The 72,089-nt window shown below is 45.3% G+C and overlaps 5 non-coding genes across 5 annotated transcripts; 3 read left to right on the forward strand and 2 right to left on the reverse strand.

Annotated features, from left to right (window-relative positions):
- Positions 1–2,580: 2,580 nt before the first annotated feature.
- trnam-cau (transfer RNA methionine (anticodon CAU)) lies at positions 2,581–2,653 on the reverse strand. The gene has a single exon. It is a non-coding gene; the product is annotated as a tRNA-Met (tRNA).
- Positions 2,654–27,216: 24,563 nt separating this feature from the next.
- Positions 27,217–27,289, forward strand: trnav-cac (transfer RNA valine (anticodon CAC)). Its single transcript has one exon. It is a non-coding gene; the product is annotated as a tRNA-Val (tRNA).
- A 5,188-nt stretch (positions 27,290–32,477) lies between these two features.
- On the forward strand, positions 32,478–32,560 carry trnal-cag (transfer RNA leucine (anticodon CAG)). The gene has a single exon. It is a non-coding gene; the product is annotated as a tRNA-Leu (tRNA).
- Positions 32,561–38,727: 6,167 nt separating this feature from the next.
- Positions 38,728–38,800, forward strand: trnak-cuu (transfer RNA lysine (anticodon CUU)). The gene has a single exon. It is a non-coding gene; the product is annotated as a tRNA-Lys (tRNA).
- An 8,668-nt stretch (positions 38,801–47,468) lies between these two features.
- trnam-cau (transfer RNA methionine (anticodon CAU)) lies at positions 47,469–47,541 on the reverse strand. The gene has a single exon. It is a non-coding gene; the product is annotated as a tRNA-Met (tRNA).
- Between the last annotated feature and the right edge of the window lie 24,548 nt (positions 47,542–72,089).

The raw sequence follows: 72,089 nt of genomic DNA on the forward strand, positions 1-72,089 counted from the left end.
GAGAGTCAGCAAAGTGGGATGGTTTATGACCATGAGTAAAGATCAGTGGTGATTATGTACAGAACAATGCAGCAGAATCGTATACAGATAGAGCATGTTCCCTTCTCAAATGTTGGAGCTCTCAATAGGGGACAGTCAGAAGTCCATTGCCACAGGCAATCCGCAAAGGTCAGGTCTGATCTACCTGGATTCGCAGAGAGGACAGATTGTGTTGATTGCTTGTCATTAATGTGATCTGTAGACAGTTGTATTATAATAATAATATTGTTGAATGTAATGTTGAAGACAGCTGCAGTGCAACTCTGTTGTAAGTCAATCTATTAAACTTGCTATTTTGTAACCACTCGGGCTAAAATCAAGCGGAAGTTATTGTTGATGGATTAACAACCCATAGTTGCGACAGTAATGGGAGAAATCCGCGAACAAACATTCACTTTATATATAAACATCAAAGCCATAGTTTTTATTTTAACACGTTCTTTTTTTGCAATTCTAACCAATGTCCAAACAACGAAAGCCCACGTGTTTTTCAGAAGCTTCCCATCCTGTTATGTATTTTGAGCAGTTTCCTACATGTATAAACATCACACCCATAGTTTATATCTTCACACGTTCTTTTTTGCAGTTCTAATCGACGTCTCAACACCGAAAGTCTAAGTGTTTTTCAGAAGTTTCCCCTCCTGTTATGTATCTTGAGCAGTTTCCCACATCCTTTTCCTGTGATGTGATAATTCTGGGTGCAAGATGAATGTGATTGGATTTGCTGCAGTCCGCTGACAGCAGGCGATGGAAGCGAGCGCCATGCTGCCGCTGACAGGTGAAGGAAACTTCTGATGCTGCCTGACATCCGGTGGGGGTGGGCGGGGATTTGAAAGCCAACCCATTCCACCAATCTGGAAGCTATGAAGTGGTGCTTGAGAAACATTGATAGAAACAAACGCCCATTGGAGCAGCCAGGTCTCGTGGCGCAACGGTAGCGCGTCTGACTCCAGATGAGAAGGTTGCGTGTTCAAATCACGTCAGGGTCGCAGTTTTTTTCCCTTTGAGATGGTTTGTCTAATTCTGCAATTAATGTTTTCTTTGCGTCTTCACAATTAACAGAACCCTGCTCTCAAGTCTGTCTCTGGTTCCCCAGTGTCAGGTAGGGAAGCACCTGATGCCCTCATTCATTTAATGTAAAGAACAGAAGACAAACACACGTCTTCGTTCAAAAACCACCCTGCAGGTGGACACATAGTGAGATAAACACAGGGCAGGGGTGCAGACAGTATCCGGAAACATCGGGAAATAGACAAGAGAAATAGATTGAGCTCTTTGTTATCAGAAAATTGTCGAAACCTCCATGGTCAATGAAAGGGCTTTTTTTGATCGGTTTCCCGTTGCAACTTGCAATTCAGGAGAACTTGGTAGATGGTTGGTTCGGTTCCCTTGTCCCCCAACAGCGGAAAAGTTTTGTCGATCCCACCCCACGAACTCCTTTCAAAAGCCACTCTGTCCAAAGCCCATATATCCTTCCAGATTAAAAGGGAATAAAACTTGAAATGAGCGTCACTGAGAATCAGTTTTCTCTCACTCAAATTTATCTGTTTAATGAAGTAAAAGATGCAGCTTACAAAGAATAAGGGAGCAGCCACTGTCTCCCTTTTTGACACGAGAAGAAATTCGATCTGGATGTTCATGGAGACCAAGTTTCAAAATAACGTTTCCGCCCAGGATCAAACCAGAGACTTTTTGCGTGTAAAGCAAACGTGATAACCGCTACACTACAGAAACCGATGATATTTTACTGAACACAATGGGCAACTGAATGGTGTCCTCTCTCTGCTCGTATTTGGAATGTGTTGTTTCAAGTCCAGCAAGAGATGCAGACAGTGGCTGCTCCGTCTTTTCTTTAAAAACTCTCAGGGTAGTGGGTTTGAGCCCCACGTTGGGCGAGTACCGTTTTAAACTTTTATGCTGCTTCCACCATTGAGCCCCAGCTCTGACACTTCCCCCCGCCCCCTCCCTCCGTCTCACCGGGCAAGATGGGGCCGCGCCCGGGCTGAATTTCTCCAATTAGGTTTCCGCCCCAGTCGCAGCACGAAATGGTCCTTATCAACTCACAAATGATACCCTATGCGACGACCACCATGATAAACAATCCCTCCTCATCCTTCTCAAATACAATATCTCACCGTGCTGTTATGCTGTTAGACGAGTTTCCTCTCTCTGCTCTTATTTGCAATGTGTTGCTTTTCCGTCTGACGACACTGAGTTTCATCGTATTATGTTTGTCCACAAGAGGAGATCATTCGGCCATCGTGCTGTAATCTTTCTATGATTCAAGTCGAGTGCTCGTTGAGCATGTGAGAGATAGCAGGATCGATTCTTGCATTCTCCACTCATCTTTTGACTTGGGTCAATTGTCCAGAAACAAAAGTGGCGTCAGTTTTCAGCGAGTCCACGGTCCATGTGCTTCTTAAGCTTCACTGCGTGCTACTGTACAGAGAGGTCAAGGGGCAGCTAATCTTTTTGTGTGCTGCAGGAAGCAAAAATTCTTGATTTTGGTCTTGAGCAAAGATGGAAAAAAAAGCATAATGATGCCTTCTCTGAGGATTGAACTCAGGACCTTCAGATTATGAGACTGACGCGCTGCCTTCTGCGCTAAGAAGGCACTTGATGCAGAAATGCCCAGGCAGCAGTACCAAGTAGGACAGTTTGCAAGGTGTAAAATCATAAACCAATCCGCAGTTTGCAAAATCTCTCCATCCAGTTGGAAATCGAACCTACAATCTTCTGAATTTTGGTCAGACACATTCCCCATTGCTCGACTGGCCAAAGGTGTGTCGAGTAAGTCGGAGCTCAAACGCTCACAGCGCTGCGGTATGAGCAGGTACCGAGTCAGTCTCGGTCATGCCCACACGACTTCACGAGTCCAGGAGTGTCAAAAGGCACACGGTGAACAATCACCAAAGAGAGAGACCTTTGCTGCTTCCCTTCGATAGCTCAGCTGGTAGTGTGGAAAACTTGTGGAGATTAAAACTTGAAAGCAAAATCACTCTTAAATCGTTGGTTAAATTCTGGCTCAAAATAGTGAACGTGCTTTCGGAGTGAGCGGTATTGAGCTCAAGGCCGCTCTCTTAACTTTACAGACTGCTTGCTGCTTAAAATGTTGGCACTTTTCCTTTCTCAAACCTGAAAGCTGTTTTACTCGAGCATTTGCCTCTGCTCACCAGCAGGGAGTGCCTTTGAGCAACAACACGTCAAACCGCACTCACTTTCAGGCAAAAAAGACTTCTGTCAGTCTTTTGGACAGGTCTCTCGCTGCTCAAAGGAGTGCCGTTGAGCAGCAATTTAAAAAAAAATATTCGAAATATACTTTATTTCATAAATTTAATGATACATACAGTTCAGGGTTAAAGTTCGCAATTTCAATTCAAAACAATACAAAACATATCGCACACACGATGATCCCATTATTTCAATACAATACACAGTACATGTCTTGGAATACATTCTGTATAAATAAAGGTGGGATGGCTTTACACGGTGCTCTTTCCCATAGGGCCCTTGCGTAGACCGCAACGCGCCTCAGTGCGTCCCGCAGCACGTTCTCCTGGACCTTGGAGTGTGCCAGTCGGCAACACTCAGTCGTGGACAGCTCCTTCAGCTGGAATTCCAGCAGGTTTCGGGCGGACTGAAGGGCCTCCTTCACCGAGTTGATGGTCTTCCAGCAGCAGCTGACATCTGTCTCGGTGTGCCTCCCGGGGAACAGTCCATAGAGCACAGCGTCCTGTGTTACCGAGATGTTGGGGATCAGCCGGGACACACACCAACGCATCTCTCTCCAAACTTTCTGCGAAAAGGTCCAGTCCACCAGGAGACGGAGGACGGTCTCAGTCCCGTTGCAGCCTTGAATGCAGCTTGAGGTGGTGCTGAGGTACCGTACATGTTGGAAGGACTGCAGGGGAAGGGCCCTTCTCACCACCATCCAGCCCATATCCTGGTGCCTGTTGGTCAGTTCTGGCGACGAGACGTTCTGCCAAATGGGAACTGACCGATCGGATCCACCCTCTCCTTTTCCTGCACGACCCCCAGAACGTTCCACTGTCTCACGGCCTTGTGGTCGAAGTGGTTCTTCCTCAGGAACTTCTCCACCTGGGACAGTGGTGGGGGACGATCCAGCTGGACGGGACGTCCTGCGTCTGTTCGGCCACCATGACCAGACCCAGTTTTCTCAGTGTATTGGACAGGTAGAAACTCAGCACGTAGAGACATTTGGTGTTTTTGTACCGGGTCTCTACACCCATCCTGAGGCCGCCAAATGCAAAAGTGGCCATCAGGATCAGGGCAGCATTGGGGACGCTTCTGCCCCCTTTGCCTGGGGACTTGTACATGGTGTCCCTGTGGACACGTTCTACCTTGGACCTCCAGACGAAGTGGAAGATAGCTCGGGTGACTGTTGCGAAGGAACTGTGGGGAATGGGCCAGACGCTGGCCACGTAGAGCAACACCGCGAGTACTTCACACTTCATCATCAGGTGCCTGTTGGTTATGGAGAGAGAGCGTCCCACCAACATACCAAGCTTCTGTTTGGCTATGGCGACCCGCTCCTCCCATTTCTTGGTGGAGGCTTGGGGCCCCCCGAACCCGATCCCCAACATCATCAGGTAGCCCGACCTGACGGTTAAAGGGACAAAGGATCGGGTCTCCCACCTGCCATAGAATATGTCCTCACTCTTACTGCGGTTCACTGTGGCCCCCTCGAGGCCAGCTCGAAACGTTCGCAGATGCACATCAGTCTGTGGACCGACTGCTGATTGGAGCAAAAGACGGTGACGTCATCCATGTACAGGGTGGCCCAATCCCGAGAATCTGCACTGCACGGGATCGTCAACCCCTGATACCTGTGTCCTTCCTGATGGACGGGGTAAATGAACAAGACCACGGAGAGTCGACAGCCCGGCCTGACCCAAGAGCTGATTGGAAAACTCTCTGACTCCCGCCCATTGATTGAGAATGCTCTATGGATGTCCGCGTAGAAGCAGTCGGATCCAATCGCGGATTCCCTCCCCAAGCCCTGTTTTGAAGACCACGTCCATCATGTACGTGTGGAATATCCTGTCAAAGGCCTTCTCCGTGTACAGGCTGATGAGGCAGATGTTCACCGCCTTTCTTGCACGTAGGCGATCGTATACCTGGGCAGCTCAAGGCTATCTGAACTCTTCCTGCCGGGTACAGTGCAGGTCTGATCCGGGTGGATCACCCGCTCCAGAGCAGACTTGAGCCTGTTGGCGATGACCTTGGACAGAATCTTGCATTCGGCATTTAGCAAGGAAATGGGTCGCCAATTTCTTATTTCTTCCCTCTCCCTCTTCTGCTTGTAGATGAGGGTGATGATGCCTTTCGTCATGGACTCTGAAATGCTGCCTGCCAGAAGCAAACTCACCTACACATCCAGTAGGCCTGGGCCTATCCACTCCCACAGAGCCGAGTACAACTCAACCGGTAAAACATCATTCCCCGGATTTCTACTATTGTCGAAGGACCGGACGGCCTTTGTCAGCTTTACCAAGGTCAGTGGGCGATCCAGGCTCTGTCAATCGCTGTCCTCTTAGGCCTCCGTAATAGAGGACAGGAAGGGTTGGGAGGCCGTGCTGTCTCTGAGCTTTGCGTCATACAGTCCGGCTAAAAGGATTTACTGATCCTCAGTATGTCGGTCTGTGAAGACGTCACCGAGCCCTCTTCCTCCTTCAGACTGCTGATCACCAGAGGTCTCTCTGTGCAGCTTCTGGAAGAAGAAGTGCGAACACTTCTCGCCCTGCCCCACGGAGCGGACTCTGGACCGAAAGGTGATCTTCGAGGCCTCGGAGGCGAAGAGTGAGACTTTCTGGCCCTTCAACTCCCTGAGTTCCTCCCCGACATCGATTCCCATCGACTGCAGCTGGAGCAGATCCTGCACGCTTTAATGGAGCTGGGACAATTTCCTCTGTCTCTCTCTTGCCCCTTGAACTGGACGGGTCAAACCGTGAGATCAGAGGCTGAGGCTCTTTAACTGGATGGGTCACAACGTGAGATCTCAGGGTGAGGCCGCTTTAACTGGACAGGTCACACCGTGCGAGCTCACGGTGAGACAACTTGAACTGGATGGGTCAAACCGTGAGATCTCAGGGTGAGACCCTTTTAACTGGACGGGTCACACCATAAGATCTCAGGGTGAGACACCTTTAACTGGACGGGTCAAACCGTGAGATCTCAGGGTGAGACCCCTTTAACTGGACGGGTCACACCGTGAGATCACACGGTGAGACTGCTTTAACTGGACGGGTCAAACCGTGAGACCTCAGGGTGAGGCCGCGTTAACTGGACGGGTCTCACCGTGAGATCACAGGGTGAAGTCCCTTTAACTGGACGGATCACACCGTAAGATCACAGGGTGAGGCCCCTTTAACTGGACGGGTCACACGATGAGATTACAGGGTGAGGCCCCTTTAACTGGACGGGTGACACCGTGAGATCTCAGGGAAAGGCTCTGTGATTCCAGGTGGTATTTCCTGGCTCGGCTAATTTAAATATGTGAGGCGATGAGAGTGTTGGAGAAATGAAGGCTTGAGATGGCAGAAGCACAGGGTCTCAGCAGCAGTGGGACCAGGACTGTACTTTGTAACTGGTGCAGGGAAAAAGCAGTGGGAACGGAAATCACAAAATCACAAGAGACTTAGAGGTCCATGTATATAGATCATTAAAATGTCATGGACAGGTACAGAAAATAAGCATAAAAGTCTCATGAATGCTGGCCTTTATATCTGGAAGACCAGAATACAATGGGGTAGAAGTTATGCTACAACTATACAAAGCCCTGGTTAGACCACACTGAGAGTACAGTGTTCAGTTGTGGGTACCACACCTTCGGAAGGACATATTGGTCTTGGGAGTGCAGCGCAGATTTACGAGAATGTTACCTGGACACTGAGGAGGAAATTTGGATAGGACCTGTTTTTGGGCGGGAGGAGCACGATCCGCTGTTACCCCGTGCCCAATGGTCCCTGCGCAGGCAGGACGAGATTTTCGTCAGGCCTGAGGACTCACCTGCAATCTGCGTTGGAGATCAGCGTTGAACGAGGATTGCATGAAATTCGCACTTTCCACCAGCAGGGGGAAGCTCCAATCTCTAAAAGGCAGGCTGTCTGTTAGAAATCTATCAAAGGTAGCTGGTACCTGTTATTTGCTGAATATAACAGCCTGCTGTCTGCAAGGAGTATGAACGGAGATGAGACATCGCACACATATACCACGGATGCAGGTCCCATCCCTATTTTGACATACTGATGAGTTAATTTAAAATATCGAATAAAGGTTGCACACCACTCAATCCCACATCCTCCAATCTGCATGCCAGAACTCACCAATCTGCCGGTCTGAGAACACGGGCACCAAGGTTCTCTGCTGAATCTCTTGGTGCAAGAGGTGGACTGAAGGAGGGACATCCTATATCCACGGTAGGCAAGAGGTCCTCCAGACATACACCCAAAAGTTAGTGGGAGGCAGTCGGGGATGAGGTCAATGCCAGGTGCACAGTATCATGAACACGGATACAGTACAGGAAGAAGTTCAATGCTTTGACATGAGTGGTCAAGATGAGCGAGGTCAACTTTCAAGTGGCGCCTCCTACCAACTGCACCAATAGCCGCACCCATTGCTCCACGCAATACACACTCCATCACCCATACACCAACACACTCTTTCCATCAGTACTCAACCCTCTCGCCCTAACACATTACCAACATTGCAAGCCGCTCAGCCACAACTCACAGGCCACACACACTGGCAGCTATTCACCATCATAGGAACATCACCAGACACACATCCCGCTTTCTTGCAGGAGAAGCTGGCACATATCAGGAGGCAGCAAGTGGCGGTGGCATTTTGCCCCTCGAGCCTTTTCCATCATTCGATCAGATCAGTGTGGGCCTGTGACCTAACTCCATATATCCGCCTTAGCCCCATATCCCTTAATACCATTGGTTCACAGAAATCTATCAATCTCTGATTTAGAATTCTTGATTGAGCTAACATCAACTGCCGTTTTACAGAAGACCGTTCCAAACTTTTCCCACACTTTGTGCGTCGAAGCATTTCCTCACTTCACTCCTGCACGTCCTGGCTCTGAATGTTAGGCCAAGTCCCCGCGTCCTAGCTGAGGTATTAAATGAGTACTTTGCATCTGTCGTTACCAAGGAAGAAGAAAACTCACAGAAAAAAAGGAGGTCGTTGAGATATGGGACAGACTAAAAATTGATAGAGGAACTACTAGAAAGGCTGGCTGTACTTAAATAAATAAGTCACCCGGTCCGGCTGGGATGCATCCAAGATTGCTGAGGGAAGTAAGGGTGGAAATTGCAGAGGTTCTGGCCATAATCTTCCAATCATCCTTAGATATGGGGGTGGTACCCGAGGACCGGAGAATTGCAAATGTTACACCCTTGTTCAAAAAAGGGTGTAAGGATAAACCCGGCAACTACAGGCCAGTCGTTTAACCTCGGTGGTGGGGAAGCTTTTAGAAACGATAATATGGGACAAAATTAATTGTCACTTGGACAAGGGTGGATTAATAAAGGAAAGCAAGCACGAATTTGTTTAAAGCAAATCGTGTTTAACTAACTTGACTGAGTTTTTTGATGAGGTAACAGGAGGTTGATGAGGGGATTGCATTTGATGTGTACATGGACTTTTAAAAGATGTTTGATGAATTACCGCATAATAGGCTTGTCAGCAGAATTGAAGCCCATGGAATTAAAGGGGCAGTGGGAGCATGGATACGAAATTGGCTCAGTGACAGTAAACAGAGAATAGTCGTGAACGATTGTGTTTCTGACTGGAGGAAGTGTTCCCCAGGGGCCGGTGCTGGGACCACTGCTTTTCTTGATATATATTAACGACTTGGAATTGGGTGCACAGGGCACAATTTCAAAATTTGCAGATGGCTCAAAAATTGGAAGTGTGGTGAACAGTGAGGAGGATAGTGAAAGATTTCAAGAGGAGATAGGTAGGCTGGTAGAATGAGCGGACACATGACAGATGAAATTAACGCAGAGATGTGCGAAGTGACACATTTTGGCAGGAAGAGGAGAAGCAATATAAACTAAATGGTACAATTCTCAAGGGAATTCAGGAACACAGAGACCTGGGGGTATATGTGCACAAATCTTTGAAGGTGGCAGGATAGTTTGAGAAATCGGTTAAAAAAACATGTGGCGTCTAGGGCTTTATAAATGCAGACATGGAGTACAAAAGCAAGGAAGTTATGTGGAACCTTTATAAAACACTGGTTCGACCACAGCTTGAGTATTGTGTCCAATTCTGGGCATCACACTTCAGGAAGGAAGTGAAGAAGATAGATAGGGTGCCGACAAGATTTACTAGAATGTTCCCAGGGATGAGGGACTTCAGTTACGTGGAGAGCCTGGAGAAGCTGAGATTGTTCTCCTTCGAGCAGAGAAGGTTAAGAGGTGATTTGATAGAAGCGTTCAAAATCATTTCAGGTGATTAGCAAAATAACAAAAGGCGATATGAGGAAAAATCATTTTAATGCAGCGAATTGTTATGATCTGGAATGCGCTGCCTGAAAGGGTGGTGGAAGCAGATTCAATCATGGCCTTCAAAAAGGAATTGGATAAATACTTCAAGTGAAAAACTTTGCAGGGCGACAGGGTAGAGCGGGAGATTGGGTCTAACGGATTGCTCTTATAAAGAGCCGGCACGGGATCGATAGGCCGAATAGCCTCCTCCTGTGCTGTAACAAATGTATGATTCTCTGATTTTGAAGTGTAGTCATTGTGGTAATGTTGGAAATGCTGCAGCCAATTTGTACACAGCAAGATCCCAAATACTGCAATGAGATGAATGACCAGAAAATCGGTTTTAGTGATGTTGGTTGAGGGATAAATATTGACCAGGACACCGGGTAGATCTCGCCTGCACCTTTTAGAATCGTGCCGTGGGATCTTTTTCATCTAGACAGATGGGGCTTCAGTTTAACGTCTCGTCTGCAAGGCGGCATCCACAACAGTGCAGCACTTCCTCAATACGACCCGTTCGACAGTACAGCGCTCCTTCACTACTGACCCTCCGACAGTGCAGCACTTCCTCAATACTACCCCTTCGACAGTACAGCGCTCCTTCACTACTGACTCTCCGACAGTGCAGCACTTCCTCAATACTACCCCTTCGACAGTACAGCGCTCCTTCACTACTGACTCTCCGACAGTGCAGCACTTCCTCAATACTACCCCTTCGACAGTACAGCGCTCCTTCACTACCGACCCTCCGACAGTGCAGCACTTCCTCAATACTGCCCCTTCGACAGTACAGAGCTCACTCACTACTGACCCTCCGACACTGCAGCACTTCCTCAATACTACCCCTTCGACAGTACAGCGCTCCTTCACTACTGACCCTCCGACAGTGCAGCACTTCCTCAATACTACCCCTTCGACAGTACAGCGCTCCTTCACTACTGACCTTGCCACAGTGCAGAACTACCTCGATACTGTCCATTCGACAGTACAGCGCTCCCTCCGTACTGATCCTCCGACCGTACAGTGCTCCCTCACTACTGACCCTCTGACAGTGTTGCATTCCTGCAGTACTGACCCTCTGACAGTGCAGCAGTGCGTCCATACAGCCCCTCCGACAATGCATCCCTCCCTTAGTATTGACCCTGCGACAGTGCAACACTCCCTCAGTACTGACCCTCCGACAGTGCAGCACTCCCTCAGTATTGCCCCGCGACAGTACAGTGCTCCCTCAGAATGGCACTGTTGTGTCTGCCCGGATTATGTGTTCATGTCTCAGGAGTTGGATTTGAATTTACAACCTTCTAACTCAGAGGCGAGACTGCTACCACTGATCCACGTCTGACACCTGAAAGGGGGAGAGGGAGATGGAGCAACTTAGGTTGGGCTTTCTGGAACGTTGAGATGGCTTAAGGCACGGCTGTCAAAAGTAGGGCAAATGGACTGCGGATGCACAAGCGGCCAGAGGTGGAGGAGCAGAGTGTTTGGGAGGGGGTATCGGAATGGAGGAGGTGACAGAGACAGGGAGTGGTGAGGCTCTGATGGATTTGAATGGAAGAAAGAATAAAAATAAGCGACAGGCTTTGGAGACTAGAATCCAACGCAGGTCAGTAAGGGCTTTGGTGATTGGTGAGCAACTCACCAATCAAAAAGCCAGCGGTGGGGATGGAATCTGTGGCAAGGATGTGAAGATTTTGGGGCCAAAGATCATGACTTCCCAAATTTTAACTGGAGGAAATTGTGTCTCATCTCAATCAGGGTGTGGGTCTGACAACACAAAGACATTGGAAGGGTCAAGGGAGGCGGTGGTTTTGTCAGCGTCCATCTGAAAGCTGTTGCATGTCTGTGGACTGTGTCACCAAAGGGCAGCATGTAGATGATGAAGAGGAGGGAGCCAAGGATTGGGAAGAGAAGCTTCTCCTGACTATGATCAGATAGGTGAGTGGAACCAATTGAGGGTAGTCCCAGCAAAAGAGGCCAGTGTCTGGAGAATGAGGAGGTAACTGGATGGGTTTTCTGTCGGTAAGGCGGGGTGGGCCATGGAGGGATCTAATCCCAGGAATAAGAATTTTAAATTTAAGGGATATGGAACTGGGAGTCGGTGAGGGTCAGGGAGGCCGAGCAGGACCTGGTGCTGGTTGGACACGGATTACACAGTTTTGGATGAATTCACGTTTATGGAAGGTGGAGGTTGGGTGGCCGGCCAGGAGTGCCGTAGGAATGGAGTCTGTTGGTGGGGGGGGTGCAGGGAACAGAGGCATTAATGAGGGTTTCAATGGCAATGGGCTGAGGAAGGAATTGAGGCGGGTGAGGAAATCACGGGGCCTATGTGAAGGAGGTCAAATCGGGTCATGAGCTGATCTCGGTGTTGCACGGGGACAATTTTACTGGAGCCGTTAACCAATGTGGAATAAACGAGTAAACATCTGCAGTAAAATAGCGGAGAGAGGCATGTCAATGGGACACGTTCAGTGTACGTCCCCTAATATCACCCACAGTCATTTCTGTCAAAGACTCACAATTCATATTCTAACTGGGGAAACTGCAGGAACAGAGTGAAACGGGTCTGCTTTTGTCCCTGGATTCAGTCTACACAGCGGAGAAATCGGTCTAAATTATAACTGAATCTCCAGGAGTGAACATGGTCAACACAATGATATAAAAACTGTAAATGGAGCTGCTCATTATTGTTGGATCAGTCCTGTATGAGATCAGATTTAAACTTTATTCCTGAGAGAGATCTGATTAAGTTGATAAACTGGGCTTTGAGATGTTTGTGTTACATTCACCACATTATTTACATCGGAGTCAAAGCTGCTGATATAATGTGTTTGTTAAACTGACTGTAACTAATAGCAATGATCAGGGGTAAAACCGTGTCAGTGGAGACTTATCCCCTGTATAAATCAGGGCTTGTTGGAATGGATCAGCACAGAGTGCCTGCCGTAGCTGCGGTTTCCAGACCAACAGAAGTCAGTGCTTCTCACAGAAATGGAATATCCAGTGATGGTTCAGATAGAACGTATTTATTATCCTGTTCTTGCAGCCGTTGGAGTTCCGGGTAAGCCGTTCTTTCAGCTGTTAATGGTGTAAATCGGTGTTAACTCTGCTGCTGTACTTGGCAAATTGTTTTTCCCCCTGCATATTTCACAGTCACCTGTTCTGCACTATTGGTTGAATGGTGGAATGTAGGAGGTGCATTATATCTGTCATGAACTTTGTATATCCAACACTGGCATTCTTACTGGATCATTCTCTGTACTGAATATATTGGAATCTGGATTCTGGGCGAAGAGTTGGTATCATATTATCAGGAGCTGTTAAGGTTTTCTTGTTGTGGAACCAACCTGCCCTGGAATATGTTTTCATCAATGTGTTTTCAATGATTGATAATGAGACAGCTCACGGTCTCAGTGTTACAAGGAGGCAGTGCAGTGTCCTCCCTCCCCAATAACATGCTTCAGTTTAACTGGGATTTCAATGTATTTATTGGTGATCACTGTTATGAAATATTATTTCATTATGTGTGTATCTGACGCCGTTTCAGATGTCTGGTTACTGAACTGAGTTTGCTGCTGAATCTTTCACATCTCCTTCTCTGCTTCACTGTGGATGAATTCACTGACTGTCACTGGACTTCATTGTAAAATGAAATGTTTTGATGTTTTGTTGTCTCAATTTGCACTGTCCCTGTTGGAATCAGGAGGCCTTCTGTGTATCTGTAGATTATAAGTATGATGTTGGCGTTTTGTTAATTGAACAATCCCGCCATCTATCACTTTACTTTATAATTACAGGAGAAGGAATCTCAATTATTGTGAGATCAGCCTCGGAGAGGCATTCGATTCTGTTTATTCCATGATTTGTAGATGAATTGAACAGTGTTGTTGAACAGGTGGAGAATTGAATGATCTGTAGAAACATTAAACTATTCCACAGAGGCTTCACTATTTAATAAACTGACACTGAGAATAGGATCGTTGGAACACGGGGCTGGTGAACAGAATGCAGGCACAGGATGATAGGATTTAATCGGATATGAAAATGGACTTGAGAAAGAGAATAGAATGAATGATGGAGAGGGCGACTGAGCGGGAAAGCGAGAGGTTGTGGTGTGAATAATTCATCCGAATGAACTGCTGAAACTTCCAGTAAAATTAAACAGAGAAAATGTGATTTGAAGGTGTTTTTATGATGTGGTCAGATTGGGTGAGTTTTTACTGTGGGACTCGCTCCTCATGTTCATATCATTGTCAGGTCCTCAGACTGTTTTTGTGAATGTTCCTTACTTTCCAACTTAACAGTAAACATAATTAAAAATTTACTTCAAAAATAGAATCAGAAATTTCTTGATTGTAATCAATTATTCGGAAACTGTTTTTTTCAAGCTCGGATAAGTTCAATAACAACGTGATTAATTGTATTAATACTTTTCATTTTAAGTTTCATTGAATTTGCAAATTAAATTTATTGAACACATTTTGTATCAAACACAGGTTCCCTGACACCAATAACTACAGAAATGTAATAGTTGGATTATGTACAGTCTCTCCCTGTGAATCCCAGCCTCTGCTCTCACTGCAATGAATCCTCTGTCTCGTCAGTTCCTTCAGTTTGTCCGTTTTCCCAAACCATCTGCTCCTGACACCTCTCGAGCACGGACTCGTCCATTCACACCACTCTTTTCCTTGACTCCCTCCCAATCTCACTCACTGTCAGCTCTCTTAACCCAGAGTAACACACAAGCTGCACCTCCCGCGTCCTCTCACCTTCCGACACTTCCCTCTCTTTTCCATCCGTCTGGAGCCCAAATCTGGCTTTAATCCGCTGGATTCCCGGTGTGTAAAACCCCTTCTCCCTTCCCCACCGGCACTGAGCTCTCACTCAGCCCTTCCAGTGGATCCGGTGCTCACTTTATTCACTTTCTGTATCCATCTCCCAATTCATTATTGATCATTGTGTTTAAAAACATCTCTCTGCCCGAAAGCGCTGCCCAGGTCAATAAATCACTTTCCACACTTCGATGCAGCAACAAAGCTGGAAATTTCACTTCAGATCCTCCCCTCATGACTGCAGGTCTGATCAGTAATTTCTCTGTTCCCTTACAGTTAACTTGGTGGCGATTGTGATCCTGTCCCGAGGAAAGTGCGGTCTCTCCAGATGTATCAGTGCCTACCTGGTGGGAATGGCAGTGGCCGATCTCCTGGTCGTTATCATTGGTGTGATATTGAATTGGATTGGTCTGATTTATTTCAGAGATTCATTCCTGCTCATTACTCCAGTGTGTAGTTTTCTTGCCTCCTTGAGTGCTGCAGTCACTGTGGTTTCTGTGTGGTTCACAGTCGCTTTCACCTTTGATCGATTTGTGGCCATTTGTTGTGAGAAGCTGAAAACTAAATATTGCACCAAGAGAACGGCGGCTGTGGTTCTGGGAACAGTGAGTGTGCTGGGCTGTTTGGTGAATGTCCCCACGTACTTTACATTTGAACCTTACGTTATAATTGATAATGTTCCCTGGTTTTGTGAGGTTAAACCGAGCTTCCGTACTTCCCCCGCATGGTCCGCATTTGTGATGTTTCACCTCATTTTAACCCCTTTTATCCCGTTCTGTCTGATTTTTCTGTTCAATGTTCTGACAGTCAGGCGTATTTTAGTGTCCAGTCGAGTCCGCAGGGGACTCCGGGGCCGCAGCAATGGAGAGAATCTGAGTGATCCAGAGATGGAGAACCGAAAGAAATCCATCATTTTACTCTTCAGTATATCGGGCAGTTTTATACTGTTGTGGCTGACAAAGGTTGTATTTTTCATTTATCTGCGAATTGCAGACATTCGGTATTTTTACTCCTTCATCGACCCTGGTTATCTCACAGATCACACATCAAAGATGCTGCAGCTTCTCAGTTCCTGCACAAACACGTGTATTTATGTCCTGACCCAGACTAAATTCAGAGAGGAGCTGAAGAACGCGGTGAAATACCCGCTCAATCTAATTGTTAAACTAATGAAATCAAAGAAAGAACTGAAGGGTTTCAAGCACGAGAACTAAATCCCATTTCATACTCCATCTCCTACACTTCCCGGGGGATGGAAAGTACATTTTATATTAGCAGCACAGAAATATGAAATGATCTTAAATATTATTCTGAGATTATATTTTATTGATAATCTCACCTATTGAGGCAGGGTTTGCTTTGCAGAAAACACGTGAATTGTTGCTCAAAATGGCGGCATTAAAGAGCTCAGCTGGACTTTAATTAACTGACTGCAAGACAAAATGGGCAAAGCTGGAAATCAAAGTCACTTCTGTGGACCTGATCAGGATGTGTGTACTTCACATAAATGGTGAGAGAGAGGGAGAGAGGAAGGGAGAGAGGAAGGGAGACAGAGGCAGAGAGAGAGAGGGACAGAGAGAGAGAGGGAGGGGGAGAACGGGAGACAGAGAGAGAGTGAGAAAGAGCGAGTGAGGGAGCGAGAAAGAGGGAGAGAAAGGGCGAGGCAATTCGAGAGAGACAGAGACAGAGAGAGGGAGATAGAGAGAATGAGAAAGGGAGAGTCAGAGACAAAGAGAGTTGGAGAGTGACAGAGAAAGAGAGACAGAGAAAGAGAGACAAAGGGGAAGAGAGTGGGAAAGGGCTAGGGAGGGAGAGAGGGTGGGAGAGAGAGAGAGAGAGATAAAGAAGGAGAGGCAGAGAGACAGAGAGGGAGATATAGAGAGTGGGAAGCGAGGGAAAGAGGGACAGAGAGAGAGTGAGACAGAGAGAGTGGCACAGAGAGAGACAGAGATTGAGACCAGGAGAAAGACAAAGAGAGAGGCAGGGAGAGAGAGACAAAGAGAGAGTGAGAGACGAGAGCCAGAGAGAGGGACAGACAGAGAGAGAACATAAGGACAAAATATATGTACCAATTAGAAAAGTGCAGAAATAAAGAAGGGCAGAGAGAGTTACTCAGAGACGGAGAGAAATAAAGAGTAAATTATTAAGACAAGAGGGAAAAATGAAGAGAGAAAGAAAGTATATATATATATATATATATATATATATATATATATATATATAATGAGAGAGAGAGACACTGCCAAGTAATTACAAAGTGATTGGAGAAGATAGGTAAATAGACAGATGAAATCAATTCAAAATAACTAGAGACTGAGAGAGAGTCAGAGCAGGAGAGTGTCGGACATAAAACGAAAAAGAGAAAGAGAAAAAGAGGAACAGAAATCAGGGAGAAAATATAAAACAGGAGAGAGGAGGAGAAATACAAATATTAAAACAGAGACTGAGAAAGATGGAATGAAATACAGTAACAGATGCAAAGAAGAGTTCGAAAAGTCAAATAGAAACAGAGAGAAAGAAGTAGACAGAAGTAGAGCTGCAGAGAGTGAGAAGCAAACAGAATGAAATAAAGACAGATGGAAAGGGAAGGAGGAAGAGACAGATCGAAAGAAGGAAAAGGGAAAAGTAGATCCACAGAGAGAAACAAAGAGAGAGGTGATGCCGGGAGGCAGCTCAATAAAGTCACTCAGTCTTGTGTACCTGACCCTGACCATTACTTACTGCAGGAGTTTCCCAGCTGCTCTGTGTAGTAAAAAAAGTCATCTGATAAACGAAAGCCTGAGACTAAATCGGCTTCAGCATGTCTGAAGTAAAAGGACGATTAAAAGGAGGAAGGGCTGTTGGAAGGATTGTTAATGACACTTGTGAAAGACCACACAGCAGAGGATAGATCCCCATAGCAATAATAACGATTCCAGGAGGGCTGGAGATGGTTTGAACACCTGCCGGCTTGACTTGGTTACGTTGTGGACACTGAGAGAAAACAATCGTGGGTTGTATTTGTAGGAACCTATTTTTGATAAGCTAACGTCCCAGAGGTGTGGTTCGATGTTACAAAGCAGCTGGGCAGAAGTTGAGTGGGGAGAGACGCAGATCCACCACTGCCGCTCCAAACTCACCTTTCGCTTCCTCGCAGCACCACCTCACCTGGAATCTTCCTGACTGCTCGCTACCTCCCAGCTTGATGCCTCGATGCTGGTTCACAGATTGCCTGTGAAGCAGATGAGCTGGATACAAGACAAAGACAGGGTACACTATAACGGTATCCATCAAAATACCTGGAATCTTCCAGGCAAGCTTGCGTCAACCATAAGGATAGAACTTTCGTTATCAGCTTCGTCGAAGATAGACATTGGATTTCCAAACGGTTATGCATTTTGGGAATTCGGAATGTGTTGTTTTATTCGTGTTAAAGCAATTCTAAATCGGACAGAAATCCAACGTGTTGATTAAATTGAAATGTAATTTTTTCTAGTGTATTCAGAATAATAAATTATTGTTTTGTTCATAAAGCCATGGTTTGTGACTGATGTTTCTTTAGGATAAAGAGCCCATTATTTAAATGTAAAATTAAACCTTGTGAAGATAAAAAGGAATTGCCCCAAATTAAAGTGTAAAATCACTTTGCACCTTTTTGCTCCTCCATCTGGACCATGTGTAACTTTCCCAGTGAGCTGCTGGATTCTGTAATAAATCACAATGTACTCTTACCCCTTCTGCTGTGTTACTAAACTAGACAGGGTCCCGCAGCACTCTCCTGACCTGTTACTGTTACAAATACTGTTATTGTTTCAGATTAAAGAAAAATATGAATAATAGAGAATTAAACCAAATCCCAGATCAGAACTACATTCAGATTGAGTCCAATTTTACGTTGATTTATTTAATACAAGCAAGAATTGCATTCTCTACACCAAATGGCTCATTTGACCTTTCCTCCGAATGTCTGGTCTCTCCTTCTCTGTAAGAATTAAGTCCAAATAACCAAATATTAATCCATTTTTTTGCAGAAGTTTACATTTTGGTCTTTGATTCCCTCACTGCACCGCTGTCTTTGTGTTAAACACCAGCTAGTTCCAGTCTCACTCAGTTTGTATCTTTAACTGTAGTGCAACAGTGATTTAACAGGAACAGCAAATGAACCCTCTCCCTGTCTCTCACCATGACAAGCTCCACCTTGTCCCTCAGTAAGATGGCTGCCTTATTGGCGGCCATTATGTTTCAGGATCAGGGCCGCCATTTTGTTTCAGCTTCATGGCGGACAATTTGTTCAATATGTCTATCTTGCCCCCCAGTAAGTTGGTCGTCTTTCCTCAAAGATAAATGGCCAACTTGCCCCTCAGTTAATTGGCCGCCTTGCCCCTCAGTTAAATGGCCGCCTTGCCCCTCAGTAAGATTACTGCATTGCTGGTGTCAGTTTAGTTTCAGGTTCATGACATTGAAGTTGTTCATAGATTCATTGTTTCATGGTCGGTACAGCACAAGAGGAGGCCATTCGGCCTACTGTGCATGTGCCAGCTCTTTGAAAGGGCTGTCGAATTAGTCCCATGTCCCCCTCTGCCCTTTCCCCACAGCCTTTATGGGGGCTTTGTAATAGTAGTTGTGCTATGGAAATACATATATATGTATAGATGCAAATTTATGTTGTCGTTGTTGCTCTAATATATAAATACAAGTTGTTGTTGCCGATAGATTGTCTCTCAATCTTTTACTCTTCAGATTCTTCTCCTTTATAAACTGGGCTTTGTTTCTGTGTAAATGAATGTTGCTGAGAGATTGTTTCTGTAACTGTGTGAGGGATGTTGTTTTGTATTAGTTTTTAAAAAAAACATTTTTACTTTGGCTGTTTTGAATGTCATGAATTTGTTTGAACTCTTTGGTTAATTGGAAAAAGCCACAAACTGCAAGTTGACCACAAACTACAGGCTTTTTGTCCACTGCTAATTAAAACAAGAGAAAAGAGCAAAGGTAAAGTTCGTTCACCTTTGCAAACTGCAACATAAAGGGTGAAGTAGCAAAATATGGCCAGGCTTTTTGTCCCCTGCTGCAGGAACAGAAGAGAAAATGAGCACAGGGGCAATTTGGACACTGCAGCAAACACAGGCAGACAGACCAGCACCTTTTAGGGGAGGGTTGGTGAAGGCCGGGGGTGGGGGTGGTGAGTGAGGCAATGAGTGGCAAAACAGGAGAGAAAACCCTGCAAACTTGTATTAGAGAGAGAGAGAAGCAACTTGTGCTCTTCAATCTGCCCTGAGTGTTTTTCTGTCTCTCTCTTTCTCCCAACTTTTCTCTCTTTTCTTTAGATTTTCTGCTTTGTAACTGGGGAGTTTGTTTGTCAGTGGTGTTTGCTGAGGGATTGCTGCCTGTGTAATGGAAAGAGTGAGTGAGTTAGTGTGAAAGTGTGTGAGTGAGTGAGTGTGAGGGAGCTCTGTGCTCTAGCTGAGCAGTTTTAATCGCTTGTTTTGTTTCTAATCAGTCCCTTTTCACTATCTCTCTCTCCCTCCAGAGGACTTTTTTTGTGGAAATGCTGTAACATGAAGATGTGGAAAGAGAATTTTTGGGAGGAGGTGGAATCCTTGGACAAGGAGCTTTCTCTTCACATGGGACAGACTGAGGCCTTCACCACAAGCTGCACACAATGGGGCTCATGTGAGTTGTATCTGGGTCACTGTGGGATCAACGGGCGTGCTGTGGGATCACTGGGACACTGCAGGTTCACTGGGACATTGTGGGATCAATGGGACACTGTGGGATCACTGGGACACTGTGGGATCACTGGGATACTGTGAGATCACTGGGACATTGTGGGATCAGTGGGACACTGTGGGATCAATGGGACACTGTGGGATCACTGGGACACTGTGGGATCAATGGGACACTGTGGGATCACTGGGACATTGTGGGATCACTGGGACACTGTGGGATCACTGGGACACTGTGGGATCACTGGGACACTGTGCGATCAATGGGACACTGTGGGATCAATGGGACACTGTGGGATCACTGGGACACTGTGTGATCACTGGGACACTGTGAGATCACTGGGACATTGTGGGATCACTGGGACACTGTGGGATCACTGGGACACTGTGGGATCAATGGGACACTGTGAGATCACTGGGACATTGTGGGATCACTGGGACACTGTGGGATCACTGGGACACTGTGGGATCAATGGGACACTGTGGGATTAATGGGACACTGTGAGATCAATGGGACACTGTGGGATCACTGGAACACTGTGGGATCAATGGGACACTGTGGGATCAATGGGACACTGTGGGATCAATGGGACACTGTGGGATCAATGGGACACTGTGGGATCACTGGGACATTGTGCGATCAATGGGGCACTGTGGGATCAATGGGACACTGTGCGATCACTGGGACACTGTGGGATCAATGGGACACTGTGGGATCAATGGGACACTTTGGGATCAATGGGACACGGTGGGATCACTGGGACACTGTGCGATCAATGGGACACTGTGGGATCAATGGGACACTGTGGGATCACTGGGACACTGTGGGATCACTGGGACACTGTGGGATCACTGGGACACTGTGCGATCAATGGGACACTGTGGGATCAATGGGACACTGTGGGATCACTGGGACACTGTGGGATCACTGGGACACTGTGGGATCACTGGGACACTGTGAGATCACTGGGACACTGTGGGATCACTGGGACACTGTGGGATCAATGGGACATTGTGGGATCAATGGGACACTGTGGGATCACTGGGACACTGTGAGATCAATGGGACACTGTGTGATCACTGGGACACTGTGAGATCACTGGGACATTGTGGGATCACTGGGACACTGTGGGATCACTGGGACATTGTGGGATCAATGGGACACTGTGCGATCAATGGGACACTGTGAGATCAATGGGACACTGTGCGATCAATGGGACACTGTGCGATCACTGGGACACTGTGGGATCAATGGGACACTGTGGGATCAATGGGACACTGTGGGATCACTGGGACACTGTGGGATCACTGGGACACTGTGGGATCACTGGGACACTGTGGGGTCACTGGGACACTGTGCGATCAATGGGACACTGTGGGATCACTGGGACACTGTTGGATCACTGGGACATTGTGGGATCAATGGGACACTGTGGGATCACTGCGACAGTGGCGGCCATTTTGTTTAAGATGGCCGCCTTACTGGCCGCCATTTTGTTTCAGCTTCATGGCGTTACAGGAGAAACTTCTATACCCATTCTATGTCATATATAAATATTATAAACATGTATATATACATGAAATTTTATGTACACAAGTTGTTGTATAAAAGAAAGCCTGTCAAACATTTGCACAAATGCAGTTTGGATACTGGGACTTCTGGGTGCACTGTGGGAACACTGGGTGCACTGTGGGAACACTGGGTGCACCGTGGGAACACTGGGTGCACTGTAGGATCACTGGGATCACTTTGAGAACACTGGGACACTCTTGAATTACTGGGACACTTTTCATCACTGAGGCAATATCACTGGGTGCACTGTAGGATCACTGGGTCACTCTGCGGTGACTGTGGGGCCACTGGGTGCACGGTGGATCACTGGGACACTGTGCATGTCTGGGGCACTATCACTGATTGCACTGTGGGATCAGTGGGTCTCTCCGCGATCACTGTGGGATGACTGGGTGCACTGTGGGATCACTTGTGCACAGTGGGAACACTGTGGGATATTTATTTCCCCAGTTGGGCCGAATATCCCCTGATTCTCTGCTGTACATTCGATGTAATTCTATGTAGTATACAAATATATATAATGCTGTTGTTGTTGTCGTGAAGCAGGGACTCCCGGAGAGACTTCTTTACCCAGATGGGCCGAATGGCCTCTTTCTGTGCCGTGCTGTAGTCTATGCTATATATATAGATAGATAAATATATTATATGTACAAGAACATGTTGTAAAATAGAAATAGCAGTTTGGCCGAATGGCCTCCGTGCTGCACTGTGCTGTACTGTACATTCAATGTAAAATATATATAACTATATAACTATAAAATATATTATTTTATACTGCATGTTCAAGAATTTGTTGTTGTTGTCAAATGAGGAATTCAGGGGAAAATCTTTACCCAGATGGGCCGAATGACCTGTTTCTGTGACGTGGTGCATTCTATGTAATATTTATGTGAAGATATATTATATTGTATTATACGTACAAGAAGTAGTTGTTATAAAATAGAAATAGCAGTCAGGCCGAATGGCCTCTGTACTGCTCTGTACTGTACATTCGAAGTTAAATATATATAAATATATAATTAGATTATATGTTTTATTATATTTTCTACTCCAGAAGTTGTTGTTGTCAAATAAGAAATTCAGAGGAATTTCTTTACCCAGATGGGCTGAATGGCCTGTTTCTGTGCCGTGCTGTATTCTATGTAATATATATATATAAATACATGTACGGGGTTAAATTCGATAACCCCCGAATCCGGGCGCGGGGGTCGATTAACCCCCACGTGATTAACCTGCACCCAGTCTTAGAGATGCAGACAGCCCGTGAGATTGGTGCTGCCTGGTGATTTGCCTGATTCCTGCGAGCAGTCAGTCCTGGCTGTGCTGTTGAGCGGCTTCTCAGCAGCAGGGGGTTCGATGTTGCTTGAGTGGTGAGCACCTCGTGAAGGAAGGCTGCACCTCTTAAAGGCAGGCTGCACCTCACAAAGTCAAACATTTGATTCAGATACAATCCTCCGGGGTCATTTCTTCTCCTACAGTTTTGATTGGCAGCTTCTTTTGAATTAAACAGACCATTGCTTAAAATGACTGGCTCCCAGTCACTGTTTTGAAGGCATGTATCTGCCTGTCTTTTTGAAACCGGTGAGTCTGTTTGGAATCTCTGAGAATGTTAATCAAGTCGACAGCTTCCATAGGTTGTGAGAAAAAGACAACAAAGAACCAGGATGTTTGAAAGTTCGGTCACAGTTTCGTATAGTATTTGTGAATTATTTATTATTTTCTTTTCCAATAAGGATCTGGTTGAGCTTTACAGTAAAACTGTTGTCTTACTGCTACTATTCTGTTTATTCTCTTACTGTTTCATCAATTTGTTTGGCAGTTAAAGTCTAAAACAAGCTCGAGTGCAGTGTGAATCTGTCACCCTCTGAAGAGCAGGCACTATTAGGCACTGGATAGAACGAGTGGGCTGAGATAATCTGAAGGGGTTTCACTGTTCATTACCTGGAGCCCTTCAAATGTTACATTGATATCAGGACAAGCGGAAACATTGAGACATTGGGAGTGAAGCCTCACCTTACAGAGGAGCTGCTTTTTCAAGCTTAGAAATACAGCTGATTTTAAATCAGCAAAATTTCACTTAATTAAAGTTGACAAAAAGGCAACTATCTCTGAACTGTCTCCACTATCTGAAAAACACGGACATTTTACTGACCGTGGAATAATGATCTTGTTGAAACTGTACAAAATAAAACTCAATTGTAATCTTTTTACAATAACGATCTGATATAAAGCATTCTCCAAACAAACAAAAGCACCAAGCATCCCCGGGACATTGAGAGATTATGTGAGTGGGCAAAACTGTGGCAAATGGAGTTTAATGTGGGGAAATGTGAGGCCATCCACTTCGGATCTAAGAAAGATAGATCAGAGTGTTTTCTAAATGGTGAGGAGCTCAGAACTGTGGAGGAGCAGAGAGATTTAGGGGTCCAAGTACAGAAATCATTAAAAGCTAGTGGACAGTTACAAAAATAATTGAAAAGGCTAATAGAATGTTGGCCTTTATTTCAAGAGGGCTGGAACATAAAGAGGTGGAAGTTATGTTCCAGCTGTACAGAGCTCTGGTTAGAGCCCATCTGGAGGACTGCATTCAGTTCTGGGCACTGCACCTCAGGAAGGATATATTGCCCTTGGAAGGGCTGCAGCGCAGATTCACCAGAATGATATCGGGGCTAAAAGGTTTAAATTATGAGGACAGGTTGAATAGACAAGGCTTGTATTCCCCTGAATATTGAAGATTAAGGCGTGATTGAATTGAGTTGTTTAAGATGATGAAAGGAGTTGATAGGGTCGATAGAGATAAATTACTTCCTCTGTTGGGGGAGTCTAGAACAAAGGGGCACAACCTTAAAATTAGAGCCAGGCCGTCCAGGGGTGATGTCAGGAAGAACTTCTTCACACAATGGGTAGTGAAAATCTGGAACTCTCTCCCACAAAAGTCTGTTGAGGCTGGGGGTCGATCCGAAATTTCAAAACGGAGATTGATAGACTTTTGTTCGGCAAGGGTATTGAGGATTCTGGAACCAAGGCGGGTCGATGGAGTTAAGATACAAATCAGCCATGATCGAATTGAATGGCGGAACAGGTTGAGGAGCTGAAATGTCTACTCCTGTGCCTATGTAACAGGCTCGTGTGGCTGAATGGACTCCTCTTGTTCGTATGTAACATGCGCGAGGGGCTGAATGGCATCCAGATCCTGTATAACAGTCTCGAAGGGATGAATGGTCTCCTCCTGTTCCAGTGCAACAAGCTCAAGGGGCTTAATGACCAAGTCCCATTCCAGTGTAATAGGCTCGAGGTGCTGAATTGCCTTCAGTTCCAGTATAACACGCTCGAGGGGCTGAATGGCATGCTGCTGTTCCTATGTAACAGGCTTGCGGGGCTGATTGGCCATCAGATCTGGTGTAAGGGGCTCGAGGGGCTGAATGGCCTTCTCCTGTTGCTATCTGACAGGCTTGAAGGGTTGATTGGCGTCTAGTTCCTGTATAACAGGGTCGAAGGGCTGAATGGCCTTCAGTTCCCAGATAACAGGCTCGAGGGGCTCAATGGCCTCCTCCTTTTGCTATTTAACAGGCTTGAGGGGTTGATTGGGCTCAAGTTCCTGTATAACAGGCTCGAAGGGCTGAATGGCCTCCTCCTGATTCTATGTAACAGGCTTGAGGAGATGATCGGCCTCCAGTAACGATGAAACAGGCTTGAGGGGCTGAATGGCCTCCTCCTTTTCCTGTGTAACAGCCTTCAGAGGCTGAATGGCCTTCAGTTCCCATACCAGAGGCTTGAGGAGCTCAATGGCCTTCTTCTGTTCCTGTCGATCAGCCGTGAAGGACTTGCCGCCATTTCGTCCAAGATGGCCACCGTACTTACAGACATTTTGTCCAAGATGGCCACCGTACTTACAGCCATTTTGTCTAAAAATTAGAGCCGGACCTTTCAGGAGCGAGATTGGAAAACATTTCTACACACAAAGGGTGGTAGAAGTTTGGAACTCTCTTCCGCAAACGGCAATTGATACCAGCTCAATTGCTAAATTGAGATCTGAGATAGATGGCTTTTTGGCAATCAAAGGTATTAAGGGATATGGGCCAAAGGCGGGTATATGGAGTTAGATCACAGATCAGCCATGATCTTATCAAATGGCGGAGCAGGAACGAGGGGCTGAACGGCCTTCTCCTGTTCCTATGTTCCTATCATATTATTTATATGGAATTCCGACAGGCATTTGATAAGGTTCCACACAAGAGACTGTTGGCAAAAATGAAAGCACATGGAACTTGAGGCAATGTATTGACATGGATAGAGAATTGGTTAGGAGATAGGAGACAGAGAGTAGGGATAATGGGTACATACAACAATTGGCAGGATGTGACTAGTGGTGTCCCCCAGGGATCTGTAACTGGGGTCTCAGCTTGTCACCATATTTATCAATGACTTAGATGAAGGAACAGAGAGTCGTATATCCAAGTTTGCTGATGACACTAAGTTAGGTGTTACAGTAAGTAGTGTGGATGCGAGTGGAAAGTTGCAAAGGGACATTAATAGATTAAGTGAGTGGGCAAAACTATGGCAGATGGAGTTCAATGTGGGGTAATCCACTTTGGACCGATGGTCAGGGTATTTCCCAAATGCTAAGAAGCTGGGAACTGTGGAGAAGCAGAGAGAATTAACGGTTCATTTACATAAATCAATAAAACCTAACGGACGGGTCCAAAAAATAATTTAAAAGGCTAACGGAGTGTGAGCCTTTATCTCAGGGGTCTGGAATATAAAGAAGTGGAAGTTATGTTACAGTTATATAAAGCTCTGGTTAGACTGCGTCTGGAGTCACTGCGTTCAGTTTTGGACACTGCACCTCAGGAAGGATAGATTCGCCTTGGAGGGGGTGCAGAGCAGATTCACCAGAATGTTACCGGGGCTAAAATGGTCAAATTATGAGGACAGGCTGCAGAGACTGGGCTCGTATTCCCTCGAGTATAGAAGATTGAGGGGCGGTCTGAGCGAGGTGTTTAACATGTTTAAATGATTCGATAGAATAGAGAGAGAGAATCAATTTCCTTTGAGGAATCAAGAACGAGGGGGACATAACCTTAAAATTAGAACCATGCCATTCAGGTTCGAAATCAGGAAGCACTTTTTTACACAAAGGGCAGTAGAAGTCTGGAACTCTGTCCTCCAAAAGACTGTGGATGCTGGGGGTCAACTGAAGCTATCAAGACTGAGATCGATAGTTTTTTGTTGGGTGAGGGTATCGAGAGATCGGGAGCAAAGACGGGTAAATGGATTTGCGGTTCAGATTATCTCTGATCTAATTGAAGGGTGGAACAGGTTCAAGGGGCGAAATGGCCTCCTCATGTTCCCAATGGAAATGTTGAGAATATGTTTTGTTGAGCCTGTGATGTCAGGTTCCACACCTGTCCAAACAAGGCAGGTCACATTTGGGAGTTTAATAACTTTGAAATGAACATTTTTCTTTTGTGACTTGTGCAACTTCGATCAATTGAATAGTTATGAAAGAGAATCAATGCCGTCATTCTAATTTCTGGCTACTAACCAAAGCAGAGGTTTCCGTAGTGTAGTGGTTATCACGTTCGCCTCACACGCGAAAGGTCCCCGGTTCGATCCCGGGCGGAAACATTATGTTGGGGCAGATATTTTTTTCATCTGTGAAAGAGCCGGTCCTGTTAAATTTAACACAAATTCTTGGTCTCACGAGCACTGAACATTTTAAACCGAGCCCTTCAAAATACAGTGTGTAAAATGAGAAGGGATAAAAAGTTCATCGCACAAAAGAAATTATTTAAGTTTTCCAACTTCCCTCAGTAGCCTTTCATTCTGCAAAATAACGTTATCAGTTAATTAATGGTGAATAAAACAATGATTGTTTTTATTTCTAAAATGCGATTAATATAAAAAGTGCTCAAAAGTTGCTTTGTTGACCGGGAATCGCAGCCCGGCCGTCGTGGTAAAAGCGCCGAATCCTCACCACTCGACCACCAGCGAGTTTTATTTACAGTGTCATCAGATTTAACATGGATTTCTCTTTCTCTGTGACTCAGCTTTTAATCCTTTTTAGTTCCTGATTGCGGATATTCCCGTGATTAAATAGGAATAATGTGCAATAGGTTCAGGAAAACCCGGGAGGTGGCATCCCGCTCACTGAGCCTGTCGAGCAGCATTTATCTGACCAAACACTGGAGTGAGTGAAACTTCCTCCGGGGGAGGGGGGGGTCTCAATGTGGAAAGGGTGGCGAGTGAAAGCGCCATTTATCAGTCAGGATGGCCTAGCGGTCTATTGTACTGCGTTTACGTTGCAGTCTTCTTTAGAAACATGGGTTCGAATCCCACTTCTGATATTGGTTATTTTGACTCCTATTTTATTTGTTGCTTGAGCTGCGGTTGATTTTTCGGCCCAGTTGATTTACTCTTCCCGCAATAACCAACCCGGTCTCCGTCCACGGCACGTTTTGACGCCCACCGGCTCATCCCTAAACCGAGCTTTGAACGAAAATATGCTGGAAGCACAAGGCGGTCATTCAACAACTGTGGAGAGAACAGAAACTTGGGGAAATGCACCATCGGCATAGGAGTCGGCCATTCAGCCCCTCGAGCCTGCTCCGCCATTTGATAAGATCATGGCTGATCTGTGATCTAACTCCATATACCTGCCTTTAGCCCATATCCCTTAATACCTTCAGTTGGCAAAAAGCTATCTGTCTCAGATTTAAAATTAGCAATTGAGCGAGCATCAATTGCCGTTTGTGGAAGAGCGATCCATCTTCGACCACCCTTTGTATGTAGAAATGTTTTCTAATCTCACTCCTGAAAGGTCTGGCTCTAATTTTTAGACTGTGCCCCCGAGTCCTAGAATCCCCAACCAGCGGAAATAATTTATTTCTATCCAGAAAATGTCAATAACACAGTCATTGAGAGGTGCAGTTCACGAAGGCAGCTCACCAGCACCTTCTCAAGAGCAATTACGGATGGGCAATAAATGCTGATCTTGCCATTGACACCCACATCCCATGAATGAAGACAAAAAAAGTCTCCTGCATGGCCGACTAATTTCCTGCTGCTAAACGACGGGAAGAATGAAACCATCGGCTTCAGTCCTTTGAACGAACTGTATGCACTTGCCGTCGAGCTCAATCCCCACTTGGTCCTCTGCCCCGAATATCCACTGCATCAGAAAATCCTCCATAACATAGAATCACAGCAAGGAAACATCACAGAAGGAGGCCATTCGGCCCCTCGTGCCTGTGCCAACTCTTTGAAAGAGCTATCCAATTGGACCCAATCCCCTTCCCTTTCCCCATAGCTCTGCAAAATTTTCCCCTTCAAGTACTTATGCAGTTCCCCTTTGAATGTTATTATTGAATCTGTTTCCACCACCCTTTCAGGCAGTGCATTCCAGATCATGTCAACTCGCTGCGTAAAAACATTCTCCTCATCTCACCTCTGTTGCCAATTAGCTTAAATCTGTGTCCTCTGGTTACCATCCTTTCTGCCACTGGAAATAGTTTATCCTGATTTATTCTATCAAAACCGTTCATGATTTTGAACACCTCTGTTAAATCTCCCCTTAAATGTCTCCGCTCTGAGGAGAACAACCCCAGCTTCTCCAGTCTCTCCACCTCACTGAAATCCCTCATCCCTGGCACCATTCTAGTAAATCACCTCTGCACCCTCTCCAAGGCCTTGACATCCTTCCTAAAGTGTGGTGGGCAGAATTGTGCGGTGGCCAGCTGGGGCCTAACCAGTCATTTATAAAGGTTGAGCATAAGTTCCTTGCTTTTGTACTCTATGCCTCTATTAATAAAGTCAACGATTGCGGATATTTTTTTTTACAATCTATTCATCTTGTGCTGCCACCTTCAAAGATTTGTGTATGTATGCCCCCAGGTCTCTCTGTTCCTGCACCCCCTTTAAAATTGCACCATTTATTTTAAAGGGCTGGCACAGGCACGGTGGGCCGAATGGCCTCCTGTGAGTCTATGATTCTATGTTTTTGATTACACCTCTATGAAGCGCTTTGGGATATCCCCCAGAAGTGGGAGTCAGCAGTTCACTTCCTCCCTTCACACTTCCATCTGACCTGGGCTGGACGAAATAGATTTTTTCGTTGTGTAATGATTATCATGTTGGCGTGACACACGAAAAACTCCCGGTTTAATCCCGGGTCAGAAACAATTTGCTGGAACTTGCTCCTCACAAACTTCCAGGCGCGACCTTTCTCTCGTGTCAATTGGGCTGCAATCCTTTCACATTCAACAACGGCTGCACCAGATTCCTGGTCTCAAGACCAGTGAACAGTTTGAAGCAGTGCGTAAAATGAGAAGGGATGAAAGTTACAAAAGTTAGCATAGTTTCAACGGTCACTCGGCAAACTTGTTCGCATTTCATTCAGTGCGAAACAGAAAGTTGTGGGTTTATTAATGGTGATTAAAAGAATCATCTGAGAGACTTGAATTATTTTGTGTCATTCAGTGAACTGTTTTGTAAAAATAGATTCGCTGATCGGGAAGCGAACCCGGGTCGTAGCTGTGAAAGCGACGGATCCGAACAACCAGCGAGTTTGACTTGCAGCATTATCAACTTTAACGTGGACTTCCCTTTTTCTGTGATTCAGCTTTTAATCATTTTTAGCTCCTGATTGCGGATATTCCCGTGATTAAATAGGAATAAAGTATATTAGGCTCAGGAAAACCCGGGGAGGTGGCATCCCGCTCACCGAGCCTCTCCAGCAGCATTTATCTGACCAAGCACTGGAGTGAGTGAAACTTTCTCCAGGGTGGGGGGGGGGGGGGGTCTCAATGTGCAAAGGGTGGCGAATGAGGAAGTTATTTATCAATCAGGATGGCCGAGCGGACTAAGCTGCTGCGTTCAGGTCGCAGTCTCCTGTGGAGACGTGGGTTCGAATCCCACTTCTGACATTAGTTATTTTGACTCCTATTTTATTTGTTGCTTGAGCTGCAGTTGATTTTTCGGCCCAGTTGATTTGCTTTTCCCGCAATAACCAACCCGGTCTCCGTCTACGGCACGTTTTGACGCCCACCGGCTCATCCCGAAACCGAGCTTTAAACGAAAATATGCTGGAAACACAAGGCGATAATTCAACAACTATGGAGAGAACAGACACTTGGGGAAATGTACCATAGGAACAGTAGTAGGCCATTCAGCCCCTCGAGCCCGCTCCTCCATTTGATAAGATCATGGCTGATCTGTGATCTAACTCCATTTCCCTGCCTTTGGCCCATATCCCTTCACACCTTCGGTTGGCAAAAAGCTATCGATCTCAGATTTAAAATGAGCAATTAAGCAAATATCAATTCATAGAATCATAGAAGTTTACAACATGGAAACAGGCCCTTCGGCCCAACATGTCCATGTCGCCCAGCTTATACCACTAAGCTCGTCCCAATTGCCTGCACTTGGCCAATATCCCTCTATACACATCTTACCCATGTAACTGTCCAAATGTTTTTTAAAAGACAAAATTGTACCCGACTCTACTACTGCCTCTGGCAGCTCGTTCCAGACACTCACCACCCTTTGAGTGAAAAAATTGCTCCTCTGGACCCTTTTGTATCTCTCCCCTCTCACCTTAAATCTATGCCCCCTCGTTATAGACTCCCCTACCTTTGGGAAAAGATTTTGACTATCTACCTTATCGATGCCCCTCATTATCTTATAGACTTCTTTCAGATCACCCCTAAACCTCCTACTCTCCAGGGAGTAATTGCCGTTAGGGGAAGAGAGTTCCAAACTTCTTCCATCTTTTGTGTGTAGAAGTGTTTTCTAACCTCACTCCTGAAAGGTCTGGCTCCAATTTTTGGACTGTGCCCCCTAGTCCTAGAATCCCCAACCAGTGGAAATAGTTTCTCTCTATCCAGAAAATGTCAATGACACAGTCAATGAAAGGTGCAGTTCACGAAGGCGGCTCACCAGCACCTTCTCAAGAGCAATTAGGGATGGGCAATAAATGCTGACCTCGCCATTGACACCCACATCCCATGAATGAAGACAAAAAATGTCGCCTGCATGGCCGAGTAATTTCCTGCGGCTGAACGACGGTAAGAATGAAACCATCGGCTTCAGTCCTTTGAACGAACTGTATACACTTGCCGTCGAGCTCAATCCCCACTTGTTCCTCGGCCCCGAATATCCACTGCATCAGAAAATCCTCCATAACATAGAATCACAGCATGGAAACATCATAGAAGGAGGCCATTCGGCCCATCGTGCCTGTGCCAAATATTTGAAAGAGCGATTCAATTCGACCCGCTCCCCTTCCCTGTCCCCATAGCCCTGCAATACCTTCCCCTTCAATTGTTTATCCAGCTCCCCTTTGAATGTTATTATTAAATCTGTTTCCACCGCCCTTTCAGGCAGTGCATTCCAGATCATGGCAACTCGCTGCGTAAAAACATTCTCCTCATCTCACCTCTGTTGCCAATGACCTTAAATCTGTGTCCTCTGGTTACCATCCTTTCTGCCACTGGAAATAGTTTCTCCTGATTTATTCTATCAAAACCGTTCATGATTTTGAACACCTCTGTTAAATTTCCACTGAGCCTTCTCTGCTCAAAGGAGAACAACCCCAGCTTCTCCAGTCTGTCCACCTCACTGAAATCCCTCATCCCTGGTAAATCACCTCTGCACCCTCTCCAAGGCCTTGACATCATTCCTAAAGCGTGGTGGGCAGAATTGTGTGATGTCCAGCTGGGGCCGAACCAGTGATTTATAAAGGTTCAGCATTAGTTCCTTGCATTAGTACTCTATGCCTCTATTAATAAAGTCAACGATTCCAGATAGTTTATTATCAGTCAGGATGGCCGAGCGGACTAAGGTGCTGCGTTCAGGTCGCAGTCTTCTTCGGAGGCGTGGGATCGAGTCCCACTTCTAACATCGGTTATTTTTAAACCAATTTTATTTGTTGCTTGAGCTGCAGTTGATTTTTGGGCCCAGTTGATTTGCTCTTCCCGCAAGAACCAACCCAGTCTCCATCCACGGCACGTTTTGACGCCAACCGGCTCATCCCTAAGCCATTAGAAGTAAATGCCTTTCATGACTGCTGCTTACAAATGTATTTACATGTATCTGTATTATTTATTCATTTATTGGGGTGTATATAATGTCAATGTATTTTCTGGATATTTATTTCTCTATGTCTTATTTTTTATTACACACAAATACATAATACAGATACACAGAGATATAATGATAACCACCACACAGTTACACCCAAATGTATTTTTAAGTGTCACAGATGCAATCATATATATTTATAACAAGATATATCATATTGTAAAAATAATCAAAATAAATTTATAAATGGCACACATAACATAAACACTCACTTAATAAAGAAGCATGACATCCATAGTTTAAATTTGCACACCGTCCTGTTAGCAGTCCTGAACAAAGTCCACACACCGAAAGTCTCAGCGTTTTTTCAGATGCTGCCCGTCCTGTTATGCATTTTGAGCAGTTCCTTTCCTGTGATGTGATGATTCTGGGTTCCGGGTGTGTGTAATTGGATTTGCTGCAGTCATGCTGCCGCGGACAGGTGAAGGCTGCTTCTGAGGCTGCCTGACACCCGGTGGGAGTGGGCGGGGATTTGGTAATCTGAAATAAATTCAACTGTGCATGAGAAGCTTTCATGAAGGTCAACATCAAGGTCCCTGCCATTCGACCTCCAGGCGCAATAGCGTCGCGTCTGATTCAAGGTTGCGTGTTCAAATCACATCGGGGTCACGCTTGTTCTTAACTTTAGTAGGAGTCTGAATAATTCCGTAATTCATATTGCATTCCCTTTTTCACAATAAACAGAACCCTATTCTGAATTCTGCCTCACCAGTTCCCCAGTGTCAGAGAGAGAAGCGTCTGATTCCCTCATTTATTTATTGCAAGATACACACACAAACACACTTATTAATTCAAAATCAGCGTGCAGCTCCACACACAGTTAAACACAGCCAGAGAGACAGGCAAGCACCGGGAAATAGACAAACCGGTTTCTCAGAGAATTGCCAGTACCTCCACGGTCGAATGTAAGGGCTTTTGTTGTTCGCTTTCGTTCCACACCTTGGAATTCAGGTTCATGGTTTGTAGGACAAGGCACGGGCGCGATGGCCCGAGTGGCCTGCTTCTGAGTTGAATCCTTCTCCGATTCTAAGCTCAGCCCCTGGGGCGGAGCTAGCAGCCGCTTCGCTGCAATAATAGACCAAATGGAGAAGTATCAGCAGGCTCGGCCAGCTCAGTCGGTCGAGCATGAGACTCTTAATCTCAGCGGTCGTGGGTTAGCGCCCCACTGTGGGCGAATTCTGTTTTAAACTTTTGCGCTGCTTTCGCGAGTGAACCCTCCCTTCACTGTCAGTGCAAGAGACGATTCTGTCAGTGCCGCCTCGTGTGCAATGGTCAAAACTTTAAAAGGAGCAGAAGGTTATTCGGGGTTCAGATACACAAACCTCTCTGATGAGCCTGAGATTTTATCAGAGGTTGCTGCCTCCCCTACATCTCTAGCCCTCTGACGAGGCACTTGCTCCGGTTTCAATTTACAAACTGGGTGAGTTGGTGATCGGGTGTAGGAGAGCTGGTTTGTGATCTGAGTCGGAGACTCAGCGGCCCCGGGTAAGACAGAGAAAAAAATCAGTCCAGGCCCGGCCCCAATCTGCGGATGTGGAAGAAAACACGGGAGGAGGGTGCGGTGTGAGGTCCCTGTCAAACCAACTGACAGGACAAAGCTGGCCACAGTCACAGAATCAGAATGGCTATTTCCTGACGGGGGGGGAGGCCGGTTCATGTGGAAAAGGATCCGGACGAGAATGATCTGATTCATAAGGTTAGGGGAGGGAAATTAGGGAGCTCCTTCGCAATGTTAATTACTTGAAAATGAAGCCTTTTTCCTGTGTAACTTGTGTGGTTTTTGATGAATGAAATGTTTGTAAAAAGGCATCCGTGGAGAAGGATTGAGAGCTTTTAGGACGAGAGGGGAAATGAGTAGATTTTTTTTTCACACAGAGGGTTGTTACGATCTGGTAGCCACTCCCTGAAAGGCTGGTGGAAGCAGCTTTCATAGGAACTTTCAAAAGGCAATTGGACAGGTACTTGAAGAGGACTGACTTGCAAGGTTATGGGGAAAAGGCTGGGTTTTTTCGACTAAATTGCACAGCTCTTTCAAAGAGTAGGCAGGGCAACACGGCCGAATAGCCTCCTTCTGTGCTGTATTGGTCCATGATTCTATTCCATGATTTTAGTGTGGGACAGGAGAGATGTTGTTTAAAGAGAGGTAAAACTGTCCCAATCAGAGCAGACAGAGGTGACTGGTCGGTTCCCCTCTGCCCAGTATAAGTCACCAGCGGTTTTTTGTGGTGTTGTGGTTACCAGTTCGCTTGACACGCGAACGGCCCTGCTTTCGATCCTGGGCGGACAATTTATGATGCAATTGCTGTTTGCATTCTATATTAATGACATGGATGAGGGGACCGAGTGTAATGTATCCAAGTTTTATGATGATACAAAGGTAGGTGGGAAAGTAAGCCGTGAGGAGGACGCAAAGGGAGGTGGACAGGTTAATTGATTGGGTAAGAAGGTCGCAGTTGGATTATAAGGTGGGAAAATATGAAATTGTCCACTTTGGTAGGAAGAATAGAAAAGCAGAATAGTTTTTATACGGTGAGAGTCCAATAAATGTTGATATTCAGAGGGAGTTCGGTGTACTTGTAAACACATCACAGAAAGTTAACATGCAAGTACAGTAAGCAATTAGGAAGAAAAATGGTATGTTGCCCTTTATGCAAGGAGGTTGGAGCATAAGAGTAAGGAAGTCTTGCTGCAATTAAATAGGGCTTTGGTGAGAACACACCTGGAGTACTTTGATGTAGTCTATTTGGATTTTAGCATGGCTTTTGACAAGGTCCCAATTGGCAGACTGGTCAAAAAAGATGTGATTGCACTAGAGAGGGTACAGAGGAGATTTACGGGGAGGTTGCCAGGGCTGGAGATTTTTGGCTGTGAGGAAAGATTGGAGAGGCTGGGGTTGTTTTCTTTGGAACAGAGGAATCTGAGGAGTGATTTAATTGAGGTGTACAAAATTATGAAGGGTCTAGATAGAGTGGATGGGAAGGACCTATTTACCACAGCAGGGAGGTCAATAACCAGGGGCCATTGATTTAAAGTGATTGGTAGAAGGATTAGAGAGGAGCTGAGGAGAATTTTTTTCACCCAGAGGATGGTAGGTGTCTGGAACTCACTGCTGAAAGGGTGGGAGAGGCAGAATCCCTCGTTACATTTAAAAAAGACTTGGATTTGCACCTGAAGTGGTGTAACCTGCAAGGCGACGGAGCGATTGCTGCAAAGTGGGATTCGGCTGGTTGGCTCATTTTCGGCCGGCGCGGATGCGATGGGCCGAATGGCCTCTTTCAGTGCCGTCAATTTGCGATGATTCTGCAAAAATGGCAAATGTTTTTTGTAACAACAAATTTCTTGACTGTGAATCGAAAGCGGGCCGCAATGGTGAGAGCGCCAAATCCTAACCACTAGACCACCATGGAAGACATGGAAAGTTTCTAAATATATCTGGGAGTGTTTGTATTAGGTACAAATAATATTTATGGTTTCGTGACTCTGTTAGATGCAAATGTATTTACATGAATCTGTATTATTTATTTATATATTGGGGTGTATATATTGTAAATCTACTTCTGGCGCTGATAAGAGTCCATATAATTCCGCAATTAATGTTTCATTTGCGTTTTCACAATAATAAGTCTGTCTCACTGGTTCCCCAGTGTCAGGGAGGGAAGTGTCTGATGCCCTCTTTTATTTGATGTTACAAACAGAAGACAAACACTCGTATTCGTTCAAAATCAACCTGAAGGTGGACACACACACAGAGATAAACACAGCCAATGATATGGTCGTTCTGTTGGGATTGCTGCACATGCATACCCAGGGGCGAGTTTACTGCAATGATAGACAAGAGCGGCTGAGCTTTTCAGGCCCGGTTCGCTCAGTCGATAGAGTGTAAGACTCTAAATTGCAGGGGCGTGGGCTCAAGCCTCATGTTGGGCGTATTCTGATTTAAACTTTTTATGTTGCTTTCAGGGGTGAACCCAAGCTCTGACTCCCCCCGACCTCCCGTGCAGTGTCACCGCGCACATTGTGGCCGCGCCCGGGCTGATTTCTCTCTCTCTCACCCGGGACCGATGAGTCTGCTGTACCGTGATCACCAACTCACCCAGTTTGTGAATTTAAACCGGAACAGGTGTCTCGTAAAGGGCAAGAGAAGTAGGGAAGGCTGCAACCTCTGATAAAATCTCATTCCCATTAAAGGTTTGTGTATCTGAATCCCTAACACTTTCTGCAACTTTTAAAAGTTTTGACATTCACTGTACAGGACGCGGCACCTTGAGACTCGTCTCTGACACTCACAGTGATGCGTTGGGCTGTTTTCACTCGTAAAACAGCTTTTGTGATATTGTGATATTGTCTTTGACTCCCTCACCAGCGGAAAGGGTTTGCCTATCTCCCTTTCAAAATCCTTAAAAGACTTCTATATTCCAGGGAATACAAGTATGTAACCGCTCCTCATAATTTAACCCTTCGAGCCCTGCTAACATTCTGGTAATTCTGGTCTGCGCTCCTTCCAAGGCCAATATACCCTTTTAGAGTAAAAGGGAATAAAATTTAAAATGAGCGTCACTGAGGATCAGTTTTCTATCACTCAAAGTTATCTGTTTAATGAAGTAAAAGATGCAGCTTACAAAGAATAAGGGAGCAGCCACTGTCTCCCTTTTTGGCAGGAGAAGAAAATAGATCTGGATGTTCATGGAGACCAAGTTCCAACATAATGTTTCCAGCCAGGATCGAACCGGGGACTTTTCGCGTGTTCAGCAAATGTGATAACCACTATACTACAGAAACCGATGGTACCTTGCTCAACACAATGGGCAACTGAATGGTGTCCTCTCTCTGCTCGTACTTGGAATGTGTTCTTTCAAGTACAGCAAGAGATTCAGACAGTGGCAGCTTCACCTTTTCTTTAAAAACTCTCAGCATAGTGGGTTTGAGCCCCACGTTGGGCGAGTACCGTTTTAAACTTTTATGCTGCTTCCACCGGTGAGCCCCAGCTCTGATACTTCCCCCACCCCCCTCCATCTCACCGCGCACGATGGGGCCGCGCCCGGGCTGAATCTCTCCAATTAGGTTTCCGCCCCAGTCGCAGCATGAAATGGTCCTTATCAAAGTCACAAATGATACCCGATGTGACTCCCACCATGATAAACTATCCCTCCTCATCCTTCTCAAATACAATATCTCACCGTGCTGTTATGCTGTTAGACGAGTTTCCTCTCTCTGCTCTTATTTGCAATGTGTTGCTTTTCCGACTGATAACACTTAGTATCATCGTATGATGTTAGTCCACAAGAGGAGATCATTCGGCCCATCGTGCCTGTGCTGGGTCAAACACACGTATTCGTTCAAAATTCGTTCAGAGATGGATTGAGTGCCTTGTTATCAGAAAATTGCCTGAACCCTCACAGTCTGCAGCTTTCCTCCTCGCTATCAACCACATGGCCTATTTTTGTGCCACCCGCAAATTTCTTAATCATGTCCCCTAAGTTTCGGTCCAAATCGTGAATGTCGAGCACAAAAAGCAAAGGACCAAGTACCGAGCCCTGCGGCACCCCACTGGAAACAGCCTTCCAGCCACAAAAACACCCGTCGACCATTACACTTTCCTTCCTGCCACTGAGCCAATTTTGGATCCAACAAGACACATTCCCTTGGATCCCATGGTCCTTTCCTTTTTTGAGCAATCTGCCATGTGGGAACTTTTCAAAAGCCTTGCTAAAATCCATGTCGACGACATCAATTGCGCTACCCTCATCTATCAATCAGGTGAGTCAGACACAACTTCCCCTCAACAAATCCATGCTGACTGTCCTTGATTAGTCCGTGCCTTTCGAAGTGACACTTCATCCTGTCCCTCAGAATTGATTCCAATAATTTGAAATGGAGTCTTTCTCCTGCTTGCTGCAATAACAGATAAGGTGGTTACAAATGCACAAGTCCGGCTAGCTCAGTCGGTAGAGCATGAGACTCTTAATGTCAGGGTCGTGGGTTCGAGCCCCACGTTGGGCGAGTGTCATTTTAAACTTTTATGTTGCGTTCACTGGCCAACGGTGCAGAATTGATGCAGAATGAAAAATTAAATTTGTAGTCCGGATGGCCGAGCGGTCTAAGGTGCTGCGGTCTGGTCGCAGTCTCTTCTGGAACAATGGGTTCGAATCCCACTTCTGACGTTGCTTATTTTCACGAAGACGTGAAAATATGATATTTGTGGATTCGGCTGCAGCTGATTTTTCGACCAAGTTGATTTCCTGCTCCCAGAAAAGCAACTGGCTTTGTGATGGAAATGTGACTTGAGAAGTTTCAAACTGTGAAATGTTTGACATATTAATGACCTGGACAAAGAAATAGAACAGCAGTGGGAAACATTGAAAACGGTGATCAATGGAGTCCAGGAGAAATATATCCCACGAAAAAACAAGAACAAACCAGCCAGAAATGACACACCAGGGATGAATAAAGAAACAAGGGCAAAATTGAAACTGAAGAAAAAGGCACACACTGGACAATAAAGGAGAGAGTGGAATGTGAAAAGACTGGGAAAGAAGTCTAAAGAACTATTAGAAAGGCAAAAAGGAATATCAAAAAAGCAAAGTATTCTGGACACATCAACAGCCAAAGAAAGTTCAGGATAGGAATAGGGCCACTAAGGGATACACACGACAAACTCACAGGCAATGACAGCGAAATGGCAGAAATATTAAATAATCACTTTGCTTCAGTATTTACCAGGGAGACTGGTGTTGTGGGCGTGACAGTAGAAGAAGAGATCAAAAAGATATGTAAAGACATTTAAGATCGAAAGGGGGAGATAATTGATAAACTAATCAAACTTAGAGAGGAAATTTCCAGTTCGGAGCCTAACCAGAGTTTCAAACCGCTCAGCCACGCTAATTTCCGTATTACTGTTCAGGAGCTTATTTCACAGGGACAGGATTACTGCGCTCCATTTAGGGAGGCTCAGTGAAAGGCGGAAATTGATCTATTAATCGAATCATAGAATAAGATAGCGCCATTCGGCCCATCGTGCCAGTGCCAGTTCTCTGAAAGAGCTGTCCAGTTAGTCCCACTCGCCTGCTGTTTCCCCATAACCCTGAACATGTTTCCATCCAAGCGTTTATCCAATTCCCTTTTGAAAACTGTGAGTTAAGAAAAACAATATTGAAAGGGGTGCTGGGGTCTCTGTAGCGTCGATGTAGAGTGTGTGATGATTGAAGTTATCAAGATGGTTGCTTTACACATGGTATGTTGTGCAATCATCCTGAAATACTTTCAATATCCAATACAAATTGAATTGCAAAGCTAACGGACAAACACTGGAAAACAAGTCACGAGTGAACGCAAATGATCTGGGACCCGTTTTCATCCTCACGGCACTTTTAATAAAGTGAAATAACTTTGCATTGAAAAGATTTGGAATTTGCATCTATGCCTTTATCTGTTCCATTTCTTAAAGTTGCTGGCGTCTGATGATGTACACGCCTCTGCTCTCTCCATTGAACAAGAAAGGAGGTGTTTGACGTTGACAGGACCTGTTGGTTATGAGCTCATCCTTGACATTGAGTGGGTTCGCGTTTTTTAAACGGCGTCAACTTTAGCCCAGCGGTGAACTTCACAACAAACAAGTTCATCACCGTCTCACCGCGGGCACTGACTGACACGTTTATCGTTATTTCTTTCAGACCTAAATAAATAGGAACCGTGATTTTAAATTTGCACGAAGTGATTTTTAGGTAGTCGCCTTTAAATGTTTCAAAGGCGAATCCGAATTTATGATAGTCCGGCCTTTTCACCAGCCGTGTTGAAAACCAAACATGTCTCTAACTTTCGCGTCTTTTTTCGAAAGGCAAAAAACATATTTCACATGACCTCTGAAGGATGGACAAGTACATTTCAGAAAGCTGAAGCAAGTTAACCAGCCTTTTAATCCGGAGTCAGACCTTTGCGCCACGCACTCTGAAGACAGGATCCTGGATGTTATTATATTTTTGAATGTTTCTTAAACACCGTTTCATATCTTGGTTGAATGGATGAGTCTTATCAAATCTCCGCCAGGTCCCACGGGGTGTGAGACAGTATTGGAAGCAGCCTTCACCCCCAATATCACGCTGGCATTCATCGCCTGCTCTCAGCGGACTGCATGAACAGGGCTGGGAGATATGGACTTTGTTCACATTTAATCAGCAATGTGAATCGTTCAATATTTAATCATTTTTAATGGGGACAAGGTTACAAAATATTACCGGTGCTTTGTCTGTTAGTTAGTTGCACTGTGGGAGATCATTCGCCACACAGACTGCAGCGGTTTCAAAAGCCGGCTCACCACCACCTTCTCAAGGGCTTTTTAGGATGGGCAATAAATGCCGGCCTCGCCAGCGACGCCCACATCCCATGAACGAATAAAAAAAATATTCCGAGCGTCCTGATGCTGATGTCAGGATTTGATGCCTGATCTGCAGCAACTGGGAGCGGTTTAAATGGCTCCGACTTCTTAATTTCATTCATAACATCAGAGTAACTGTTCCAGGGGGACATGCCGACTCAGCTGCGTCTTGGCCGCCTGTCTGGTCAGTCCTTTATTCGTCTCCAATTCCGTTTCCCAAAGCGTATCTACAGATTCACAAAGCTGTTTGTCATTTCGGTTCCTTTCGATTTGTCCAGCTCCCGACTGGCAATAATTTTCAAACCTGGTTGCAAACCTCCGCCTTGCATCGTGTCCAGGGATGGGTTATGTGGAGAGACTGGAGAAGCTGGGATTGTTCTCCTCGGAGCAAAAAAAGGTTAAGGGTAGATTTAATAGAGGTGTTCAAATTATTTTGATAGAATGGATGGGGAGAAGCTCTTTCCATTGGCAGGAGGGTCGATAACCAGAGGACACAACTTGCATTTACAGAGCGCCTTTAACGTAGTAAAACGTCACAAGGTGCTTCACAGGAACGTTATTAAACAAAACTTGACACGAAGCCACATAAGGAGATATTGGGACAGGTAACCAAAAGCTTGGTCGAAGAGTTAGGTTTTAAGGTATGTGTTAAAGGAGAGAGAGGCGGAGAGGTTGAGGGAGGGAATTCCAGAGCTTCGGGTCGAGGCAGCTGAAGGCACAGCCTCCAATGGTGGAGCAATTAAAATCGGGGATGCGCAAGAGGCCAGAATTGGAAGAGCACAGAGATTTGTTTTATTCGTTCATGGGATGTGGGCGTCGCTGGCGAGGCCAGCATTTATTGCCCATCCCTAATTGCCCTTGAGAAGGTGGTGGTGAGCCGCCTTCTTGAACCGCTGCAGTCCGTGTGGTGAAAGTTCTCCCACAGTGCTGCTCGGTAGGGAGTTGCAGGATTTTGACCCAGCGACGATGAAAGAACGGTCGATATATGTTTGATGCAGTGTTCCCTAGTGATTGGGAATAGTTCATTGCACAAAAATAATGCATGTCTGTGAGACACTTAATGTTTTTTGTAAATCACCATTAATACGTTCTGTTGCACACCGAAGGAAATGCTAACTTGTTTACCAAGTGACAATTAAAACGTTAATAAACCTTTGTGCTTTGCATGTCATGAACTTTTATCCCTTCCCATTTTACATACTGTATTTTAGGAGTCTGCTTAAAAATGTTTAGTGCTTATTACACCAAGAATCTGGTGCAGCTGTTGTTAAATTTAAAAAGGTTTGTAGCCCCTTCCACGCTTGAAGAAACTCGACCCTGGAGGTTTATGGGGAGCAAGTCCCAACAAAATGTTTCCCTCCGAGATCAAATCGGGGATTTACTGCGTGTAACTGGTGAACATGATAACCGCTACACTACGGAAACGACAAACTTTTCGGTCTCAGGTCTGAAGGAAGTGTCTCGGGAAAACATGAACCGTTGACTCTCTTTGCACTGACTCTTTTCACGAATATTTCATCGATCGAAACGATACAAGTCACAGGGAAAAATGTCAAAATCATTAAACTCCCGAATTAGCCCCAAAATCTATCAATCTCAGTTTTGAAATTTTCAATTGACCCCCAGCCTCAACAGCTTTTTGGGGGAGAGAGTTCCAGATTTCCACTCCCCTTTGTGTAATGAAATTCTTCCTGACATCACCCCTGAATGGCCCAGCTCGAATTTTTTAAGGTTACGCCCCATTGTTCTGGACTCTCCCCACCAGAGGAAATAGTCTCTATCTGCCCTGTCAAATGTTTAATCATCTTAAACACCTCAATTAGATCACCCCTTAATATTCTAAACTCAAGGGAATGCAAGTGTCGTCCATGCAACCTGTCCTCATAATTGCTAATCAAGGATAGCCACCAAAAAGCGTTTCACGATGGCTGGCTCTAGAGTGGATTGGTCGTTAGTAGTGGGCTCGTTGGTCTAGGGGTATGATTCTTGCTTCGGGTTTGTTACTATGAATATGTGAGAGGTTCCGAGTTCAAATCCCAGATAAGCCCTTATTTTACTTTGGATCTTGAACTTCCAAAGACAGAAAAGTACCCAAATCACCCCACATGAGTGAAACAATTCCTATGTTTCATACTAGTACCGAACACAACTGCCCAACTTGGTTCTGATGAAAGGTCATTGACCTGAAACATTAACTCTGTTACTCTCTCCACAGATGCTGCCTGACCTGCTGAGGGTTTCCAGCATTTTCCATGTTATCAGAGTATCACTTCCCTCATCACCTAACTACACTCCTCCACTAGATGTCGCCTTGTGGTGCAAACAGGCTCCTTCTGCACAGCCAGGTGTTCTGCTTCAGGCATTCATCATAACTATAACTTTTGAACTTGATAGTTAAAACATATGGCCTTGCCAATTGACCAGAAAACAGAATGGTGTTTATCTCTCACCAGTACAGTCCTTTCCCGCAGCATCAGCTTGGAATGATACGTAGCAATCATACAGATGTCACACCTCTCCTGCTTGCCTGTGAAGCTGGTAAGACGAATAGCACACAATGCTGCCTGACACACATACACAGCAGCTATGAATGACTTAAAGGTCTTGTTATGATTGTCAGGCAATTGTTTATATCAAAAGGATAATTAAACTTACGAGTATAATGATATCAGCAACAATCCAAGTGTTTCTGGACTTCAGAATCTACTCGTCTCTATATTAAACATATGCATGCATATAAAATGAAGCAAATCTGTCTTATGATTGTAGTTTCATTCTCCCAACGGAGATTTATACTTCCTCACTTAAGAGGCAAAAGCTAAAGGTTAATATTACTTCAATATAAAGACTGACTCTTTCCTTACAATACAGATAACCCAAACTAATATAACACCTCAAACTGATGGAGCTCCTCAAACTAAAACAGTATCTCAAACTGATACAGTACCTCAAACGGATAGAGAATCTGAAACTACTATAATACCCCAAGCTACTACATCATCTGAAACTAATGAAGTACCTCAAACTAATACAGTACCTCAAACAAATACAACACCTTAAACTAATGCAGTACTTCAAACCGATACAGAACCTGAAAGTAATATAATACCTCAAACTAATACAGCATCTCAATCTAATACAGTATCTCAAACTAATAAAGTACTTCAACTAATACAGCACCTCAAACTAATAGAGCACCTCAAGCCAATACAACACCTCAAAGTGATACAGCACCTCAAGCGAATACAGTACCTCAAACTAATATAGTACCTCAAATTAGTACAGCGTCTTAAACTAATCCAGCACCTTAAACTATGTATCGTTGTCTCTCCACTGCTTTAAATGTATCTATCTATCTATATATTTATCTATCCATCTATCTATCTTTCTATCCATCTATCTCTCCATCTATCTATCAATCGATTCATCTATCTCACTATCCATCTATCTCTCTATCTATAAATCTCTCTATCCATATATCTATCCATCCATCCATCTGTCTTTCTATCTCTATATCTCTCTATCCATCTATCTATCCATCCATCTGTTTAAATATCTAGCTATATCTCTATCTATATATCTCTCTATCCATCTATCTATCCATCCATCTATCCATCCATCTATCTATCTATATATCTCTATCCATCGAACCAGATATCTATCTACCGATCGATCTATCTCTATCTATCCATCTATCTATCTATATAGCTATCTATCTATCTACCTTTATCTCCCTATCTCTCCATATCAGTTCCTCGTTCAACCTGTTTATTGCTCTGTTGTTGTTTCTCTATCGCTTTCTGTCTCTCCTCCTTCATTACTCAAGTTTATCAAATAACTTTCGAATCTTTATTTAAAAAATGCAATATTAAAGCATGAGCATGAGGTAAATGAGCAAATTACAAGGTGGGGTGGACTCAGTATGTTGGTCTGTGAGGTCTTCCTTCTTCAGGCTGCTGATCACAGAAGTCTCCCTGAGCAGCTTCTGGAAGAAGAAGCGCGAGCACTTCTCGTCCTGCTCCACGGAGCGGACTCTGGAGCGAAAGATCATTTTTGAAGCCCCTTTAACTGGATGCATCACACCGTGAGATCACAAGGTGAGGCCCCTTTAACTGGACGGTTCATAGCATAAGATCACAGGATGAGGCCCCTTTAACTGGACGGTTCATACCGTGAGATACGGTCTGTATTGTACTGTATTGCTTCGAAATTGTGAAATTTAGTTTTAACTCTGTGTATTCTTAAATTTTATGCAGTAATATATGTTTTGTAATAAAAAAAATTCGCAGAAACTTTCGAATCAAACGGGTATCGACCCTCCACACGTTATCCATTGCTCCACTGGCCCAGTTTTCAAAAAGCATGCAGTCACTCACTCCCACAGCGCTGGAGAATGAGCAGTTACCGAGTCAGTCTCGGTCATGCCCACGCGATTCCACGAGTCCGGGCGTGTCAATAGGTGCACGGTGAACAATCACCAAAGAGAGAGACATCAGCTGCTTCCTTTCGATCGCTCAACTTGTAGAGCAGAGGTCTACAGTACAATTAACAGATCAAAGTTTGCTGGTTCGAAGTAATAAATGTGCTTTTGGAGTAAGTAGCTCTAGGCCATTCTCTTAACTTTACAGGCAGCCTACGGCTTAACATGTTGGCGCTGAGGCACAGGAGACCACTTTTCCTTTGTCAAACCTTAAAGCTTTCTGTGTCTGTCAGAACACGGCTGTTTTGCTCGAGCATTTGCCTCTGCTCACCAGCAAGGAGTGCCTTTGAGCTACAACACCGCAAACCGATTTCAGGCAAAAATGTCTTCGATCAGTCAGACAGGGCTCTCGCCGCTCCCTCAAGCTCGGGGCCACTGTTCCTTTCCTGAGATCTCATCTACCTTCCGCAGGCTCGGGCTCTTCTCAGCATCATTCATGATTACTGTGGCTTCCCGTTCTGCTGTTGCTCACTTGCTTATGCTCGATACCACCGATTGGAGCAAAGTATTGATTGTCGTCAGGGAGGGGGCCATCCCAAGGCAAGATTTCTCTGCTGATCGTGGAGCTGCTTGGAGGCGAGTGCGAAACAACTACTGTGAAGGGCAGTGAATAAAGTGGGCAGTAGCAACATGGATACAGAATCGGCTAAGGGACAAGAAACAGAGTAGTGGTGAACGGTTGTTTTTCGGACTGGAGGGAGGTGGACAGTGGTTTTCCCCAGGGGTCGGTGCTGTTACCACTGTTTTCCTTTATATATATTAATGACTTGAATTTGGGTGTACAGGGCACAATTTCCAAATTTGCAGATGACACCAAACTTGTAAGGGTAATGAACAGTGAGGAGGATAGTGATAGACTTCAAGAGAATATATGCAGACTGGTTGCATGGGCGGACACATGGCAAATGACACTTAACGAAGAAAAATGCGAATTGATGCATTTCGGTAGGAAGAACGAGAAGAGGCAACATAAACTAGAGGGCACAATTCTAACAGTGATACAGGAACAGAGAGATCTGGGGGTATATGTGCACATATCATTGAAAGTGGCGTGGCAGGTTGAGAAAGCGGTTAAAAAAGCATACGGGATCCTGGGCTTCATAAATAGATGCAGAGAGTACTAAAGTATGGAAGTCATGATGAACCTTTAGAAAACACTGGTTCAGCCACAACTGGAGTATTGTGTCCACTTCTGGGCGCCGCACTTTAGGAAAGATATGAAGGCATTAAAGAGGGTGCAGAAGAGATTTACTAGAATGATTCCAGGGATGACGGACTTTAGTTACGTGGATAGACTGGAGAAGCTGGAGATTTGATCGAGATTTTCAAAACCATGAAGCGTTTAGAAAGAGTATATAGAGAGAAATCGTTCCCATTTGCAGAAGGGTGAAGGACCAGAGGACATAGATTTAAGGTGATTGGCAAAAGCACCAAAGATGAAATCAGGAAAAACGATGAGGCGGGGGAGTGGGACCAGCTGGATTGCTCTTGCATAGAGCTGGTGTGGTCTTGATGGGCCGAATGGCCTCCTTCCGTGCTGTGTTCTTTCCATGATTCAAGTCGAATGCTCGCTGAGCAGGTGAGAGATAGCAAGATAGATTCTTGCATTCTCCACTCACCTTTTGACTTGGGTCAATTGTCCAGAAACAAAAGTGGCGTCAGTTTTCAGCGAGCCCATGGTCCATGTACTTCTTAAGCTTCACTGCTTGCTACGGTACAGAGAGGTCAAGTGGCAGCAAATCTTTTGGTGTGCTGCAGGAAGAAAAAAATATTGATTTTGGTCTTGAGCAAAGATGGGAAAAAAAAAAGCTTAATGATGCCTTCTCTGAGGATTGAACTCAGGACCTTCAGATTATGAGACTGACGCGCTGCCAACTGCGCTAAGAAGGCACTTGATGTATAATGATCCAGGCAGCACTATCAAGTAGGACAGTTTGCAAGGTGTAAAATCATAAACTAATCGGCAGTTTGCAAAAACTCTCCATCCAGGTGGAAATCGAACCAACAACCTTCTGAATTTTGGTCAGACACGTTCCCCATTGCTCGACTGGCCAAAGGTGTGTCGAGTAAGTCGGAGCTCACACTCTCACAGCGCTGCGGTATGAGCAGGTACCGAGTCAGTCTCGGTCATGCCCACGCGACTCCACGAGTCCGGGAGTGTCAAAAGGCACACGGTGAACAATCACCAAAGAGAGGGACCTTTGCTGTTTCCCTTCGAGAGCTCAGCTGGTCGTGTGGAAAACTTGTAGAGATTAAAACTTGAAAGCAAAATCACTCTTAAATCGTTGGTTTAATTCTGGCTCAAAATAACGAACGTGCTTTTGGATTAAGCGGTATTGAGCTCAAGGCCGCTCTCTTAACTTTACAGACTGTTTGCTGCTTAAAATGTTGGCGCTTTTCCTTTCTCAAACCTTGAAGCTGTTTTGCTCGAGCATTTGCCTCTGCTCACCAGCAGGGAGTGCCTTTGAGCAACAACACGTCAAACCGGACATCACTTTCAGGCAAAAAAAGACTTCTGTCAGTCTTTCGGACAGGTCTCTCGCTGATCAAAGGAGTGCATTTGAGCAGCAATGCTTTTTTATTTTCAAAATATACTTTATTTCATAAAATTTAAGGATACATAAAGTTCAGGGTAAAAGTCACAATTTCAATTCAAAACAATACAAAACAGATCGCACACACTATGATCCCATTATTTCAATACAATACACAGTACATGTCTTTAAATACATTCTGTATAATAAAAGGTGGGATGGCTTTACACGGTGCTCTTTCCCCATAGAGCCCTTGCATAGGCCGCACCGCGCCTCAGTGCATCCCGCAGCACATTCCCCTGGACCTTGGAGTGTGTCAGTCGGCAACACTCGGTCGTGGACCGCTCCTTCAGCTGGGAGACCAGAAGGTTTCGGGAGGACCAAAGGGCCTCCTTCACCAAGTTGATGGCCTTCCAGCAGCTATTGATATCTGTCTCGGTGTCCGTCCCGGGGAACAGCCCATAGAGCACAGCGTCCTGTGTGACCGAGTTGTTGGGGATGAACTGGGACAGAGACCAACGCATTTCTCTCCACATATTCTGCGTGAAGGACCAATCCATCAGGAGACGGACGATGGTCTCATCCCCGTTGCAGCCTTGAAGGCAGCTCGAGGTGGTGCTGAGAATTTGTCCATGTTGGAATGCCCACACTGGGAGCGCGGATCTCACCACCCTCCAGACCACATCCTGGTGCCTGTTGGTCAGTTCCGGCGACGAGATGTTCTGCCAAATGGCATCGACCGTCTGGTCGGGGAACTGCCCGATCGGATTCATCCTCTCCTTTTCCTGCAGGACCCCCAGAACGTTCCTCGTCGACCACTGTCTGACGGCCTTGTGGTCGAAGTGGTTTCTCCTCAGGATCTTCTGCACCTGGGACAGGTAGGGTGGGGTGGTCGAGCTGGACGGGACGTCATCCGTCTCCTCGGCTAGCATGGCCAGACCCAGTTTTCTCAATGTTTTGGACAGGTAGCAGCTCAGCACGTAGAGACACTTGATGTTTGTGTACCGGGGCTCTACACACACCCTGAGGCAGCCACACACAAAGCTGGCCATCAGGAAAAGGGCAGCATTGGTGACGCTTCTGTCCCCTTTGTCTGGAGATTTCTACATGGTGTCCCTGTGGGCGCGTTCTACCTTGGACCTCCAGACAAAGTGGAAGATAGCTCGGGTGACTGTGGTGACGGAGTTGTGGGGAATGGGCCAGACCTGGGCCATGTAGAGCAACACCGCGAGTACCTCACACGTTATCACCAGGTTTCTGCCCGTTATTGAGAGAGACAGCGTCCCCCCAACATACCAAGCTTCTGTTTCGCTTTGGTGAACCGCTCCTCCCATTTCTTGATGGAGGCCTGGGCCCCACTGAACCAGCTCGCAAGTACCATCAGTTCGTCAGACCTGACGGTGAAGAGGACAAAGGATCGGGTCTCCCACCTGCCATAGAACATGGCCTCACCCTTACTGTAGTTAACTCTGGACACCGAGGCCAGTTCGAAACGATCGCAGACGCCCATCAATCTGTGGACCGACTGCTGATCGGAGCAAAAGACAGTGACGTCATCCATGTACGGGCGGCCGTAATCTGAAAGCCTCCGCTGCCTGGGATCGTCATCCCCCTGATACTTGTGTCCTTCCTGACGGACGGGGCAAACGTCTCGATACCACATATGAACAAGACCATGGAGGGAAGACAACCCTGCCTGACTCCAAATCTGATCAGAAAACTCTCCGACTCCCGCTCATTGATTAGCACTGCGCAGTCAGGTCCAATTGAACATTTCCTCCCCAAAGCCCATTTTGGACAGCACGTCCATCATGTATGTGTGGGATATTCTGTCAAAGGCCTTGTCCAAGTCTAGGCTGATGAGGCAGGTGTTCACCCCCTTTCCGACATGGAGACGATCGTATACCTAGACAGTACCAGGCTATCAGAGACCTTCCTGCCGGGTACAGTACAGGTCTGATCCGGGTGGATCACCTGCTCCAGAGCGGACTCGAGCCTGTTGGCGATGGCCTTCGACAGAATCTTGTAGTTGACATTTAGCAAGGAAATGGGTCGCCAATTTTTGATTTCCCCCTCTCCCTCTTCTGCTTGTAGATGACAGTGATGATGCCTTTCCTCATGGACTCTGAAATGCTGCCTGTCAGAAGCATACCCCCGTACACATCCAGTAGCTCTGGGCCAATCTAATCCCACAGAGCCGAGTGCAACTCAACCGGTAAACCTTCGAGAAGAGTAGAACTCCCCGGAGTTCTACTCTTCTCGAAGGACCGGACGGCCTTCGTCAGCTTCTCCAAGGTCAATGTCCGATCGAGGCTCTCCCGCTCGCCGTCATCTAAGACCTCCGTAATAGAGGACAGGAAGGGTTGGGAGGCCGTGGTGTCTCTGAGCTTTGCGTCATACAGCCCGGCATATAAAGATTTGCTGATCCTCAGTATGTCGGTCTGTAAAGGCGTCACCGAGCCGTCTTCCTCCTTCAGGCTGCTGATCACCAGAGGTCTCTCTGTGCAGCTTCTGGACGACGAAACGCGAACACTTCTCGCCCTGCTGCACGGAGTGGACTCGGGACCGAAAGGTGATCTTCGAGGCCTCGGAGGTGAAGATCGAGACTTGCTGGCCCTTCAACTCCCTGAGTTCCTCCCCTACATCGATCCCCATCGACTGCAGCTGGAGCAGATCCTGCATGCTTTTCTGGATCTGGGACAATTTCCTCTGTCTCTCTCTCGTCCTTTTAACAGGACAGGTCAAACAGTGAGATCAGAGGGTGAGGCCCCTTTAACTGGACAGGTCAAACCGTGAGATCAGAGGGTGAGGCCCCTTTAACTGGATATGTCAAACCGTGAGATCAGAGGGTGAGGCTCATTTAACTGGACGGGTCAAACCGTGAGATCAGAGGGTGAAGCCTCTTCAACTGGACGGGTCACACCGTGAGATCATAGCGTGCGGCACCTTAAACTGGAGGTGTCACACCGTGAGATCACAGGGTGAAGCCTCTTGAACCGGAAGGGTCACACGGTGAGATCTCAGGGTGAGACTGCTTTAACTGGATGGGTCACACGGTGAGATCTCAGGGTGAGACTGCTTTAACTGGATGGGTCACATCGTGAGATCACGGGGTGAATTCCCTTCAACTGGATGGGTCACAACGTTAGATCTCAGGGTGAGGCCCATTTAACTGGACGAGTCACAATGTTAGATCTCAGGGTGAGGCCCATTTAACTGGACGAGTCACAATGTTAGATCTCAGGGTGAGGCACATTTAACTGGACGAGTCACTACGTCAGATCTCAGGGTGAGGCACATTTAACTGGACGGGCCACACCGTGAGATTACAGGGTAAGGCCCCTTCAACTGAATGGGTCACACCGTGAGATCTCAGGGTGAGACCGCTTGAACTGGATGTGTCACACCGTGAGATCATGAGGTGAAATCCCTTTAGCTGGATGTGTCACAACGTTAGATCTCAGAATGAGGCCCCTTTAACAGGACGGGTCACACCGTGAGATGACAGGGTGATGCCCCTTTAAATGGACAGGTCACACCGAGCGATATTAGGGTAAGGCTATGTGATTCCAGGTGGTATTTCCTAGCTCGGCTAATTTAAATATGTGAGGTGACGAGAGTGTTGGAGAAATGAAGGCTTGAGATGGCAGAAGCACAGGGTCTCAGCAGCAGTGTGACCAGGACTGTACTTTGTAACTGGTGCAGGGAAACAGCAGTGGGAACGGAAATCACAAAATCACAAGAGACTTAGAGGTCCATGTGTATGGATCATTAAAATATCATGGACAGGCACAGAAAATAATCAATAAAGGATAATGGGATGCTGGCCTTTATATATAGAGGACCAGAATACAATGGGGTAGAAGTTATACGACAACTGTACAAAGCCCTCGTTGGACCACACCTGGAGTACTGTGTTCAGTTGTGGGTACTACACTTTAGGAAGGTCACATTGGCCTTGGGAGTGCAACGCAGATTTACTGGAATGTTACCTGGACACTGAGTGGGGAAATTGGATAGGACCTGTTTTTGGGCGGGTGCAGCACGATCCGCTATTACGCCGCGCCCAATGGGCCCTGCGCAGACAGGACGAGATTTTCGTCAGCCCTGAGGACTCACCTGCAATCTGCGTTGGCAATCAGCGGTGAACGAGGATTCCATGCAATTCGCACTTTCCACCAGCAGGGGGAAGCTCCTATCTCTTAAAGGCAGGCTGTCTGTTAGAAATCTTTTAAAGGTAGCTGGTGCCTGTTATTTGCTGAATATAACAGCCTGATGTCTGCACGGAGTCTGAATGGAGATCAGACATCGCACATGTAAAGCACAGAAGCATGTCCCATCCCTATTTTTAAATACTGATGAGTGAATTTAAAATATTGAATAAAGGTTGCACACCAGTAAATCCCACATCCTCCAATCTGCAGGCCAGACCTCATCAATCTGCCGGCCTGAGACTCCGTGCACCAAGGTTCTCTGCTGATTCACCAGAGGCCTTGGTGTAAGAGGTGGACTGAAGGAGGGACATCCTATATCCGCAGTGGGCAAGAGGTCCTCCAGACATACACCCAAAAGGTAGTGGGAGGCAGTCGGGGATGAGGTCAATCCCAGGTGCACAGCATCATGGACATGGATGCAGTACAGGAAGAAGTTCAATGCTTTGACATGAGTGGTCAAGATGAGTGAGCTCAACTGTCAAGTAGCGCCTCCTACCAACTACACCAATAGCCGCACCCATTGCTCCACGCACTACACCCCCCATCACCCAAATACCAACAAATTCTTTCCATCAGTACTCAACCCTCTCACCCTTACACATTGCCACCGTTGCAAGCAGCACACACAAAACTCTCAGGCCACACACACTGGCAGCTATTCAACCATGATAGGAACATCACCCGCTTTCTTGCAGGAGAAGCTGGCACATATCAGGAGACAGCCAGTGGCGGTGGCATTTTGCTCCTCGAGACTTTTCTGTCACTCGATCAGATCAGGGTGGACCTGTGATCTAACTCCATATACCCGCCTTAGCCCCATATCCCTTAATACCCTTGGTTCACAGAAATCCATCAATCTCAGATTTAGAATTCTGGATTGAGCTGGAATCAACTACCGTTTGCAGAGGAGTATTCCAAACTTCTCCCACCCTTTGTGCGTAGAAGGATTTCTTAATTTGACTCCTGCACATCCTGGCTCTAAATGTTATGCTAACTCCCTGCGTCCTAGCTGAGGTACTAAATGAGTACTTTGCCTGTGTCGTTACCAAGGAAGAAGATGCTGCCAAGATACAGAAAAAGGGAGGTAGTTGAGATACTGGATATGCTAAAAATTGATAGAGGAATTGCAAGAAAGGCTGGCTGTACTTAAATAAATAAGTCACCCGGTCCGGCTGGGATGCATCCAAGATTCTGAGGGAAGTAAGGGTGGAAATTGCACAGTTCTGGCCATAATCTTCCAATCATCCTTAGATATGGGGGTGGTGCTCGAGGACCGGAGAATAGCAAATGTTACACCCTTATTTTAAAAAGGGTGTAAGGATAAACACGGCAACTACTGGCCAGTCAGTTTAACCTCGGTGGTGGAGAAGCTTTTAGAATCGATAATCCGAGACAACATTAATAGTCACTTGGAAGAGTGTAGATTAGTAAAGGAAAACCAGCACGAATTTGTTGAAGGCAAATCGTGTTTAACTAACTTGACTGAGTTTTTTTTGATGAGGTAATAGAGGGTTGATGAGGGCAATGCAGTTGATGTGTATATGGATTTTTAAAAGTTGTTTGATAATGTTTCACATAAAGGCTTGCCAGCAGAATTGAAGCCCAAGGAATTAAAGATGCATGGATACGAAATTGGCTCAGTGACAGTAAACAGAGAGTGGTGGTGAACGGTTGATCTTCAGACTGGAGGAAGTGTTCCCCAGGGGTTGGTATCAGGAACAATGCTTTTCTTAATATATATCAATGACTTGGAATTGGGTGCACAGTGCACAATTTCAAAATTTGCAGATGGCTCAAAAATTGGAAGTGTAGTGAACAGTGAGTAGGATAGTGATAGATTTCAAGAGGACAGAGACAGGCTGGTGGAATGGGCGGACACGTGGCAGATGAAATTAACGCAGAGAAGTGCGAAGTAATACATTTTGGCAGGAAGAGGAGAAGTAATACAAACTAAATGGTACAATTCTAAAGGGGATGCAGGAACAGAGAGACCTGGGGGTATATGTGCACAAATCTTTGAAGGTGGCAGGATAGTTTGAGAAATCGGTTAAAAAAGCAGGTGGCGTCAAGGGCTTTATAAATAAAGACATCGAGTACTAAAGCAAGGAAGTTCTGTGGAACCTTTATAAAACACTGGTTCGACCACAACTGGAGTATTGTGTCCAATTCTGGGCACCACACTTTAGGAAGGATGTGAAGAAGATAGAGAGGGTGCAGAAAAGATTTACTACAATGGTTCCAGGGATGAGGGACTTCAGTTACGTGGAGAGTCTGGAGAAGCTGAGATTGTTCTTCTTAGAGCAGAGAAGGTAATGAGGTGATTTGATAGAAGCGTTCAAAATCATTTCAGGTGATTGGCAAAATAACAAAAGACGACATGAGGAAAACCTTTTTTTTGCACAGCGAGTTGTTATGTTCTGGAATGCGCTGCCTGAAAGGGTGGTGGAATCACATTCAATCATTGCCTTCAAAAAGGAATTGGATAAATACTTGAATTGAAAAACTTTGCAGGGCTATGGGGTACAGCGGGGGATTGGGACTAACTGGATTGCTCTTGCAAAGAGCCGGCACGGGATCGATAGGCTGAATGTCCTCCGACTGCACTGTAACCATTCCATGATTCTCTGATTTTGAAGTGTAATCACTGTAGTAATGTTGGAAATGCTGCAGCCAATTTATACACAGCAAGATCCCACATACTGCAATGAGATGAATGACCAGAAAATCGGTTTTAGTGAGGTTCGTGAGGGATAAATATTGCCCAGAACACCGGGGAGAACTCGCCTGCACTTTTTCGAATAGTGCTGTGGGATCTTTTACATCTACCTGGGAAGGCGGCATCCACAACAGTGCAGCACTTCCTCAATACTACCCCTTCGACAGTGCAGCACTCCCTCAGTACTGACCCTGCGACAGTGAGACACTCACTCAGTACTGACCCTCCGACAGTGCAGCACTCCCTCAGTACTGACCCTCCGACAGTGCAGCACTCCCTCAGTACTGACCCTGCGACAGTGAAACACTCACTCAGTACTGACCCTTCAAAAGTGCAGCACTCCCTCAGTACTGACCCTCCGACAGTGCAGCACTCCCTCAGTACTGACCCTGCGACAGTGAGACACTCACTCAGTACTGACCCTCCGACAGTGCAGCACTCCCTCAGTACTTACCCTCCAACAGGACAAAGCTCCCTCAGAATGACACTGTTGTGTCTGCCCGGATTATGTGTTCAAGTCTCTGGAGTTGAACTTGCATTCACAACCTTCTAACTCAGAGGCGAGACTGCTACCACTGAGCCACGTCTGACACCTGAAAGGCGGAGAGGGAGATGGAGGGGCTCAGGTGGTGCTTTCTGGAACGTGGATATGGCTGTCGGCACGGCTGTCAAATGTGGGGCAAATGGACTGCGGATGCACAAGCGACCACAGGTGGAGGAGCAGAGTGTTTGGGATGGGGTGTCTGACTGGAGGAGGTTACAGAGATAGGGAGGGGTGAGGCCCCGATAGATTAAAATGTCAGTAAAAATTAAAATATACGACAGGCTTTGGAGACTGAGATCCAATGCAGGTCAGTAAGGGATTTAATGATTGGTGAGCCGCTCACCAATCAAAATGCCAGCGATGGGAATAGAATCTGTGGCAAGGACAGAGATTTTGGCGCCAAAGATCATGACTTCCCAATTTTTACCTGGAGGAAATTGTGGCTCATCTAAAACAGAATGTGGGCCTGACAACACAAAGATATTGGAAGGGTCAAGAGAGGCGGTGGTTTTGTCAGCGTCCATCTGAAAGCTGGTCCATGCCTGCGGACTGTGTCACCAAAGGGCAGCATGTAGATGAGGAAGAGGAGGGAGTCAAGGATTGAACCTTCAGAAACATCAGAGATAACGGTGATAGGGTGGGAAGAGAAGCTTCTCCTGGCTCTGACCAGATAGGTGAGTGGAACCAAGTGAGGGTAGTCCCACCAAAAGAGGCCAGTGTCCGATGGATGAAGAGGTGACGGGTGGGTTTGATGTGGGTGTGGAGATGGGGAGGGTTGGGCCAAGGAGGTTCTTAAACCCAAGGATGAGAATTATAAATGTAATGGATGTGGGATAGGAAGTCACTGAGGATTACTGAGGCCGAGCAGGACCTGGTGCTGGTTGGACAGAGACAACAGAATTTTGGACGAGCTCACGTTTATGGAAGGTGGAGGTTGAGTGGCCGGCCAGGAGTGCATTGGAGGAATGGAGTCTGGAGGGGACAGACGCATTGATGAGGGTTTCAATGGCAATTGGTTGAGGAAAAAATGGAGGCGGGTGATGGAATCACGGGGCCTTTGTGCTGGAGGTCAAATCGGGTCATGAGCTCAGCTCGGTTTTACACGGGACCAATTTTACTCGAGCCGTTAACCAAGGTAGAATAAACGGTATAAATCTGCAGTAAAATAGCGGAGAGAGGAATGTAAATGGGACATGTTCAGTGTCCGTCACCGCATATCACCCACAGTCATTTCTGGGCTGCAATCCTCAACCTGTCATTGAACTCTCCTGGTGTCAGAGACTCACAATTCCTATTTTTACTGGGAAACTGCAGGAACAGAGTGAAACGGGTCTGCTTGTGTCCCTGGATTCAGTCTGCACTGCGGAGAATCTGTAACATTTATCAATGAATCACCAGGATTGAACATGGTCAATACAATTATATAAAAGCTGTAAATGGACCCGCGCATTATTGTTGAATCAGTCCTGATTGAGAACAGATTTAAACTTTATTCCTGAGAGAGGGCTGATTAAAATAATGTCCTGGACTTTGAGATGTTTGTGTTATATCCACCACATTATTTACAACGGAGTCAAAGCTGCTGATGTAATGTGTTTGTTAAACTGACTGTAACTAATAGCAATGGTCAGGAGTATAACCGTGTCAGTGGAGACTTATCCAGTGTATAAATCAGGGCTTGTTGGAATGGATCAGCTCAGAGTGCTTGCTGGAGTTTTGGTTCCCAGGGTAACAGAAGTCAGTGCTTCTCACAGAAATGGAATATCCAGTAATGATTCGGATAGAACGCATTTATTATCCTGTTCTTGCAGCCATTGGTGTTCTGGGTAAGCCGTTACCACATCTGTTAATGGTGTCAATCGGTGTTGAGACTCTGCTGCTGTACTTGGAAAATTGTTTTTTCTCCCTGCATGTTTTACACAGTCACCTGTTCTGTTCTATCGATTGAATGATGGAATGTGTTAAGTCTCTGCTCTTTCGGTCTTGTAGGAGCTGCATTATATCTGTAATGAACTTTGTATATCCAACACTGGCATTGTTACTGGATTATTCTCTGTACTGAATGTATTGGAATCAGGTGTCTGGGCTAAGAGCTGGTATCAGATCATCAGGAGTTGATAACAATTTCTTGTTGTTGAACTAACCGGTCCTGGAATATGTTTTCATCATTGTGTTTTCAGTTATTGATAATGAGACAGTTCAAGATCTCAGTGTTACAAGGAGGCAGCGCACGTCTTCCATCCCCAATAACATGCTTCAGTTTAACTGGGATTTCAATGTATTTATTGGTGATCACTGTTATGAAATATTATTTCATTATGTGTGTATCTGACGCCGCTTCAGATGTCTGGTTACTGAACTGAGTTTGCTGCTGCCTCTTTCACATCTTATTCTCTGCTTCACTGTGGATGAATTCACTGACTGTCACTGGACTTCACTGTAAAATGAAATGTTTTGATATTATGTTGTATTAATGACTTGGATGAAATGACCGGCTTTATGGTTGATAAATTTGCTGATGACACAAATGAAGGTAGGAAAGTAAGTTGTGAAGAGGAGTCAGGAATCTGCAAAGGGATATAGATAGGTTAAGTGAGTCGGCAAAAAATTGGCAGATGCAGTATAATGTGGGAAAATGTGTAACTTGTCCACTTTGGCAGGAGGGATAGAAGAGCAGTATAATATTTAAATAGAGAGCGATTGCAGAACTCTCAGGTACAGAGGGATCTGGGTGACCTCGTACATAAATCACAAAAAGTTCGTATGCAGGTACAGCAAGTGATTAGGAAGGCAAATGGAATGTTGTCATTTATTGCAAGGGGAATGTAATATAAAAGTAGAGATGTTTTGCTACATTTGTACAGGGCATTGATGAAACCACATCGAGAATACTGTGTGTAGTTTTGGTCTCCTTATTTATGAAAAGATTAGTTGCTTTGGAGGCTGTTCAGAGAAGGTTCATTCGACTGATTCCTGGGATGAGAGGCTTATCTGAGGAGGAAAGGTTGGACAAGTTGGGCCTGTATACATTCGAGATTCGTAGAATGAAAGGTCGTCACATTGAAACATATAAGATCTTGAGGGGACTAGAAGGGGTAGATGCTGAGATGATGTTTCCCCTTGTGGGAGAGACTAGAACTAGGGCCCACAGTTTAAAAATATGGGTCTCCCATTTAAGACAGAGATGAGGAGATTTTTTTCTCTCCGAGGGTCGTGAGTCTCTGGAACTCCCTTCCCCAGAGGGCGGTGGAGTCAGGGTCATTGAGCATTTTTAATGCTGAGTTCGATAGTTCCCTGATTAACAAGTGAGTCAAAGGTTAGAGTAGGTAGACGGGAAAGTAGGATTGAGGTCACAATCAGATCAGCTATGATCTTAAAAAATGGCAGAGCAGGCTCGAGGGGCCGAATGGCTTAATCCTTCTCTTGATTCGTATGTCCGTCTATTCGTAGTTTGCACTGTATCTGCTGGAATGAGGAGCCCTTCTATGTATCTGCAGATGATAAGTGTGATGTTCGCGTCTTGTTAATTGAACAGTCCTGCCATCTATCCCTTTACTTTATAATTGCAGGAAAAGGAATCTCAATTATTGGGAGATCTGTCTGGAAGAGGCATTCGATTCTGTTTATTCCATGATTTGTGGATGAAGTGAACAGTGTAGGTGAACAGGTGGAGAATTGAATGATCTGTAGAAATATTAAACTATTCCACAGAGGCTTCACTATTTAACAAACTAACACTGAGAATAGGATCGGTGAAACACGGGGCTGGTGAACAGAATGCAGGCTCAGGATGATAGGATTTAATCGGATATGAAAATGCAATTGAGAAAGAGAGTAGAGTGAGTGATAGAGAGGGCGACTGAGAGGGAAAGCGAGAGGCTGTGGTGTGAATAATTCATCAGAATGAACTGCTGAAACTTCCAGTACAATTAAACAGAGAAAATGTGATTTGAAGGTGTTATTATGATGTGGTCAGACTGGGGGAGTTTTTATTGTGGGACTCGCTCCTCATGTTTATATCCCTGTCAGGTCTTCAGTCTGTTTTTGTGAATGTTTCTTGTTTTCCACATTAACACTAAACATAATTAAAATTCACGAATAGAATCAGTAATTTCTTGATCGTGATGAATTATTCGGATCCTGTATTTTTAAAGCTCGGCTGACTTCAATAAACAACGAGGTTGATTTAATTAATACTTTTAAATTTAATGTTAATTGAATTACAAAGTAAATTTATTGAACACATTTTATACCCAACACAGATTTCCTGACAGCAATAACCACAGAAATGAACTGTTGAATGTTTTAGTTGGATTGTGTTAGTGGGACCTATAGTTTAGATTTCCTCTAACACTCTGCTGCAATCTCTCCCTGTGAATCCCAGCCTCTCCTCCCATTGCATTGAATCCTCTGTTTCCTCATCCGTTGCTTCAGTTTGTCCACTTTCCCAATCCATCTGCTCCTGACTCACCTCCAGCTCCGACATGTCCTTTTCCTTGTCTCCCTCGCAATCTCACTCACTGGCTCGGAATCCAGCTGCCTTTCCTTATTGCTCCCATCCCCTGTGTGCTTTCTTTAACCAATGCAACAAAACAGTTGCACCTCCACCTTTCCCCTCACCTTCCGGAACCTTCCCTCTCTTTCTCGTCCATCTGGAGCCCAAATCTGGCTTTAATCCGCTGGATTCCCGGTGTGTAAAACCCCTTCTCCCTTCCCCACCGGCACTGCGCCCTCACTCAGCCCTTCCAGTGGATCCGGCGCTCACTTTATTCACTTTCTGTATCCATCTCCCAATTCATTATTGATCATTGTGTTTAAAAACATCTCTCTGCCCGAAAGCGCTGCCCAGGTCAATCAATCACTTTCCACCCTTCGATGCAGCAACGAAGCTGGAAATTTCACCTCAGATCCTCTCAAACTGCTGCTTTGGCTCCAGGTCTGATCAGTAATTTCTCTGCTTCCTTTTCTCTCTCTTACAGTTAACTTGGTGGCGATTGTGATCCTGTCCCGAGGGAAGTGCGGTCTCTCCAAATGTATCAGTGTCTACCTGGTGGGAATGGCAGTGGCCGATCTCATGGTCGTTATCACTCATCCGATATTGGGCTCGATTAATGTGATGTATCTCCCATTGTCATTCCTGGACATTACTCCCATTTGTAGCTTTATTTACTTCTTGAGTAATGCAGCCACGGAGGATTCTGTCTGGTTCACAGTCGCTTTCACCTTTGATCGATTTGTGGCCATTTGTTGTGAGAAGCTGAAAACTAAATATTGCAGCGAGAGAACGGCGGCTGTGGTTCTGGGAACAGTGAGCGTGCTGGGCTGTTTCGAGAGTGTCCCCTGGTACTTTACATTTGAACCTTTATATATAATTGATAATGTTCCCTGGTTTTGTGAGACTAAACTGAGCTACCGTTCTTCCCCCGCATGGGCCGCATTTGACATGTTTCATCTCATTTTAACCCCTTGTGTCCCGTTCTGTCTGATTTTGCTGCTCAATGTTCAGACAGTCAGGCCTATTTTTATGTCCAGTCGAGTCCGCAGGGGACTCCGGGGCAAGAGCAATGGAGAGAATCACAAGGACCCAGAGATGGAGAACAGAAAGAAATCCATCATTTTACTCTTCAGTATATCGGGCAGTTTTATACTGTTGTGGCTGACACAGGTTGTATTTTATATTTATATGCGAATTGCAGACATTCGGTATTATTACTCCACCACTGATCCTGTTTATCTCACAGATCACACAGCAAAGATGATGCAGCTTCTTAGTACCTGCACAAACACTTGTATTTATGTCCTGACTCAGACTAAATTCAGAGAGGAGCTGAAGGACGCGGTGAAATACCCACTCAATCTAATTGTTAAATTAGTTAAATCATAGAAAGAGCTGAAGGGTTTCAAGTACGAGAACTAAATCCCATTTCATACTCCATCCCCTACACTTCCCGGGGGATGGAAAGTACATTTTATATTAGCAGCAGAGACCCTTGAAATTATCTTAAATCTGATTCTGATATTATATTTTGTTGATAATCTGACCCTTTGAGACAGGATTTACTCCACGGACGGCACATGAACTGTTGCTCGAAATGACGGCACCAAAGAGCTCAGCTGGACTTCTACTAAATGGCCGCCCTGATAAATGGGCAAAGCTGGTAATCAAAGTAGCTGTTTATAGAATCATAGAATCATAGAAGTTACAACATGGAAACAGGCCCTTCGGCCCAACATGTCCATGTCGCCCAGTTTATACCACTAAGCTAGTCCCAATTGCCTGCACTTGGCCCATATCCCTCTAAACCCATCTTACCCATTTAACTGTCCAAATGCTTTTTAAAAGACAAAATTGTACCCGCCTCTACTACTGCCTCTGGCAGCTCGTTCCAGACACTCACCACCTTTTGAGTGAAACAATTGCCCCTCTGGACCCTTTTGTATCTCTCCCCTCTCACCTTAAATCTATGCCCCCTCGTTATAGACTCCCCTACCTTTGGGAAAAGATTTTGACTATCGACCTTATCTATGCCCCTCATTATTTTATAGACTTCTATAAGATCACCCCTTAGCCTCCTACTCTCCAGGGAAAAAAGTCCCAGTCTGTCTAACCTCTCCCTGTAAGTCAAACCATCAAGTCCCGGTAGCATCCTAGTAAATCTTTTCTGCACTCTTTCTAGTTTAATAATATCCCTTCTATAATAGGGTGACCAGAACTGCACACAGTACTCCAAGTGTGGCCTCACCAATGCCCTGTACAACTTCAACAAGACATCCCAACTCCTGCATTCAATGTTCTGACCAATGAAACCAAGCATGCCGAATGCCTTCTTCACCACCCTATCCACCTGTGACTCCACTTTCAAGAAGCTATGAACCTGTACTCCTAGATCTCTTTGTTCTATAACTCTCCCCAACGCCCTACAATTAACGGAGTAGGTCCTGGCCCGATTCGATCTACCAAACTGCATCACCTCACATTTATCTAAATTAAACTCCATCTGCCATTCATCGGCCCATTGGCCCAATTGATCCAGATCCCGTTGCAATCCTAGATAACCTTCTTCACTGTCCACAATGCCAGAATCTTGGTGTCATCTGCAAACTTACTAACCATCCCTCCTAAATTCTCATCCAAATCATTAATATAAATAACAAATAACAGCGGACCCAGCACCGATCCCTGAGGCACACCGCTGGACACAGGCATCCAGTTTGAAAAACAACCCTGTACAACCACCCTCTGTCTTCTGTCGTCAAACCAATTTTGTATCCAATTGGCTACCTCACCTTGGATCCCATGAGATTTAACCTTATGTAACAACCTACCATGCGGTACCTTGTCAAATGCGTTGCTGAAGTCCATGTAGACCACGTCTACTGCACAGCCCTCATCTGTCTTCTTGGTTACCCCTTCAAAAAACTCAATCAAATTCGTGAGACATGATTTTCCTCTCACAAAACCATGCTGACTGTTCCTAATTAGTCCCTGCCTCTCCAAATGCCTGTAGATCCTGTCTCTCAGAATACCCTCTAACAACTTACCCACTACAGATTTCAGGCTCACTGGTCTGTAGTTCCCAGGCTTTTCCCTGCCGCCCTTCTTAAACAAAGGCACAACATTTGCTACCCTCCAATCTTCAGGCACCTCACCTGTAGCGGTGGATGATTCAAATATCTCTGCGAGGGGACCCGCAATTTCCTCCCTAACCTCCCATAACGTCCTGGGATACATTTCATCAGGTCCCGGAGATTTATCTACCTTGATGCGCGTTAAGACTTCCAGCACCTCCCTCTCTGTAATATGTACACTCCTCAAGACATCACTATTTATTTCCCCAAGTTCCCTAACATCCATGCCTTTCTCAACCGTAAATACCGATGTGAAATATTCATTCAGGATCTTACCCATTTCTTGTGGTTCCGCACAGAGATGAGCTTGTTGATCCTTAAGAGGACCCACTCTCTCCCTAGTTACCCTTTTGCCCTTTATGTATTTGTAGAAGCTCTTTGGATTCACCTTTGCCTGATCTACCAAAGCAATCTCATATCCCCTTTTTGCCCTCCTGATTTCTCTCTTAACTCTACTCCGGCAATCTCTATACTCTTCAAGGTATCCACTTGATCCCAGCTGCCTATGCATGTCATATGCCTCCTTCTTCATTTTACTGGGGCCTCAATCTCCCGAGTCATCCAAGGTTCCCTACTTCTCCCAGCCTTGCCCTTCACTTTATGAGGAATGTGCTTACCCTGAACCCTGGTTAACACACTTATGAAAGCCTCCCACTTACCAGACGTCCCTTTGCCTGCCAACAGACTCTCCCAATCAACTTCTGAAAGTTCCTGTCTAATACCATCAAAATTGGCCTTTCCCCAATTTAGAATTTTAACTTTTGGGCCAGACCTATCCTTCTCCATAGCTATCTTAAAACTAATGGAATTATGATCACTGGTCCCAAAGTGATCCCTCACTAACACTTCTGTCACCTGCCCTTCCTTATTTCCCAAGAGGAGGTCAAGTTTTGCCCCTCTCTAGTCGGGCCATCCACATACTGAATGAGAAATTCCTCCTGAATACACTCAACAAATTTCTCTCCATCCAAGCCTCTAATGCTATGGCTGTCCCAGTCTATGTTGGGAAAGTTAAAGTCCCCTACTATTACCACCCTATTTTTCTTGCAGCTGTCTGTAATCTCCTTACATATTTGCTCCTCAATTTCCCGTTGACTATTTGGGGGTCTGTAGTACAATCCTATCAAAGTGATCTCTCCCTTCTTATTTTTCAGTTCTACCCATATAGACTCAGTGGGCGAACCCTCGGATATATCCCCTCTCACTACTGCCGTGATGTTCTCCCTAATCAAGAACGCAACTCCCCCTCCTCTCTTACCTCCTGCTCTATCTGTTTGAGGTCTGATTAGAATGTGTGAACCCCACATAAATGTTGAGGGAGAAATGGAGAGAAAGCAGGGAGGGAGAGTTAGAGAGAAAGATGGACAGAGAGAGAGAGAAAGGAAGACATGGAGAGAGAGAGACACACACACTCAAGGACTAAAGAAATGTAACAATTTAAAAAGTGCAGAAAGTTAAGACAGATTCACATAAAAGGGAAAAGTGTGTGTGTGAGAGAGATAGAATGAAATAGGGGCAGCGAAAGATTTACTCAGATATCCAGAGACATAAAGAGAGAGTTATTAAGACAGGAGAGAATAATAAAGAGAGAAAGAAAGCAGATATATATATGTATATGTAATGAGAGAAAGAGAGAGAGAGAGGGAGAGAGAGAGAGAGAAAGCAGACATGCATGTAACGAGAGTGAGACACTGATGAAGAATTACAAAGTGATTGAAACAGAGAGGTATATTGACAGAAGAAATGAATTCAAAATAATTAGAAACTGAGGGAGAGGCAGAGCAGGAGAGTGTAAAGCATAAAAAGACTGTAACATGAAGAGAGAAAGTGGAATAGAAAGCATGGAGAATAATAGAAAGCAGGAGAGAGGGAGAGAAAAACAATGATTAAAACAGAGATTGAAAGAAATGGAATCAAATACAGAAACAGATGTAATGAAGAGATGGAGAAGTCAGCTGGAAACAAAGAGAAAGAAGTGGACAGAAGGAGAACTGGAGAAAGTGAGAAACAGAGAGAATGGATCAAAGACAGATGAAAAGGGAAGGAACAAGAAATGGATAGTAAGAAAAGGGAAAAGTAGATCCACAGAGAGAAACAAAGGCAGAGATAGACAGAGGAAAACAGAAAGAGAGAGAAGGATACGGAGACAGAGGTGGAAAGACTAAAAGACGGTTGAAGTCAGAGAGAGAAAGAGAGAGAGAGAGTGACAGAGGGGCAGATGGGAAACAGACAGAGATGATAGGCAGCAAGAGAAGATAGGCAGTGACGAAGAGACAGAGAGAGAGAGAGAGAGGGAGAGATAGAGAGACAGGGAGAGAGAGAAAGAGGCGTTAGAAAAAAAAACAAGAGTAACAGATAGAAAAATATGGAGACATAAACAGCGACAGAGACTGAAATTACAGTCGAAGTGGAAATAACAAGATAGGAAAACAAACAGAAAATAAAGAGAGATAAATGATATAAACAGAGAACGGACAGAATGAAACATGGAGAAACAAATAAATTGACAGAAGGGTGGAGACAGGAGTAAGAATAGAACACAGAAAGCATTAAATAACCAAACAAACTGTGTAATCAGCCTGGAGTGTGTGAGAGTGCTGACCAGCAGAACAGCAGCAGATGAAGCAGCCCAGACAGTTCATGTTTGTTCTGGGGTGATACTCTTGTGGATTTAATTTTGACATTTCTAAAGGTTATGCCTGGAGGCTGCACAATAAAGTCACTCAGTCTTGTGTCCCTGACCCTGACCATTACTTACTGCAGGAGTTTCCCAGCTGCTCTGTGTAGTAAAAAATCATATGAAAAACTAAAGCCTGAGACTAAATCGGCTTCAGCAGGTCTGAAAGAAAAAGACTCTTAAAAGGAGGAAGGACTGTTAAAATGATTGTTGCTCACACATTGTAAAAGATCACACATCAGAGCATAGACCACCATAGCAACACGGACGATTCCAGGAGGGCTTGAGGTGGTTTGAACACCTGTCGACACTATGTTGTGGACACTAAGAAAAAAAGTGAAGTGCCAATCAATCATAACACAATAAGAGCATAAAATATAGGAGCAGGAGTAGGCCATTCGGCCCCTCGAGCCTGCTCCGCCATTTAATGAGATCATGGCTGATCTGATTTATACCTCAAATCCACTTTCCCGCCTTTTCCGCAATTCCCTTGACTCCCTTGCTGATCAAAAATTTGTCTAACTCTGCCTTGAATGTATTCAATGATTCGTGGGTTTTATTTGTAGGAAACAATTTTTGGTAAGCCACCGTCCCAGAGGTGTGATTCTGTGTTGAAAAGGTCCTTAGGAGCTGGGCAGAAGTTGAGTGGAGAGAGACACAGATCCACCACGACTGCTCCAAACTTACCTTTCGCTTCCTGGCAGCACCACCTCACCTGGAATCTTCCTGACTGCTCGCTATCTCCCAGCTTGATGCCTCGATGCTGGTTTACAGATTGCCTGTGAAGCAGATGACCTGGATACAAGAGAAAGTAACGCTGCACTCCAACATTATCCGTCAAAATTCCTGGAATCTTCCCGGCAAGATTGAGCCAACCATTGGTATATAACTTTCGTTATGAGCTTACTCTAAGATAGACATTTGATTTCCAAACGTTTATGCATTTTAGGAATTGATAATGTGTTGTTTTATTGGTGGTAAAGCGATTCTAAATCGGACATAAACCCAAGGTGTTGTTTAAATTCTAATGTCAATTTTTCCAGTGTATTAATAATAATAAATTATTGTTTTCTTTATAAAGCCATGGTTTGTGCCTGAAGTTTCTTTACGAAAAAGAGCTCATCAACTTAAATGTAAAATTAAACCTTGTGGAGATAAAAAGTCATTGCCTCAAATTAAAATGTAAAATCTCTTTGCACCTTTTTGTTCCTCCATCTGTGCCATGTGTAACTTTCCCAGTGAGCTGCTGGATTCTGTAATAAATCACAATGTACTCTTACCCCTTCCGCTGTCTTACTAATCTGGACAGGGTCCCGCAGCACTCTCCTGATCTGTTAGTGTTACAAATACTGTTATTGCTTTAGATTAAAGAAAATATGAATAATGGAGAAATAAACAAAATTTTAGATCAGAACTTCATTCAGTTTGAGTCCAATTTTACTCTGATTTATTTAATAGAAGTAGAATTACATTCTCCACACAAAATGGTTAATTCGACCTTTCCTCCGAAAGTCTGGTCTTTCCTTCTCGGTAACTATTATGTCCGAATAACCAAATGTTAATCCATTTTTTGCAGAAGTTCACATTTTGGTCTTTGATTCCCTCACTGCACCGCTGTCTTTGTGTTAAACACCAGCTAGTGCCAGTCTCACACAGTTTGTATCTTTAACTATACTGCAAGAGTGATTTAACAGGAACAGCAAACGAACTCTCTCAGTTTCTCTCACGATAAGCTTGACCCGCAGAAAGATGAATGCCTTACTGGTGGCCATTTTGTTTCAGGATCAGGACGGCCATTTTGTTTCAGCTTCATGGCGGCCAATTTGTTTGACATTGCCCCCTTGCCCGCCGGTAAGTTGGCTGCCTTGCCCCTCAGTAAGATGACCGCCTTGCCCCTCAGTAAGATGACCGCCTTGCACCTCAGTAAGATGTCCAGCTTGCCCCTCAGTAAGATTGCTGCCTGACTGACTGCCATTTTGTTTCAGGTTTATAGCATTGAATTTGTTGTTCATAGTTTCATATTTTCATAGTAGGTACGGCAAAAGAGGAGGCTATTCAGACCACTGTGCTTGCGCCAGCTCTTTGAAAGCGCAATCCGATTAGTCCCTTTATTAATCCACACGTGCCCAAGTGACTATTAATATTTCCCTGATTATTGTTTCTGAAAGCTTCCCCACCACAGAGGTTAAACTGACCGGCCTGTAGTTGACGGTTTTATCCTGACACCCTTTTTTGAACAAGGGTGTAACATTTGCAATTCTCCAGTCCTCTGGCATCATCTCCATATCTAACGATGATTGGAAGATTATGGCCATTAACTCAGCAATTTCCATCCTTACTTCCCTCAGAAACCTAGGATGCATTGCATCTGGACCGGGTGACTTACCTACTTTAAGCATAGCCAGCCTTTCTGGTACCTCTTCTTCATCAATTTTTAGCCAATCCAGTATCTCAACTATCTCCCCTTTTACTGTGATTTTGGCAGCAACTTCTTCTTTCGTAACGACAGATGCAAAGTCCTCATTTAGTACCTCAGCCATGCCCTCTGCCGAGATCTCCTATTTGGTCCCGAATCGGCCGCACCCCTCCTCTTACTTCCTGTTTACTATTATATGCCTGTAGAAAACTTTGGGATTCCCTTTTTGTGAGCTGCCAGTCTATTCTCATATTCTCTCTTTGCCCCTCTCATTTTCCGTTTCACTTCTCTTCTGATATTTCTATATTCAGCCTGGTTCTCACTTGTATTATCAACCTGACATCTGTCACACGCTCCCTTTCTCTGCTTCATCTTACTCTCTATCTCTTTCGTCATCCAGGGAGATCTGGCTTTGTTTTCCCGAGATCGCCTCGTGAATGTACATAGACTGTACCTGAACCATCTCCTCTTCAAAGGCCGCCTATGCTTTGATCACAGTTTTGCCAATTTTTGTTTCCAATTTACGTGGGCAGATACGATCTAAACCCACTGAAATTGGCACTCCTATAATTACGTATTTTTACTGTAGATTGCTCCTTGTCCTTCTCCATATTTAATCTAAACCTCATGATACTATGATCACTGTTCCCTAAATGTTCCCCCACTGAAACTTGCTTCAATTGACCCCCCTTATTCCCCAGAACAGCACAACAGGAAAGCAAAGTAATCAGGAATGATGCTAAGAGGAGGCTGAGCCTGCGGAAAAATCACTGCGTGCTCAGTTCCTACGCTGGCCGAGCAGATAAATGAAGTACAGTCGAGCTGGACCATCCCCTGCCCCCACCTGCCCCAGATGGAGAAGTTCCTGAGGAGGAACCCCTTTGGCGACAAAGCCCTCAGACAACAAGAAACGTTCTGGGGGTCCTTCAGGGAAAGGAGAGGCTGGCCCGGATCGGGCAGTTCCGCGATGCCATTTGGGAGGACGTCTCGTCGCCAGAACTGACCAACCGGCGCCAGGATGTGACCTGGATGTTGGTGAGAAAGGCCATTCCAGTGCAATCCATCCAACACACACGGAATCTCAGCGCCACCGCGAGCTGCCCTCGAGGCTGCAGCATGGCGAGACTGTCATCCACCTCCTGATGGACTGTCCCTTCACGCGGAAGGTATGGAGAGAGTTGGTTTCTGTCCTGGTGCATTCCCAACAGTTTGATAACAGTTTGGCTCTCTGGGGAAAGGGAACCGTGTCAGGCCATCCCACATGGTATTGGTCACCGTGTATTATAAAATATGTACTTTGTTTGAATGGTAATATTGGGATCATATTGTGTACGATCTGTATTGTTATCATAGAATCATAGAATCATAGAAGTTACAACATGGAAACAGGCCCTTCGGCCCAACATGTCCATGTCGCCCAGTTTATACCACTAAGCTAGTCCCAATTGCCTGCACTTGGCCCATATCCCTCGATACCCATCTTCCCCATGTAACTGTCCAAATGCTTTTTAAAAGACAAAATTGTACCCGCCTCTACTACTGCCTCTGGCAGCTCGTTCCAGACACTCACCACCCTTTGAGTGAAAAAAATGCCCCTCTGGATCCTTTTGTATCTCTCCCCTCTCACCTTAAATCTGTGCCCCCTCGTTATAGACTCCCCTACCTTTGGGAAAAGATTTTGACTATCGACCTTATCTATGCCCCTCATTATTTTATAGACTTCTATAAGATCACCCCTTAACCTCCTACTCTCCAGGGAATAAAGTCCCAGTCTGTCTAACCTCTCCCTGTAAGTCAAACCATCAAGTCCCGGTAGCATCCTAGTAAATCTTTTCTGCACTCTTTCTAGTTTAATAATATCCTTTCTATAATAGGGTGACCAGAACTGTACACAGTACTCCTAGTGTGGCCTCACCAATGCCCTGTACAACTTCAACAAGACATCCCAACTCCTGCATTCAATGTTCTGACCAATGAAACCAAGCATGCTGAATGCCTTCTTCACCACCCTATCCACCTGTGACTCCACTTTCAAGGAGCTATGAATCTGTACTCCTAGATCTCTTTGTTCTATAACTCTCCCCAACGCCCTACCATTAACGGAGTAGGTCCTGGCCCGATTCGATCTACCAAAATGCATCACCTCACATTTATCTAAATTAAACTCCATCTGCCATTCATCGGCCCACTGGCCCAATTTATCAAGATCCCGTTGCAATCCTAGATAACCTTCTTCACTGTCCACAATGCCACCAATCTTGGTGTCATCTGCAAACTTACTAACCATGCCTCCTAAATTCTCATCCAAATCATTAATATAAATAACAAATAACAGCGGACCCAGCACCGATCCCTGAGGCACACCGCTGGACACAGGCATCCAGTTTGAAAAACAACCCTCGACAACCACCCTCTGTCTTCTGTCGTCAAGCCAATTTTGTATCCAATTGGCTACCTCACCTTGGATCCCATGAGATTTAACCTTATGTAACAACCTACCATGCGGTACCTTGTCAAATGCTTTGCTGAAGTCCATGTAGACCACGTCTACTGCACAGCCCTCATCTATCTTCTTGGTTACCCCTTCAAAAAACTCAATCAAATTCGTGAGACATGATTTTCCTCTCACAAAACCATGCTGACTGTTCCTAATTAGTCCCTGCCTCTCCAAATGCCTGTAGATCCTGTCCCTCAGAATACCCTCTAACAACTTACCCACTACAGATGTCAGGCTCACTGGTCTGTTGTTCCCAGGCTTTTCCCTGCCGCCCTTCTTAAACAAAGGCACAACATTTGCTACCCTCCAATCTTCAGGCACCTCACCTGTAGCGGTGGATGATTCAAATATCTCTGCGAGGGGACCCGCAATTTCCTCCCTAACCTCCCATAACGTCCTGGGATACATTTCATCAGGTCCCGGAGATTTATCTACCTTGTTGCGCGTTAAGACTTCCAGCACCTCCCTCTCTGTAATATGTACACTCCTCAAGACATCACTATTTATTTCCCCAAGTTCCCTAACATCCATGCCTTTCTCAACCGTAAATACCGATGTGAAATATTCATTCAGGATCTCACCCATCTCTTGTGGTTCCGCACATAGATGACCTTGTTGATCCTTAAGAGGCCCTACTCTCTCCCTAGTTACCCTTTTGCCCTTTATGTATTTGTAGAAGCTCTTTGGATTCACCTTTGCCTGATCTGCCAAAGCAATCTCATATCCCCTTTTTGCCCTCCTGATTTCTCTCTTAACTCTACTCCGGCAATCTCTATACTCTTCAAGGGATCCACTTGATCCCAGCTGCCTATGCATGTCATATGCCTCCTTCTTCTTTTTGACTAGTGCCTCAATCTCCCGAGTCATCCAAGGTTCCCTACTTCTACCAGCCTTGCCCTTCACTTTATAAGGAATGTGCTTACCCTGAACCCTGGTTAACACACTTTTGAAAGCCTCCCACTTACCAGACGTCCCTTTGCCTGCCAACAGACTCTCCCAATCAACTTCTGAAAGTTCCTGTCTAATACCATCAAAATTGGCCTTTCCCCAATTTAGAATTTTAACTTTTGGGCCAGACCTATCCTTCTCCATAGCTATCTTAAAACTAATGGAATTATGATCACTGGTCCCAAAGTGATCCCTCACTAACACTTCTGTCACCTGCCCTTCCTTATTTCCCAAGAGGAGGTCAAGTTTTGCCCCCTCTCTAG

The sequence above is a fragment of the Heptranchias perlo genome, unplaced genomic scaffold (assembly GCF_035084215.1).
Source record: "Heptranchias perlo isolate sHepPer1 unplaced genomic scaffold, sHepPer1.hap1 HAP1_SCAFFOLD_55, whole genome shotgun sequence".
NCBI classification, from domain to species: Eukaryota; Metazoa; Chordata; class Chondrichthyes; order Hexanchiformes; family Hexanchidae; genus Heptranchias; species Heptranchias perlo.